Source organism: Pseudophryne corroboree, chromosome 1 (genome assembly GCF_028390025.1).
Source record: "Pseudophryne corroboree isolate aPseCor3 chromosome 1, aPseCor3.hap2, whole genome shotgun sequence".
NCBI classification, from domain to species: domain Eukaryota; kingdom Metazoa; phylum Chordata; class Amphibia; order Anura; family Myobatrachidae; genus Pseudophryne; species Pseudophryne corroboree.
In genome coordinates this window covers 489,500,295-489,572,383 of record NC_086444.1, presented here as the reverse complement: position 1 = coordinate 489,572,383, position 72,089 = coordinate 489,500,295, and positions in this window count along the sequence as shown.

The window sequence follows — 72,089 nt, the reverse complement described above, 5'->3', positions numbered from 1 at the left end:
CTCCCATCCAGCCACCCAAGGGCCAGGGGTGAAGCCCGAGGCTGTCCCCCCCATCCTAAGGCGGCGGATGGGGGGCTGATAGCCTTGTGTGAAATTGTGAATATTGTTTTTAGTAGCAGTACTACAAGTCCCAGCAAGCCTCCCCCGCAAGCTGGTACTTGGAGAACCACAAGTACCAGCATGCGGTGGAAAACCGGGCCCGCTGGTACCTGTAGTACTACTACTAAAATAATACCCAAATAAAAACAGGACAAACACACCGTGACAGTAAAACTTTATTACATACATGCACACCAACATACACACATACTTACCTATGTTCCCACGAGGCTCGGTCCTCTTCTCCATGTAGAATCCTAGGGGTACCTGTGAAAAAAATTATACTCCCATAATCCAGTGAAGAATCCGACCTTTGAATAATCCACGTACTTGGCAAAAAAATAAAATGGAAACCCGACCACGCACTGAAAGGGGTCCCATGTTTACACATGGGACCCCTTTCCCCGACTGCCAGGACCCCCCCTGACTCCTGTCAAAGAGGGTCCCTTCAGCCAATCAGGGAGCGCCACGTCGTGGCACCCTCCTGATTGGCTGTGTGCTCCTTTAGTGTCTGTCAGGCAGCACACGGCAGTGATACAATGTAGCACCTATGCGCTCCAGTGTAGCCAATGGTGGAAACTTTGCGGTCAGCGGCGAGGTTACTTTCGGTCAACCGCTGACCGCAAAGTTCCCACCATTGGCTACAATGGAGCGCATAGGTGCTACATTGTATCACTGCCGTGTGCTGCCTGATAGACACTACAGGAGCACACAGCCAATCAGGAGGGTGCCACGACGTTGCGCTCCCTGATTGGCTGAAGGGACCCTCTTTGACAGGAGTCAGGGGGGGTCCTGGCAGTCGGGGAAAGGGGTCCTATGTGTAAACATGGGACCCCTTTCAGTGCGTGGTCGGGTTTCCATTTTATTTTTTTGCCAAGTACGTGGATTATTCAAAGGTCGGATTCTTCACTGGATTATGTGAGTATAATTTTTTTCACAGGTACCCCTAGGATTCTACATGGAGAAGTGTACCGAGCCTCGTGGGAACATAGGTAAGTATGTGTGTATGTTGGTGTGCATGTATGTAATAAAGTTGTACTGTCACGGTGTGTGTGTCCTGTTTTTATTTGGGTATTTTTTTTAGTAGTAGTACTACAGGTACCAGCGGGCCCGGTTTTCCACCGCATGCTGGTACTTGTGGTTCTCCAAGTACCAGCTTGCGGGGGAGGCTTGCTGGGACTTGTAGTACTGCTACTAAAAACAATATTCACATTTTTTCACAAGGCTATCAGCCCCCCATCCGCCACCCTTGGATGGGGGGGACAGCCTCGGGCTTCACCCCTGGCCCTTGGGTGGCTGGAGCGGGGGACCCCTTGATTTAAGGGGTCCCCACTCCTCCAGGGTGCCACGGCCAGGGGTGACTAGTTGGGGTTTTAATGGCACGGCCGCAGGGACCAATATCAAAGTGTCCCCCGGCTGTGGCATTATCTCCCCAGCTAGTGGAGCTTGGTGCTGGTTTCAGAAAGATGGGGGACCCCTACGCTTTTTGTCCCCCGTATTTTTGGAACCAGGACCAGGTGCAGAGCCCGGTGCTGGTTGATTAAATATGGGGGAATCCCTGTCATTTTCCCCCCATATTTTTTCAACCAGGACCGGCTCAAAGAGCCCGAGGCTGGTTGTGCTTAAGAGGGGGGAACCCAGGCAATTTTTTTCAGATTTTTAAACACTTTAATCAACTTTTTAAGGTACACAATGAAGCCCTGCACGGATCTCACCGATCCAGCTGGGATTCTTTGTGTTTTGTCAGGCAGTGTTTTACTCATCACTCCCGTAAAACACTGCCTGATATTACGAATCACATCGACATCGGAAAAAACGATTGTGTAAAACTCGGCAGCTTAGTGAATGATCATATCAGGATTCAAAAAGTTGCAGTAAAATGCACCCGATACCATTCGAGTTCAAACACCCTTCAAAACGGCCAAAACACGAATCTTTGTAAATACTGGCCCAGGTCTGAATCACCCCCCATGATCACTCCAAATGTTATTCTTCTCCCTGTGATGCATAATTATAGTTGCATAACTACAGTATTTGTGAACATTGTGCTGTATTAGTCTTCCATAGGAAAGAAAATATGCCCTCCTTTTAAAAACATCTTCAAATTGTAATTGCAACATTCTTTATGCAATAAATAGTCAACAGATTCTGTACCTGCTCTACTGTACCCTCTCATTGTAGAGAGTAAACTTATGTAGCAACTCATAGGTGAAAATCTTGGATGCTGACCTGTACATTGGAATTGGCTGATACCCAGAACAGAGGTGCAGAGTCTAATGTGCTGGTGGTTTTCGCTTTGCTGCTCCAACACGCAGGTCGTGGCCCTCTGTTTGGGTTCCCTAGTACAGGGTTTGTATATACTGGAGTTGAAACTAATGTACTGCTCCACCTCCTCCCTCCTCACAGCCCTTCTCCTCCAACCTCCAACAGTGACGTACGGTGAGGTAAGGCAGATGAGGCAGAGAATTTCCTGTCATACTAACATTTGTGACAGTTTTAACTGCATAGAGTATAGAAAAAATACAAAGAATATGTTAGAAATATCTTCTTTGTATTATTCTAATCATTTTTATAGCCAAAACTCTGGAGCAAAAAGTCTATGGCAGGTGAGGCAGTGCCTCCCCTTCCTATCTATTCTGCACATCTCTGATCCAAACCCACCAAATTTTCTGGAGTTTATATTACTGCAACTGTGTATAATGCATAGATGTACCCTTTGGCTCATATATTGGGTGAAAATCTGGCACTTGTGCTAGCCAGTGCCTCCTGAGCCATTTAGCTCACCGCACGTCCCTGGTCCTCCAAGGCCCTCCTCCGATCTACACGCAGCCCCAGCCTTTACCTTTACAGTGTGTGGCTATTTACTGTGGGCTGGCCCCTCCTCTGGGACCAGACCTGCACCCTTCTCACCTCCCATGTAATATGTTCCTACCCTCTTCCCCCACATCTACCACTTTGTCCATTCTTTCCCCCCTCACATCCCCCCTTCCACTATATAGATATAGATATAGATAGAATTCTCTCTCTCTCTCTATATATATATATATATATATATATCTATCTGTCTGTTACATGTTGTGGCAGGCTGCTTCTAAGGGGGCGACATTCAGCAATTTGGGGGCACCAAAATGAAATTATATCTTGCCCCCATGAACCTAAAAACATTGTGGTGCCCCTGAAAAAGAGGCAACGTGTATGATGTGTTCTCATTGATAGTGACAGAAGGATAAACTTGCTTTTGTCTTCTTTCCTGAGTTTTCCTGTGTAGAACTGAATTTTTATTTTGGACAGGAACTCTGCGGATTCTTTTGAGTGGCTAAATACAATTGAAGAAAGTCACACTTAGGAAGTTAGCTTCATTAGTAAACAGCTGGTCAGTAAATAATTTTGGAACAAGATATTCACTTACAGTACTATGGGAAAACGTGATTTTTTTTTAAGCATTACTGCAGGACTGTCCATTAATGTGAGATGACTTTAATAGTGCAATTCTTTCCAACAGCAGGTAATGCTATCCAGTATAAAAGGATTTAGTAGCGTGAGTGACATAACATAAATGTTATCGATCGCTAGTTATCCCTTGCCTAACAGTTTGCTGAAGTAAGAAAAGTATCAACTTAACACACACCTATAACATTTTCATTAAACACATGCCAACTTGCAGTGATTCAAAATCTATAAATAAAACCTTGTAAAGAATAATGTAATGTCTTTCAATTGCTGACTGTTCTACTTGCTACTAATGTTCTGCTCTTTAGAATTATACTGTACTAGAGAACAGGACGGTGCTGATGACAGGAGCAAATGGTGTGGTCTGGTGAATCATATCATTACATTGCTGCACGATGTTACACAATGCCATGATTTGTGCCATCTGGCAGTGGTGCCAAATGTTATATGGAGAACCACAAGCGTCAGCATGTGTGGCAAAAAGGACCACTGGTACCTGTAGTCTTCCTGTAAAAGAAAGATTTTAAAAAGACAAGACACACACACACTGTGACAGCAGAACTTTACAACATACATGTATTCACACATACTCACCTTGTCCCTGGTGCTGCTTGGGTCCACTTGCCCAGTGAAATCCCTGATAGCTGTTATATAAAAATCCATGCTCACCTACCCCTTGTGTTATTTCCTCTTCAGTCTATGTGGCATCCAGGATCCAGGAATAAAATGATTAATGCGAACCCACCTCTAGAATGAATATAATAACCCAGTGGTTCTTACCACTGAAGTGAATGGGGGAAGATTTTATTGGGGCTTGCTTCTTTCAGCCAGTAAATGATCCGGCAATTGTTTTCAAAGGGAGATTGTGTCAGTTACCGGACATTCTGGAAGTAATGACCATACTACAGGGCCGTAACTACAGATGGAGCCATGCTCATCTATACATTTAACAGGATTACCTGAGCCAGGGAAGTCTGACTTAATCTCCTGCTCTAATGACTTAAGACCCCGCTGTATTGTTCTCTGTATTGTATTGCAGCTGAGAGCACAAGATGAAAGGCTTATGCTAATAAACCATGGTGCACCTAGGCGCAGCAGAGAAGCCAAGATGAGCGAGGCTCCATCTGTATATGTGTGCCATTGCTGCCTGGCACACAGAGTAGTCGCCCTGAGGGCGCAACTGCCCGCATCCCTGTTCAAAGGGCCCAAAGTCTGTGGCATTGTAATAAGTCAGACTGACTCATAACAAGCCGCCTGTGATGTGTGCTGCTGCCACTGCAAGGGGAGGAGGAGGAGGGAGGGGGACTCTGGAGCTGCAGCAGCACCCATCACAATTGTCTGCTGCTGCTGCAGTCCCTGAGGATACATGGCAGAGACTTCGCCCAGCAAAACTTGTTGGTCATGCCCCCACGCCGGCCCAGCTTGATAAGGGCACATGAACTGATGTGCTGCTGGGCACTGCAGGTCCTTTCCTGCTTTACTGGATTTCCTCTCCCGACCAGGTCAGCTGGAGGTGCTAGCTTTATGGTTCAGGAATTTTATCAAAAAGAGGGCATGGCCACGGGGTGGGGGTGGGGTCTGTGATTAGTCCACGCCCCCAACTTGGCCTGGGCAGATTGTGTGCAGCCCTACCGGCTCAGTGCTCTCTCAACTTCTCACTTACATCTGCAGTCATTCGCCCAGGAGGTAAAGTGTGGTGACTGGAGGGGACAGACAGAGTGCATGTCTGTGTATAGGGACTGGGGGGAGTTTGACAGGCTGCGTGTGTGTATGACTAGTGGGAGCAGGCAGTGTGTGTGTGTGTGTGTGTGTGTGTGTGTGTGTGTGTGTGTGTAGAGACTGGTGGGGAACAGGCTATTTGTATAGGCAGGGCTGTAACTAGGTGTGTGCCAATGGTGCCTGGCACACAATGCAGATGCTCTGGAGGTGCAGGACCACCGGCAATACCCGCCTGGCTGCTCCATGGCCGCCACCACCGCACTGTGGGGTCTGGGCAGCCTCACCCTGCCATCACCACCCGGTGTGCCCGTTGTCCAGCTGCATTGCCCAACTACCTAGCAGCATAGGGTGGGAAAAGGAGAGGCGAGGCATGCCGGCTTGTCACAGATCAGTATAACTCTCTCTCTCTCTCTCTCCCTGCCTACCTGCCATACTGTGTAAAAAAGGGGACTTTGCTGCCTAATGTGTAAAAAGGGGACTCTGCCTGCTTAATGTGTAAAAAGGGTGTTCTACCTGCCTATTGTGTAAATGGGAGCTCTGCCTGCCATACTGTGTAAAAGGGGACTCTGCCTGCCGTAATGTGTAAGAGGGTACTCTGCCTGCTGAAATGTGTAAAAGGGACCTCTGCCTGACGTAATGTGTAAGTGGCCACATCCCTTCCCCATGAAGCCACACCCTCCATGGCGCACAATGGCCCTGTTTTGTATATGGGGGGGGGCGCCGATGCTGTTTCCTGCACACATTGCTATAATGTCTAGTTACGGCACTGCCGTACTATGTCTGGAAGGTTCTAAATTTTTGTTTCTTTGTTTGAAGACCCTGGATTCCTACATGCACCAAAGAGGACATAACACAAGGTGTGTGTGTGTGTGTGTGTGTGTGTGTGTGTGTGTGTGTATATGTGTGTGTGTGTGTGTGTGTGTGTGTGTGTGTGTGTGTGATAAAATAATACTATATGTGGTGTGTTAGTCCTATTTTTTATTATTTCTTTTACAGGAGGACTAATGGTGCCAGCAGGCCCTCAATGACACACATGCTGGTGCTTGTGGCTCTCCAAGTACCAACATGTGAGGGAGGCTTGTTGGGACCAGTAGTCCTCCTATAAAAACCAATTTTACATCTAACATTTACTTGAATTGTTATCAACTTGGCACCTATTGCCATGGGTGCCAGGGATAGCCCCGGGCTTTAGCCCAGGCCTTGAATGCCCTGGACGGGGAGAACCCCTTTATTGGGTGGTCCCCACTTTCCCAGGAATAGCTGGGGGGGGAATTCCTCAGTCATGGGACCCTGTCAAGGATGTCCCTTGGCTGTGGGATTACCCCCCTAGTAGTGGAGCCGGATGCTGGTCCTCTAAATATTGGGGGACCACAGTCCACAAATTTTTAGAACCACTGCTGGCTCCGAGAGCTTGGTATTGGTTCATTAAATACAGGGGAACCCTATGCAATGTTTTTCCTGCATTTTTTGAACCTGGACCGGCCCAGGGAACTCAGGGCTGGTTATGCTTTTTTTTTTTTGGGGGGGGGGTGGATCCTGATTACATTTAGCCCATAGTTTGTATATCAAGCAGAGGCAAGCATTATAATGCTGATCTGATGCTTTTATACATCCAAGGTAAGGAGCATGCTGGGAATTATGAAGCAGAAAGTTGGGTTTATCATAAATAAAGCTAAAATGGGAGGGACTGAACTTATGAAAGCTAAACACTGGATGTGCTATAATTAATAGTTGCATTTTTGGAGGGAATTCCAATAAGTTAATGAAGACACTTCACTCACTGACATCTCCAGTTCTAGCCATCTAAGTTTACAAGCAGAGGCAGATTTGGGGTCAGGCAGCTCCTAGGCACAACATTATGATGTCTCTAACTGTTGCCTCCCTCCATATCTCTCCACAGTCTTTTCATTACCCCATTGTTTTTCCCATATCTCACTTCCCTGCCCCTACAAAACTATAGCTCACACTGCTCGCCTCATACCTCACTGCCTCCCACACTCACACTTTTCCCCTCACACCTTACTGGTTCCTCCACCCTAGCTCACTACCCCATCATACTTCAAGGCCATAACTGGTCCCCCCACACTATATTGCCCCTTATGTTTCAGATTGCTCCTATTACAGTTCACTGCTCCATCACTGTTCACTGACCCCTACTGCTCACATTGCTCTCAATACAGTTCACTGCCCCATCACCTCCTTACACTGTCTCCCTACTGCTCACACACACAAACACTGCACACACACATGCACACACTGGGTCCCATGTAGCTCTGTCCCCCTGCTTCCTCTCAGCCATTCCCCTCCTGCTTCCTCTCCTGCTTCCCCTCAGCCACTCCTCTCCTGGAAATAAAAAAAAGTGCTAGCTGCTCAAATGCAGTGAGCAGGTGAATAGTCGGCTTGCTGTGCCATCTTCAACAAGTGGCACCCCCAGGCATCTGCCTAGTAGGAAGTCCACCGCTGTTTACAAGATGGGGTAAACTAAGGCACCAGTTGGTTGAGGTGGGAGGCCAATTAAAATAACCTATCATCAGGAATAGCAATTCCCCCATTCATTGTCGGCCTTCACATATCTGGGTAATTTGTTCTTGGTACTGTATTCTATAAAAACTGTAGAAACCATTTCTAACATTGATTTAGAATGGAATCTGGTCCATTGTTGGAAATATTTGTACAGGCTTGAGGATGTACCAGAGTTACTGCACACACCAGCGGATGCCTTACAACTATGAACAGCCATCTTTATTTAACCAGTGGAATGGTTATATTGAAGATAAAGCTGATACAGTAACATGTAATCTGTGCAGGAGCGTACTCCACTTTCAACAACTCTAACTGCCTTTTCAAGAGGTTTTTTAGCATAAATATGAAACATGTAGGAGGAAATTCAACTTAATCACTACTATCCTGCCCAGTAATTATTTTTTTGTTGTTAAATGCTTGTACCCAAACAGGCCTACCTTAAAGATGAGGGAGGTAACTTTGATATAGAGAAATGGTAAGTCAGAAAATAAAAAACATGATTGAGGTCTCCAAAATAGCATCATAGATAGGAAATTTCTGAAAATGAAAAAAAAAAAAAAAAAAACAACATGTAGCTTGTGAATAGGCCAAATATACTGGCTTTTCAGGTTTCCTTGATGCCCCATGGATAAATGGCTTAAAAGCTGTATACCTTACTGAGAGTATGTCTCCTGGCCATTTTAGCAAAAACTCTTTTATACTGTACCACCCATTTATATATAAACCACACATAATGTAAATTAAATGCCTGACAAATTTTGTATTTTAATCTTTTAGCTATTTAATGCATTCTAACTCTATGACATTGCTCGACAGACTAAATCACAAAAAGCTGCAGGCTTGTATTGTTACCATTTTATAAGCAAATAAAGTGTACAAGGTCTCTTTTGAACTGTGTGTTTATTCTGAATGAACGTTGTAACCTGTATAAACAAAAGATATTCTTAAGGCAATGGAGGCTAGGCCAATTTATGCATTGTGCAAAATTAAACTTCAGATAAATAGGCTGCATTATTTCACTGTAAATCTATGTTTTTATGGGCAAGCATCCAGCACTGCCAGAATGCTACACATGTCTGTGCTTTCATTTATTAATAATGCAATAGGAAAAAGCAAAAAGAAAAAAAGATATAAACTGTAGCAGGAGCAAGTCTGAGCACAACTTATCTAAACATGTACTATGTACATAATTGTAGTTGGATTTTTGCAATGTTTTGGCATCTGTAGTGAATATTAAAATACATGTGGAAACTTTACCATGTTTTGGCATTAATGCCCTTATTTATCAATGAGTGATACATTTCACCGTGAGTGATAAATTTCACCAGCCAATCCAGTCCTGTCATTTTTCAAACACAGCCTGTGACATGGAAGTTAGGAGCTGATTGGCTGGTGAAATTTATCACGCACAGTGATATTTATCACTCATTGATAAATAAGGGTATAAATATGCTAACAATCAGTAGCGGCTCCAGTGGTGGAGCTGCAGTTCCATTCAAATTTCCAACAGGGTAGCCACACCAACTGTCACCAACTGCCATTTCAAACTGACTCACTGGCAGTTGGTGTGCCTCCCATATTTGAATTTTGAACTGAGATGCAGCCCCACCTCTGGTGCCGGGCCTGCTAACAGTGTTCACATAACATTACCCTATTGGCTAGTGCACATCCCAGAACTTTAATTAAATGTATTGCTTCATCTATCTAGCTTTTCTGTCATTTTCAGCCATAATTACCCATGAAATGGCAAAGAAGTATATTTTTAGTTGTCCATGGAAAGCTCTCCTCTGCATTATGCACTGGATACAACTTTATCTCATACCCCCCCAACATTTAGACATACAAAACTGAGACAGAATTAGCCTTACCCAATCCACCCAATCTTCACTCTGATCCAAACAAATCCAGTTTTGATGAAATGCTATTATTTTTGAGCTCCAGAAAATGGGACTCTTCCAACAATGGGGGTAATTCCAAGTTGATCGCAGCAGGAATTTTGTTAGCAGTTGGGCAAAACCATGTGCACTGCAGGGGTGGCAGATTTAACATGTGCAGAGAGAGTTAGATTTGGGTGTGGTGTGTTCAATCTGCAATCTAATTTGCAGTGTAAAAATAAAGCAGCCAGTATTTACCCTGCACAGAAATAAAATAACCAACCCAAATCTAACTCTTTCTGCACATGTTATATCTGCCTCCCCTGCAGTGCACATGGTTTTGTCCACTGCGATCAACATGGAATTACCCCCAATATCTGGACTGTAGGGTTGTATGGTATATCCAAGGACCACAGAAAGAAACAATTGATATAAAAATACGGCATAATCATTTTCTAAGATACAGGTTGAGTCTCCGATGTCCAACATGCTTGGGACCAGAAGCATTTTGGATTTTTCCAGTTTTTGTAAAGCTAGATACACACTCTAAGATTATCTGTCCAATCTTTCTGGTTGGAACAAAAATCTGCTAAGGGCAATCATTCCGAGTTGTTCGCTCGTTCTTTTCCTTCGCATCGGTGCGATTTTCCGCTAACTGCGCATGCGCAATGTTCGCACTGCGGCTGCGCCAAGTAAATTTGCTAAGAAGTTTGGTATTTTACTCACGGCATTACGAGGTTTTTTTCATCGCTGTGGTGATCGTAGTGTGATTGACAGGAAGTGGGTGTTTCTGGGCGGAAACTGGCCATTTTATGGGAGTGTGTGAAAAAACGCTGCCGTTTCTGGGAAAAACGCGGGAGTGGCTGGAGAAACGGGGGAGTGTCTGGGCGAACGCTGGGTGTGTTTGTGACGTCAAACCAGGAACGACAAGCACTGAACTGATCGCACTGGAAGAGTAAGTCTGGAGCTACTCAGAAACTGCAAAGAAAAATCTTTTCGCAATATTGCGAATACTTAGTTCGCAATTCTGCTAAGCTAAGATTCACTCCCAGAGGGCAGCGGCTTAGCGTGTGCACTGCTGCGAAAAGCGGCTAGCGAGCGAACAACTCGGAATGAGGGCCAATGTCTGGGAACAAATTACAATTAATTATTTACTCCCAAACACTGGAAAACATACAAAAATGGTCATTCAGAAAAATTGGTTAAATACGTTTCATTTAACTAATTTATTCAAACAACCATTTTTGTCACTTTTCCGGATTTTGGGAGCAAATGGTTACAGACGTTAAAGATTTTCAAAGCAACCAGCTAGATTTGACATATAATATTATAGCTTATAAGGTGGGTTGAAAAACTTTTTTTCAAAATAAAATAAATTGTAAATATGCTCCTCTTTGATAGAGCATAGGTAGAATTTCACTCCTTGTTTCACCTGAGAAAGGGTGTCATCCTTTCGGAATTTTCTTTTCCGCCAAGTACATTAATAAAGATTTGGGGCATTTAGCTTCATCCTCTCACCTTGCAACCTTGGCCTCTCTTTGGAGTATCTCCTTGTGAAGAACTAATCTTTTAAGAAGAAACATCAACACGTCCTATGTGACTGATGCGGTCACCCCTCTGGTCCAGGAGGAAATCCTGCTTCTTCGAAGGAACTTCCTGATCCTTTGGACAAGAGCAAGACTGGAAATCTTTGCACTTGCAGGTCACAATGTCAAACAGTGTGCATGCATTTGCCTTAAAGCTGTCACCGTGTTTTTAAACCACTGGGCTAGTATGTATGCTGTACAATCCCCTTTCTACTAGAGATGAGCGGGTTCGGGTCTCAGAGAACCGAACCGTACCGAACTTCACGCTCTGAACCGGGTTCCGAGCCCTGCTCAGGTTTTCCCGTCTGACTCGGAAACCCGAACGAGGCAAAACATCATCATCCCGCTGTCGGATTCTCGCGGGATTTGGATTCCATATAAGGAGCCGCGCATCACGGCCATTTTCACTCCAGTCTCGGAGAGTGTAGTGAGAGGACGTGTCTGTCCTCAGTGTCTGTGTGCGGATGGGAAGGTGGGGTGGCGAGTCTTGTGCTGTGTTGTGCTGCTCAGTCCAGTACAGTGTAGTCAGTGTATTGTGCTGCATCAGTCCAGCCAGTCACAGTGTTGGTGTCCTCTGCTGCTATATGTCCCCAGTGCTTCTGGCTGCTGTATAAGTCCCTTGCATTTTTGCTGTGTTGTCTTGCATCAGACCAGGGGTAGTGTCTTGTGCAGCATCAGTCGAGTGACTAGTCACAGTGGTGGTGTCCTCTGCTGCCATATATCCAGTGTAGCTGTATAAGTCCCTTTCAGTGGTGCTGTGTTGTCCTGTATCAGACCAGTGGTAGTGTCCTGGCCATCAGTCATTCCAGTGACCAGGCAGTCTCAGTGGTATACGCTGCTGCTATATGTCCACTGCTGACGTATAATAATAATAATAACAACAACAACAACAAGTCCCTCACAGTGTTGCTGTGTTGTGCTGCATCAGACCAGTGGTAGTGTCCTGGCCATCAGTCATTCCAGTGACCAGGCAGTCTCAGTGGTATACGCTGCTGCTATATGTTCACTGCTACAGTATAATAATAATAATAATAATAATAATAATAACAACCACAAGTCCCTCACAATTTTGCTGTGCTGTGCTGCATCAGACCAGTGGTAGTGTCCTGGCCATCAGCCATCAGTCATTCCTGTGCTGCATATTGTGTTATATAACTCCAGAAAAATAATGGAGAACAAAAATTTGGAGGATAAAATAGGGAAAGATCAAGAACCACTTCCTCCTAGTGCTGAAGCTGCTGCCACTAGCCATGACATAGATGATGAAATGCCATCAACGTCGTCTGCCAAGGCCGATGCCCATTGTGATAGTAGAGGGCATGTAAAATCCAAAAAGCCAAAGTTCAGTAAAAAGACCCAAAACATTTAATTTAAATGGTCTGAGGAGAAACGTAAACTTGCCAATATGCCATTTACGATACGGAGGCCCTTTCCTATGTTCATAACTAGTGGTTCAGCTTCACATGACAATGGAAGACCTCATAACTGAGGCCTTGACACCTATGTTGGTGTTAGACGTGCGCCCGGTATCCGCCATTAGTGCAGTGGGATTTAGACAATTGATGAAGGTATTGTGTCCCCGGTACCAAATCCCATCTAGATTCCACTTCACTAGGCAGGCGATAGCGAGATTTTGCCATTTAATTCCAGTGATTTGGACATGTAATTTTTAATTACAGTGATTTTGCCAAATAATTCCAGTGATTTGGACGTATAATTACAGTGATCTTGCCAATTAATTCCAGTGATTTGGACGTATAATTACAGTGATCTTGCCAATTAATTCTAGTGATTTGGACGTATAATTCCAGTGATTTTGCCAATTAATTCCAGTGATTTGGACATATAATTACAGTGATTTGGTCGTATAATTCCAATTGGAATTGTTTGTGTCGCTTGGCTTAGTCATACAGCTACCTCATTGCACCTCTTCGACATCTTTGCATGAGGTGCTGTTTGGGGCCTAGTTTTTGAATAGTGCCATCCTGTGTGACACTGCCGTATGAGTCCAGGGGTACTGCTGTATTAGTCCTCCAATTGCAGATTTTTTTTAAAGTGACTGGAGCGTACTGGAGATGCTGTCAGTGGACTGAACAATTACGGTCCACTTTCAACATTCAGCCACTGCGTGAGACTACTAGATGGGCCAGGTGGTTGTGTCGCTTAGCTTAGTCATACAGCAACCTCGGTGCACCTTTTATTCTTCTTTTCATCACTTGCTGTTAGGGGCCTTTTTTTTTATATCTGCCCTCTTGTCTGCCACTGCAATGACACGCCTAGATGGGCCAATTGTTTGTGTTGCTTGGCTTAGTCATACAACTACCTCATTGCATTTCTTTTTCTTCTTTGCATCATGTGCTGTTTGGGGCCTTTTTTTTTTATATCTGTCCTGCTGTCTGACACTGTAGTGCCACTCCTAGATGGGCAAGGTGTTTGTGTTGTCCACTTGTGTCGCTTAGCTTAGTCATCCAGCAAGCTCGGTGCAACCTTTTGGCCTAAAAATAATATTGTGAGGTGTGAGGTGTTCAGAATAGACTGGAAATGAGTGGAAATCATTGTTATTGAGGTTAATAATACCGTAGGAGCAAAATTACCCCCAAATTCTGTGATTTAACTGTTTTTATGTTTTTTCCAAAAATCATCCAGATCCAAAACCAAAACCAAAACACGAAAGGGTGGTTTTGGCAAAACCAAGCCAAAACCAAAACATGAAAGTGGAATTAGAACCAAAACCAAAACACAAAACATGAAAGTGCCAGCCGCACATCTCTACTTTTTACTAACCTGTGTCACGATCCGGGTATCTGGACGCCATTACCTGCCTTTCAGATGTCTCCTGAGGCTCGCTCAGTGTTCCAAGGCCGGATCTCATCTGTGTCCACATACTGCACATTTCTCCTGTCACGCTGAGGTGCTGTCACAGCGGCGCCATGTTTGAATCCTGCATGGCATCTCCCGTTCTCCGCGGCCTCCGCCTCCGCTCCTGTGTTATAGGTGCAGGTTGTCAGTGTGGTGTTCCATGCCTGCCGTTGTCATCCACGAGTCTCAGCATACATTTGTCAGTCTGGCGTCTCCTGTCCTCTGTGGCCGGCGCCGCCATTACAGTTATGTTTCCACATGGTTTCCCAAGCCAGTTTTTCCCTCCAAGTTCTAACATGGGCGCAGCCATGTTGGATCTAATCACATGCTTCAGTTCCTCCAATCCACTGCCTGGAAATCTGCATAATTGCCCAGCCAATACCTGCATTGCTGCAGGTATAAGTATCCTGTGCCTGGGCCAGGAAATGGTCAGTGCTTTGTTTGTCATACCTTGTTCCAGTCTCTCTCCTGTGGTTGTGTTTCCAGGTTCCAGCTCCTGTCTCCAGCATCCACTAAAGAGACCCGCACCTGCTTACCATCCTGTGGTGCAGCCTGACTCTGCAGTCCTCCGTGGCTGATCCAGTTTCCAGCTTCCAGCTATTTCATCTGCTTCCAGCAGTATCCACTACCACCGGTAATCATCCTTCAACTCCTCTGTTTCCACGCTCCCTAGCATCTTACTACATTCACTCCGTGTTTCATCACCTGGCTGGTTCCACCCAGCATTCATTCAGTGACTTTATCATCTGGCTGATTCCATTCCGCATCCACTCCGTGTCTTACCACCTGGCTGGTTCCATCCAGCAATTACAACAGCTGATTCAAGTTACCAGCTTCATCTGTTCCATCTACTGGCATGTTCCTTGGATATCTTCACTACTACAGCCAGGCCTGGTAAGGTTATTCCATCTAAGGACTTTAACAACTGTTCTTAACCTACCAGTGTCCTGTGTAACCATTTCATGGTCAGAGTGCTCCAGGAATCATATTATTTATCATTGCCATTATTTACCTTGAATGCGGTTTGTTTACACGGAGTCTGTTAATAAACTTTTATTTTGACTTTTACCTGGTTGTCATGGTCACACCTTCGGGTTTCCTTTTAACACTTACATGTCCAGGGGTCTGATTAAACCTCCCCGGTTTAAGTTCCTCTCAGCCCCTACAACTGAGGCTTTCTCCTGTCAGCCAAAACCCTCAGTTGTGACAGTAAGCACTGACCATATGAATCCAGCCGGAGACCAGGATCAAGCGGCTAGGCCGATGCAAGAACTGGCAGCCAGACTCGAACATCAGGAGGCTGCACAAGGCCACATCATCCGCTGTCTCCAGGATCTCTCTACGCGGCTGGATGGGATTCAAATGACCCTCCGTGGACCTGGCACATCCGGTGCGTCCACTTCAGTGACACCAGCTGTAACCCCACCCACCTTACCCATTTCCATTCCACGTCTTCATCTCCCAACGCCAGCAAAGTTTGACGGATCTCCAAGGTTCTGCAGGGGATTTCTTAACCAATGCGAAATCCACTTTGAGCTTCAGCCTGGCAATTTCCCCAGCGACCGTACTAAAATTGCCTATATCATTTCCCTTCTCAGCGGCTCAGCCCTTGACTGGGCATCACCTTTATGGGAGAAGTCTGATCCCCTGCTGTCCTCCTATACGGACTTTGTGGCAACATTCAGGCGCATCTTCGACGAGCCAGGCCGGGTAACCTCTGCTTCATCTGAGATTCTCCGTTTACGCCAGGGAACACGTACTGTGGGACAGTATCTCATACAGTTCAAAATCCTGGCATCCGAACTGGCATGGAACGACGAGGCCCTGTATGCTGCATTCTGGGATGGCTTATCTGAACGCATCAAGGATGAGTTAGCTACCAGAGACTTGCCCTCTAAGTTGGATGAGCTAATTTCTCTTTGCATGAAGGTTGATCTACATTTCAGAGAGAGAGCAACCGAGCGAGGAAGATCGTTTGCTCCAAAATCTTCTGCTCCTCCTCTTCGTCAACCGTCTCCATCCAAGGATGAGCCCATGCAAATTGGCCGTTCCCGTCTATCTCCCGCTGAGCGCCAAAGACGTCTCTCTGAGTCTGTCTCTATTGTGCAGCTCCGTCTCACATTATCAATGCCTGTCCCAAACGTCCGGGAAACTCCAAATCCTAGCTCGCCAAGGAGAGGGCCGGCTAGGAGTAATGATCTCCTCTCCATCTCCTCATGATTGTAATCTCCTAGTCTCGCTCCAAATTGCTCAACGTTACAGGAACGTCATTGCCCTCCTTGATTCCGGAGCAGCTGGGAATTTCATAACTGAAGCTTATGTTAAACGGTGGTCCCTACCCACCGAGAGACTTCCTTCGTCCATCTCCTTAACTGCAGTAGATAGTAGAGATGAGCGCCGGAAATTTTTCGGGTTTTGTGTTTTGGTTTTGGGTTCGGTTCCGCGGCCGTGTTTTGGGTTCGACCGCGTTTTGGCAAAACCTCACCGAATTTTTTTTGTCGGATTCGGGTGTGTTTTGGATTCGGGTGTTTTTTTCAAAAAACCCTAAAAAACAGCTTAAATCATAGAATTTGGGGGTAATTTTGATCCCAAAGTATTATTAACCTCAAAAAACATAATTTACACTCATTTTCAGCCTATTCTGAACACATCACACCTCACAATATTATTTTTAGTCCTAAAATTTGCACCGAGGTCGCTGTGTGAGTAAGATAAGCGACCCTAGTGGCCGACACAAACACCGGGCACATCTAGGAGTGGCACTGCAGTGTCACGCAGGATGGCCCTTCCAAAAAACCCTCCCCAAACAGCACATGACGCAAAGAAAAAAAGAGGCGCAATGAGGTAGCTGACTGTGTGAGTAAGATTAGCGACCCTAGTGGCCGACACAAACACCGGGCACATCTAGGAGTGGCACTGCAGTGTCACGCAGGATGTCCCTTCCAAAAAACCCTCCCCAAACAGCACATGACGCAAAGAAAAAAAGAGGCGCAATGAGGTAGCTGACTGTGTGAGTAAGATTAGCGACCCTAGTGGCCGACACAAACACCGGGCCCATCTAGGAGTGGCACTGCAGTGTCACGCAGGATGTCCCTTCCAAAAAACCCTCCCCAAACAGCACATGACGCAAAGAAAAAAAGAGGCGCAATGAGGTAGCTGACTGTGTGAGTAAGATTAGCGACCCTAGTGGCCGACACAAACACCGGGCCCATCTAGGAGTGGCACTGCAGTGTCACGCAGGATGTCCCTTCCAAAAAACCCTCCCCAATCAGCACATGATGCAAAGAAAAAGAAAAGAAAAAAGAGGTGCAAGATGGAATTATCCTTGGGCCCTCCCACCCACCCTTATGTTGTATAAACAAAACAGGACATGCACACTTTAACCAACCCATCATTTCAGTGACAGGGTCTGCCACACGACTGTGACTGATATGACGGGTTGGTTTGGACCCCCCCCAAAAAAGAAGCAATTAATCTCTCCTTGCACAAACTGGCTCTACAGAGGCAAGATGTCCACCTCATCTTCACCCTCCGATATATCACCGTGTACATCCCCCTCCTCACAGATTATCAATTCGTCCCCACTGGAATCCACCATCTCAGCTCCCTGTGTACTTTGTGGAGGCAATTGCTGCTGGTCAATGTCTCCGCGGAGGAATTGATTATAATTCATTTTAATGAACATCATCTTCTCCACATTTTCTGGATGTAACCTCGTACGCCGATTGCTGACAAGGTGAGCGGCGGCACTAAACACTCTTTCGGAGTACACACTTGTGGGAGGGCAACTTAGGTAGAATAAAGCCAGTTTGTGCAAGGGCCTCCAAATTGCCTCTTTTTCCTGCCAGTATAAGTACGGACTGTGTGACGTGCCTACTTGGATGCGGTCACTCATATAATCCTCCACCATTCTATCAATGTTGAGAGAATCATATGCAGTGACAGTAGACGACATGTCCGTAATCGTTGTCAGGTCCTTCAGTCCGGACCAGATGTCAGCATCAGCAGTCGCTCCAGACTGCCCTGCATCACCGCCAGCGGGTGGGCTCGGAATTCTGAGCCTTTTCCTCGCACCCCCAGTTGCGGGAGAATGTGAAGGAGGAGATGTTGACAGGTCGCGTTCCGCTTGACTTGACAATTTTGTCACCAGCAGGTCTTTCAACCCCAGCAGACCTGTGTCTGCCGGAAAGAGAGATCCAAGGTAGGCTTTAAATCTAGGATCGAGCACGGTGGCCAAAATGTAGTGCTCTGATTTCAACAGATTGACCACCCGTGAATCCTTGTTAAGCGAAGGGCTGCATCCACAAGTCCCACATGCCTAGCGGAATCGCTCCGTGTTAGCTCCTTCTTCAATGCCTCCAGCTTCTTCTGCAAAAGCCTGATGAGGGGAATGACCTGACTCAGGCTGGCAGTGTCTGAACTGACTTCACGTGTGGCAAGTTCAAAGGGCATCAGAACCTTGCACAACGTTGAAATCATTCTCCACTGCACTTGAGACAGGTGCATTCCATCTCCTATATCGTGCTCAATTGTATAGGCTTGAATGGCCTTTTGCTGCTCCTCCAACCTCTGAAGCATATAGAGGGTTGAATTCCACCTCGTTACCACTTCTTGCTTCAGATGATGGCAGGGCAGGTTCAGTAGTTTTTGGTGGTGCTCCAGTCTTCTGTACGTGGTGCCTGTACGCCGAAAGTGTCCCGCAATTTTTCTGGCCACCGACAGCATCTCTTGCACGCCCCTGTCGTTTTTTAAAAAATTCTGCACCACCAAATTCAAGGTATGTGCAAAACATGGGACGTGCTGGAATTTGCCCATATTTAATGCACACACAATATTGCTGGCGTTGTCCGATGCCACAAATCCACAGGAGAGTCCAATTGGGGTAAGCCATTCCGCGATGATCTTCCTCAGTTGCCGTAAGAGGTTTTCAGCTGTGTGCGTATTCTGGAAAGCGGTGATACAAAGCGTAGCCTGCCTAGGAAAGAGTTGGCGTTTGCGAGATGCTGCTACTGGTGCCGCCGCTGCTGTTCTTGCGGCGGGAGTCCATACATCTACCCAGTGGGCTGTCACAGTCATATAGTCCTGACCCTGCCCTGCTCCACTTGTCCACATGTCCGTGGTTAAGTGGACATTGGGTACAACTGCATTTTTTAGGACACTGGTGAGTCTTTTTCTGACGTCCGTGTACATTCTCGGTATCGCCTGCCTAGAGAAGTGGAACCTAGATGGTATTTGGTAACGGGGGCACACTGCCTCAATAAATTGTCTAGTTCCCTGTGAACTAACACCAACATAGTTGTCAAGGACTCAGTTATCCGCTTTGCAGTAGGATGACTGCTGTGATATTTCATCTTCCTCGCAAAGGACTGTTGAACAGTCAATTGCTTACTGGAAGTAGTACAAGTGGGCTTACGACTTCCCCTCTGGGATGACCATCGACTCCCAGCGGCAACAACAGCAGCGCCAGCAGCAGTAGGCGTTACACGCAAGGATGCATCGGAGGAATCCCAGGCAGGAAAGGACTCGTCAGACTTGCCAGTGACATGGCCTGCAGGACTATTGGCATTCCTGGGGAAGGAGGAAATTGACACTGAGGGAGTTGGTGGGGTGGTTTGCGTGAGCTTGGTTACAAGAGGAAGGGATTTACTGGTCAGTGGACTGCTTCCGCTGTCACCCAAAGTTTTTGAACTTGTCACTGACTTATTATGAATGCGCTGCAGGTGACGTATAAGGGAGGATGTTCCGAGGTGGTTAACGTCCTTACCCCTACTTATTACAGCTTGACAAAGGGAACACACGGCTTGACACCTGTTGTCCGCATTTCTGGTGAAATACCTCCACACCGAAGAGCTGATTTTTTTGGTATTTTCACCTGGCATGTCAACGGCCATATTCCTCCCACGGACAACAGGTGTCTCCCCGGGTGCCTGACTTAAACAAACCACCTCACCATCAGAATCCTCCTGGTCAATTTCCTCCCCAGCGCCAGCAACACCCATATCCTCCTCATCCTGGTGTACTTCAACACTGACATCTTCAATCTGACTATCAGGAACTGGACTGCGGGTGCTCCTTCCAGCACTTGCAGGGGGCATGCAAATAGTGGAAGGCGCATGCTCTTCACGTCCAGTGTTGGGAAGGTCAGGCATCGCAAACGACACAATTGGACTCTCCTTGTGGATTTGGGATTTCAAAGAACGCACAGTTCTTTGCGGTGCTTTTGCCAGCTTGAGTCTTTTCAGTTTTCTAGCGAGAGGCTGAGTGCTTCCATCCTCATGTGAAGCTGAACCACTAGCCATGAACATAGGCCAGGGCCTCAGCCGTTCCTTGCCACTCCGTGTGGTAAATGGCATATTGGCAAGTTTACGCTTCTCCTCCGACAATTTTATTTTAGGTTTTGGAGTCCTTTTTTTTCTGATATTTGGTGTTTTGGATTTGACATGCTCTGTACTATGACATTGGGCATCGGCCTTGGCAGACGACGTTGCTGGCATTTCATCGTCTCGGCCATGACTAGTGGCAGCAGCTTCAGCACGAGGTGGAAGTGGATCTTGATCTTTCCCTAATTTTGGAACCTCAACTTTTTTGTTCTCCATATTTTATAGGCAGAACTAAAAGGCACCTCAGGTAAACAATGGAGATGGATGGATTGGATACTAGTATACAATTATGGACGGACTGCCACGGTTAGGTGGTATATATTATAATAATAATACAATTATGGATGGACGGACTGCCTGCCGACTGCCGACACAGAGGTAGCCACAGCCGTGAACTACCGCACTGTACACTGGTTGATAAAGAGATAGTAGTATACTCGTAACAACTAGTATGACACTATGACGACGGTATAAAGAATGGAAAAAAAACCACGGTTAGGTGGTATATATTATAATAATAATACAATTATGGATGGACGGACTGCCTGCCGACTGCCGACACAGAGGTAGCCACAGCCGTGAACTACCGCACTGTACACTGGTTGATAAAGAGATAGTAGTATACTCGTAACAACTAGTATGACACTATGACGACGGTATAAAGAATGAAAAAAAAACCACGGTTAGGTGGTATATATTATAATAATAATACAATTATGGATGGACGGACTGCCTGCCGACTGCCGACACAGAGGTAGCCACAGCCGTGAACTACCGCACTGTACACTGGTTGATAAAGAGATAGTAGTATACTCGTAACAATTAGGATGACACTATGACGGTATAAAGAATGAAAAAAAAAACCACGGTTAGGTGGTAGGTATATAATAATAAATAATACAATTCTGGTCGGACGGACTGCCTGCCGTGTGCCGACACAGAGGTAGCCACAGCCGTGAACTACCGCACTGTACACTGGTTGATAAAGAGATAGTAGTATACTCGTAACAATTAGGATGACACTATGACGGTATAAAGAATGAAAAAAAAAACCACGGTTAGGTGGTAGGTATATAATAATAAATAATACAATTCTGGTCGGACGGACTGCCTGCCGTGTGCCGACACAGAGGTAGCCACAGCCGTGAACTACCGCACTGTACACTGGTTGATAAAGAGATAGTAGTATACTCGTAACAATTAGGATGACACTATGACGGTATAAAGAATGAAAAAAAAAACCACGGTTAGGTGGTAGGTATATAATAATAAATAATACAATTCTGGTCGGACGGACTGCCTGCCGTGTGCCGACACAGAGGTAGCCACAGCCGTGAACTACCGCACTGTACACTGGTTGATAAAGAGATAGTAGTATACTCGTAACAATTAGGATGACACTATGACGGTATAAAGAATGAAAAAAAAAACCACGGTTAGGTAGTAGGTATATAATAATAAATAATACAATTCTGGTCGGACGGACTGCCTGCCGTGTGCCGACACAGAGGTAGCCACAGCCGTGAACTACCGCACTGTACACTGGTTGATAAAGAGATAGTAGTATACTCGTAACAATTAGGATGACACTATGACGGTATAAAGAATGAAAAAAAAACCACGGTTAGGTGGTAGGTATATAATAATAAATAATACAATTCTGGTCGGACGGACTGCCTGCCGTGTGCCGACACAGAGGTAGCCACAGCCGTGAACTACCGCACTGTACACTGGTTGATAAAGAGATAGTAGTATACTCGTAACAATTAGGATGACACTATGACGGTATAAAGAATGAAAAAAAAACCACGGTTAGGTGGTAGGTATATAATAATAAATAATACAATTCTGGTCGGACGGACTGCCTGCCGTGTGCCGACACAGAGGTAGCCACAGCCGTGAACTACCGCACTGTACACTGGTTGATAAAGAGATAGTAGTATACTCGTAACAATTAGGATGACACTATGACGGTATAAAGAATGAAAAAAAAAACCACGGTTAGGTGGTAGGTATATAATAATAAATAATACAATTCTGGTCGGACGGACTGCCTGCCGTGTGCCGACACAGAGGTAGCCACAGCCGTGAACTACCGCACTGTACACTGGTTGATAAAGAGATAGTAGTATACTCGTAACAATTAGGATGACACTATGACGGTATAAAGAATGAAAAAAAAACCACGGTTAGGTGGTAGGTATATAATAATAAATAATACAATTCTGGTCGGACGGACTGCCTGCCGTGTGCCGACACAGAGGTAGCCACAGCCGTGAACTACCGCACTGTACTGTGTCTGCTGCTAATATAGACTGGTTGATATTTAAAGAGATATTAGTAGTATACAACAATACTATACTGGTGGTCAGGCACTGGTCACCACTCCTGCAGCAAAAGTGTGCACTGTTAATTAATATAATTGTACTCCTGGCTCCTGCTAACAACCTGCAGTGCTCCCCAGTCTCCCCCACAATTAATTATAAGCTTTTAATTTATACATTGATGACTGTGCAGCACACTGGGCTGAGCTGAGTGCACACAGACTGAGTCACACTGTGTGACTGACTGTGCTGTGTATCGTTTTTTTTTTCAGGCAGAGAACGGATATAGCAGAGAGAAGTGAACGGATATATTATATTAAATAAAAGTTAACTAGCAACTGCACTGGTCACTGACTGTGGTAAACTAACTCTGTCTGCGACTCTGCACAATCTCTCTCTCTCTATCTAATCTATCTCTATTCTAATGGAGAGGACGCCAGACACGTCCTCTCCCTATCAATCTCAATGCACGAGTGAAAATGGCGGCGACGCGCGGCTCCTTATATAGAATCCGAGTCTCGCGATAGAATCCGAGCCTCGCGAGAATCCGACAGCGTCATGATGACGTTCGGGCGCGCTCGGGTTAACCGAGCAAGGCGGGAAGATCCGAGTCGCTCGGACCCGTGAAAAAAAACATGAAGTTCGGGCGGGTTCGGATTCCGAGGAACCGAACCCGCTCATCTCTAGTAGATAGCAGCAAGATTTTTGACGCAGTTATTTCTCTAAGGACTCTACCAGTTCGTCTGAGAGTGGGAGTTCTTCATGCAGAATTTATTTCCTTCCTAGTGATTCCAAGAGCCACACATCCAGTGGTTTTGGGCCTTCCATGGCTCCGTCTCCACAATCCGTCGATTGACTGGACGACTACGCAAATACTAGCATGGGGTCCCTCCTGTGCTAAGACTTGTTTGTCCAAAGTGCTTCCTGTTTTTCTTCTTTCCCCAGGTCGTCTGATGTTCCACCTCCTCCATATCAAGACTACACGGACGTGTTCAGTAAGGCTTCTGCTGATATCCTTCCTCCTCATAGAGAATGGGACTGCCCAATTGATCTCATTCCAGGGAAGGTTCCACCTCGAGGCCGAACTTACCCGTTGTCTCTGCCTGAGACACACTCCATGGAGGAGTACATCAAAGAGAACCTGGCGAAAGGTTTTATCCGACCTTCTTCTTCTCCAGCTGGCGCAGGCTTCTTCTTCGTTAAGAAGAAGGACAGTGGTCTGCGACCGTGCATCGATTACAGAGGTCTGAACGACATTACCGTCAAGAACCGGTATCCTTTACCCTTGATTACAGAGCTCTTCGATAGAGTCAGCGGAGCAACCATCTTTACAAAGTTGGATTTGAGGGGTGCCTACAATCTTATCCGGATCCGTGAGGGTGACGAGTGGAAGACCGCTTTTAACACCCGTGATGGACAATATGAGTACCTCGTCATGCCCTTCGGATTGAGCAACGCTCCAGCTGTCTTCCAGCATTTCGTCAATGAGATCTTCAGAGACATCTTATACCGCCATGTCGTGGTTTATCTAGATGATATCCACATCTTTGCCAATAATCTAGAGGAAAATCATTTCTGGGTAAAGGAGGTTCCGTCCCGTCTCCGTGTCAATCATCTCTATTGCAAATTGGAGAAATGTGTCTTTGAAGTTAAATCCATTCCGTTCCTAGGTTACATTGTGTCCGGTTCCGGACTAGAGATAAATCCTGAGAAACTACAAGCAATCCAGAATTGGCCGATACCCTTAACCCTCAAAGGGGTCCAGAGGTTCTTAGGGTTCGCCAATTATAACAGAAAGTTCATACGAGACTTTTCCACCATTGTGGCACCTATCACTGCATTAACCAAGAAGGGTGCTAACCCGTCCAAGTGGTCTGAAGAAGCTACGCAAGCTTTTCATCTTCTAAAACAACGTTTCATCTCTGCACCAGTTCTGAAACAGCCCGACACCGACTCTCCTTTCATCTTAGAGGTGGATGCCTCCTCCGTTGGAGTAGGAGCTGTGTTATCCCAGAGGGCTAAAGATGGCCATCTACATCCCTGCAGTTTCTTCTCCCGGTAGTTCTCCCCAGCTGAGCGCAACTATGCCATTGGCGACCAGGAGTTGCTAGCCATCAAGCTCGCTCTTGAGGAGTGGAGATATCTGTTGGAGGGAGCTTCTCATTCAATCACGATACTTACCGACCACAAGAATCTTTTATACCTGAAAGGCGCACAATGTCTTATCCCCCGTCAGGCCAGATGGGCACTTTTCTTTTCCAGGTTCGACTTTAAACTCCAGTTCTGTCCGGGCTCTCAGAATCGCAAGGCTGATGCCCTTTCCCGCTTTTGGGAGCAAGAAAACGAGTCAGAGTCTTCAGACAAGCATCCTATTATTAATCCATTGGCATTCTCCACGGTAGGGATGGACTCTACGCCCCCACAAGGGAAAAGTTTTGTGAAGCCGGTGTTAAGGAAGAAGCTCATGCATTGGGCCCATGCTTCCTGTTTTGCCGGACATACAGGCATTCAGAAAACCCTTGAGTTTATCTCTAGGTCCTACTGGTGGCCAACTCTGAAGAAGGATGTCAAGGAGTTTATTGCCTCTTGCCCAAAGTGTGCCCAACACAAAGTTCCCCGCCAGTCTCCTGCGGGGCAACTGGTTCCATTATCTGTTCCCAGTCGACCGTGGACCCATTTGTCGATGGACTTTGTTACAGATCTGCCTATATGCAATAAGTTTAATACCATCTGGGTGGTAGTTGACCGGTTCACCAAGATGGCACATTTCATACCCCTCACCGGTCTCCCATCAGCTTCCAAGTTGGCCCAAGTGTTTATCCAAGAGATCTTCCGACTTCACGGTCTTCCTGAAGAGATCATCTCCGATCGTGGAGTACAATTTGTAGCCATATTTTGGCGAAGTTTGTGTCAAGCCCTCCAAGTCAAGTTAAAGTTTTCTACAGCTTACCATCCTCAGACCAATGGTCAAACCGAGAGGGTGAATCAGGACTTGGAGGCCTTCCTCCGCATTTATGTGTCTTCCTCCCAAGATGACTGGGTTCAACTCCTTCCTTGGGCCGAGTTTAGCCACAACAATCAATACCATTCCTCATCCTCCTCAACACCATTCTTCATCAACTATGGATTTCACCCTAAGGTTCCAGAATTCCAACCGCTTCCAGCAACTTCTCTTCCAGCAGTGGATGTCACCTTGCGTCAGTTTTCAAACAACTGGAAGAATGTCTGCGCAGCCCTGCTTAAAGCCTCATTTAGGTACAAGAAGTTTGCCGATAGGAAGCGTAGAGCGGTTCCTGCTCTCAAGGTGGGTGATTGAGTATGGTTGTCCACGAAGAATTTGATGTTGAGAGTTCCCAGCATGAAATTTGCTCCTCGTTACATTGGTCCTTTTAAAATTGAACAAGTCATCAATCCTGTTGCTTACAGACTCCAGTTACCTCCCTTCTTGAAAATACCCAGGACATTCCATGTTTCCCTGTTGAAACCGCTGATCCTGAATCGGTTTCATTCTGCACTTCCTCCAACTCCTAAAGTTCAGACTCAACGGGGAATCGAGTATGAGGTGGCCAAGATTCTGGACTCACGTTTCCGTTACGGTCAGTTGCAGTATCTTATTGACTGGAAGGGCTATGGTCCTGAAGAACGCTCTTGGACCAATGCGTCTGATGTCCATGCTCCTGCCTTGGTCCGGAATTTCCACTCGAAGTTTCCTCTAAAGCCTAAGAAGCGTCCTGGGGCCACTCCTAAAGGGGGGGGTGCTGTCACGATCCGGGTATCTGGACGCCATTACCTGCCTTTCAGATGTCTCCTGAGGCTCGCTCAGCGTTCCAAGGCCGGATCTCATCTGTGTCCACATACTGCACATTCCTCCTGTCACGCTGAGGTGCTGTCACAGCGGCGCCATGTTTGAATCCTGCATGGCGTCTCCCGTTCTCCGCGGCCTCCGCGGCCGCTCCTGTGTTATAGGTGCAGGTTGTCAGTGTGTGTTCCATGCCTGCCGCGGCCTCCGTTGTCATCCACGAGTCTCAGCATACATTTGTCAGTCTGGCGTCTCCTGTCCTCTGTGGCCGGCGCCACCATTACAGTTATGTTTCCACATGGTTTCCCAAGCCAGTTTTTCCCTCCAAGTTCTAACATGGGCACAGCCATGTTGGATCTAATCACATGCTTCAGTTCCTCCAATCCACTGCCTGGAAATCTGCATAATTGCCCAGCCAATACCTGCATTGCTGCAGGTATAAGTATCCTGTGCCTGGAAATGGTCAGTGCTTTGTTTGTCATACCTTGTTCCAGTCTCTCTCCTGTGGTTGTGTTTCCAGCTCCTGTCTCCAGCATCCACTAAAGAGACCCGCACCTGCCTACCATCCTGCGGTGCAGCCTGACTCTGCAGTCCTCCGTGGCTGATCCAGTTTCCAGCTTCCAGCTATTTCATCTGCTTCCAGCAGTATCCACTACCACCGGTAATCATCCTTCAACTCCTCTGTTTCCACGCTCCCTAGCATCTTACTACATTCACTCCGTGTTTCATCACCTGGCTGGTTCCACCCAGCATTCATTCAGTGACTTTATCATCTGGCTGATTCCATTCCGCATCCACTCCGTGTCTTACCACCTGGCTGGTTCCATCCAGCAATTACAACAGCTGATTCAAGTTACCAGCTTCATCTGTTCCATCTACTGGCATGTTCCTTGGATATCTTCACTACTACAGCCAGGCCTGGTAAGGTTATTCCATCTAAGGACTTTAACAACTGTTCTTAACCTACCAGTGTCCTGTGTAACCATTTCATGGTCAGAGTGCTCCAGGAATCATATTATTTATCATTGCCATTATTTACCTTGAATGCTGTTTGTTTACACGGAGTCTGTTAATAAACTTTTATTTTGACTTTTACCTGGTTGTCATGGTCACACCTTCGGGTTTCCTTTTAACACTTACATGTCCAGGGGTCTGGTTAAACCTCCCCGGTTTAAGTTCCTCTCAGCCCCTACAACTGAGGCTTTCTCCTGTCAGCCAAAACCCTCAGTTGTGACAACCTGTACTTAAGGCCTAATTCAGCATGAGTTGTAGTTGTGCGAAAAATAACACAATTACAACTTATTCCACTAACATGGGGGGGACAGCACAGGTCCTGCCCCTCCCCCACACTAAAATGTGAGCGCTTCGCTACACAGCAAAGCACTCACATGTTCAGGGTAGCCTCCGCAGCTTAGTTTCAAAGGCAGTTGCAGGGCCGCCATGTTTTGGGTCGCAGCTGCTATGTGTGACATCATTCAGCAGTCGTGGCCCACCTCACAAATGGTCCAGACACGCCTGCATTGTCTGATCCACGCCCCCCCAACGCTGCAACACTACCTCAAAAACGCCTGTGCTTGATTGACGTCACATCTCACTGTATTCATACGTGCAGTGCGGCTCCTGCGCGTGCGCACACTGCACAAGGGCTTCAGTATACAACCGCATTTAGGGCCTAATTCAGACCTGATCGCTGGTCAACGATTTTTGCTGTCCTGTGATCAGTTAGTCGCCGCCTACAGGGGGGAGGGTATTTAAGCTGTGCAAGTGTTAGAACGCGTATGTAGCAGAGCTGCACAAACTGATTTTGTGCAGTCTCTGTGCAGCCCAGAACTTACTCAGCCGATGCAATCACTTCAGCCTGTCCGGGATCGGATTTTACATCTCCCTCCCTGAAAATGCTTGGACACGCCTGCGTTTTCCAGACACTTCCAAAAATGGTCAGTTGCCACCCACAAAGGCCCTGTACCTGTCAATCTCCTTGCGTGCAATCGCTTTTTTCGCACCATCCCATCACTATGCCCAGTGCAGTCGTCCGATGCGCCTACGCATTGCTGTGCATATGCATGCACAGTTCGGACCTGATCGCAGGCTGTTAAAAAACGCAGCCTAATGATCAAATCTGAATTACCCCCTTAGGCCCATATCATGGTACTATGCAATAATTTGTACAATGCAAGTGAAAGAGACAGAAGGAATAGATTATTTTTCATAAATACTGATCACTTTCTTTGCTACTCTGTCGGCAATCACCAAAAATTGTGTTTCCTTGTTTCCACCACTCTCAATACCCAGACTTTGTCTTTCATGAAAACAACATCTAAGGGTGTCCTCATAAGTGGGAAGCTGAGAGGATACTAATTCTGTTGGATTGCCAAACAGTGTGCAATCAAACGTCTGGCGTAATTACATTTTGGACAGAGCCATGGTTTACTGAAATATTCACACAAGTACGCAGTAAGCAGTAACAAGCAGGACAAAACCTCTCTTCTCCCAAGAACACCTGGGATGCAATTGCAACAGAATCGTCAAAGCATGATTCTTCAACAGAGAATGGCAAAGGGGCTGATGTGTGCTGGCAGTCCCAAGTTGCAAGCGCAGGTCTGAACACGCCTCTAGCCCAGCGTGTAGTGCAGTGGCATTTTGGCCTCTCACTGATGGGGGGAGTGGCTAATAGTAGTCACATACACAGGTCCTAACACATCTCTGAATTGTGGCAGCATCCCAGCAATTGCAATTTTTGCGTGTGTGTTTTTTTTTTAATTACTAAATTCTGGCCTTTACTTCTGACAGAAGATATTAACCGATTAAACTAAAATTTTGTACACATTTTATTGGCCCAAAGAGGCAATTTTTCCATGGTACTAGAATTCGATCCTCAGAAAAAAAATGTTTTTACCCCACCCTAGGGGTAAATTTACTAAGCTCAGAGTTCTATTTAAGATGGGATGTTGCCCATTGCAACCAATCAGATTGCATGTATTATGTTCTAGAAGGTGCTAGATAAATGAGAAGTAGAATCTGATTGGTTGCTATAGGCAACATCCCATCTTACACAATTTACCCCCTAGTGTGTATCCAGTTTAATAAATACTCACCGGCAGGCTGGTGCAGGACCAAGGCACTTCAGAGTAGCACAGAGCAATTGGAAAGCAACAGCCTAGGAGTCAAGATGGCTGCGGGATCAGCTCTGTTTCCTGGATCTGAAGTCCGCCAGGAGCCACTGGTGGCAGATTGGCCGGGGGAGCATAGGTGGCAAGAGGGGGACCCAGGAACCATAGTACTAGTTAGTAGGGTCTTGAGTCAGGAAGGTGGGTGCCGCATGATGGTCCCGTGGGTGTCAAAGGATAGTCTGTTAGGTGCCACGGGATGGTCCAGGCATTCTGGTTGCTATGGTATATCCCATGGGTGCTGCAAGATGATATGGGAGGAAGATTATCACATGCCGGGTGCCGTCCACCACAGGGCAAAGCCGCCCAGCATGTGTTGCTCGAGGTTGACCTCTGCTAGGCAGGGACACTGCTGCCATAGTTCCAATTGCAGGAAAAGCAGGCAACGTCATTGGCTGGCCCCAAAAATGACCATGATATGCCTGCTTTTCTTGGTGCATCCCTCCCCCACAACGCTGCATCACCACCCCTGAACTCCAACTGCCTGTCAATGAAATTGCACTCACATCCTTACGGGATGTAATTGCAATGTGAATGCATGCATACTTTGGCCACTGCGCATGCGCAGATGGACAATAATCATCTGTGCAAACACAGCAGCTGAATCCATCTCTGAATAAGGCCCTTAATAGGATTACTAGAGTTGCCACCACATCATGCAGGTTAAGGGACAGAGCAGATCTGCAGCACATGCCCAGTGGTAGCAGCTTATTCTACCAAGTTTGCTGTGTGTGTAGTCCTCAGTCAGTAAACTGGACCAGAGAGTAGCTGTCGGGAAGAAGAAACAGGAGCCTTACCATGAGGTGGAAGAATGTGCGGATAGTACATGCAGTACTAGTTCTATTATGTTTGTGTATTTTTACATCATAGTATGTTTAACCGTTTCCTGATGCTTATCTTATTTATATTATTTATATATGTTTGATACAGCCAACACTATAGAACGCAGGTTCTCAAACTCGCCTTTTTCGGGTCTCCTCACAGAGTCAGTAGTGAAATAATTAGCTCCACCTGTGGATCTTTTAAAATTTATCAGTATCATTGAGTAATGAGTAAACCTGTAAACCTGCTAAGTGACCTGGAAAACGGGAACTGTGTGGGGACCTGAGGACCAAGTTTGTGAACCAGTGATATAGACCATATATACTGTTAAATATTAATACTATATTCCATGTTCCACAGACTTGGAGATTGTGGATTGCAATTGGAAACCCCTCTCTAGAAATCCTGCATTTGACACTGTTTATATTTCTACAAAAATACTTGTTTTGTTTACTAGTTTGTGACTGTCAATATGTAAATAATTGTAAAAATTGGAGCCAAACTGTTTTTTAAATTGCTGTTTTTTATATCTTTATTTTGGATGAACACAATTATAAGATACAGTAAGTCCAACATATAAGTAGAAAGTAAAACTATTTGAACAATAATAATCACAAAGAAAACACTAAACAGGTTAGGAGTTTATGGAATATTGGAAGCTGGGAGATTAACGATAGAAGAGGCAGTTACTCCACTGATGGGAGTGTGGGGAGAGTACAGCAATTTGATGAGAAAATGATTTAATTATATAATGAGAAGAAAGAAAGTGTGGGGAGAGGGTAAAAGGGGAGAGGAATTGAGTGAGCCAAGCATTTGTGCATTGTGGCTGGTGTAATGGTTAGCATTACTGCCTCACAGAACTGAGGTCTTGAGTTTTTTTTGCCACCATGGCCCTAACTGTGTGGAGTTTGTATTTTCTCCCTTTGCTTGTATGAGGTTCCTCCAAGTACTCTGGTTCCCTCCCGCAATCCAAAAATATACTGGGAAGTTAAATTGGTCTAATTAAATAACTTTTAATTTAAAAAAAAGCATCTGACCTGTGGTATGATATTTATGAAAATTGTGGAAAACATCTCTGCCTGTGGCAAGCAGGGTGTCATTTTGGTCAGAATACCATGGATACCAAAACTTGTGAAATGTATCTACAGTATTATTATGGAGGGCTATAATGTACCCCATCCTGAAAATATACCATATATGATTCACTAGCTCTAGGTGGGTCTATAATAAATATAGCTGATGTGTAAAATAAGCTTATTAATGGTTCTGTTGATCTGTTTATTAGATACACAAAGTAATATATTGATGCGAACAAGAGCAGAAGAGAAACCAGTTATGGATGTTAAAAATGAATTATCCATTACCCAGAATAGTGCAATTTGTAGGCACATTTACTAGTTTATATGGAAAAAAGAGCATATTAACCACATTGCCATCAGCATAAGTTGGAGTAGATTTTATGAAGGTGTTCAGGTACTATGTACCACCAAGAGAACTCTTTGGTGGTAACTAGTGATGTGCACCGGACATTTTTCGAGTTTTGTGTTTTGGTTTTGGATTCAGTTCCGCGGCCGTGTTTTGGATTCGGACGCGTTTTGGCAAAACCTCCCTGAAAATTTTTTGTCGGATTCGGGTGTGTTTTGGATTCGGGTGTTTTTTTACAAAAACCCATCAAAAACAGCTTAAATCATAGAATTTGGGGGTCATTTTGATCCCATAGTATTATTAACCTCAATAACCATAATTTCCACTCATTTCCAGTCTATTCTGAACACCTCACACCTCACATTATTATTTTTAGTCCTAAAATTTGCACCGAGGTCGCTGGATGACTAAGCTAAGCGACCCAAGTGGCCGACACAAACACCTGGCCCATCTAGGAGTGGCACTGCAGTGTCAGACAGGATGGCACTTCAAAAAAATAGTCCCCAAACAGCACATGATGCAAAGAAAAAAAGAGGCACAATGAGGTAGCTGTGTGAGTAAGCTAAGCGACCCAAGTGGCCGACACAAACACCTGGCCCATCTAGGAGTGGTACTGCAGTGTCAGACAGGATGGCACTTCAAAAAAATAGTCCCCAAACAGCACATGAAGCAAAGAAAAAAAGAGGCGCAATGAGGTAGCTGTGTGACTAAGCTAAGCGACCCAAGTGGCCGACACAAACACCTGGCCCATCTAGGAGTGGCACTGCAGTTTTCTAGCGAGAGGATGAGTGCTTCCATCCTCATGTGAAGCTGAACCACTAGCCATGAACATAGGACAGGGCCTCAGCCGTTCCTTGCCACTCCGTGTCGTAAATGGCATATTGACAAATTTACGCTTCTCCGCAGACCCTTTTAATTTTGATTTTTGGGTCATTTTAGTGAACTTTTGTTTTTTGGATTTTACATGGTCTCTACTATGACATTGAGCATCGGCCTTGGCAGACGACGTTGATGGCATTTCATCGTCTCGGCCATGACTAGTGGCAGCAGCTTCAGCATGAGGTGGAAGTGGATCTTGATCTTTCCCTATTTTACCCTCCACATTTTTGTTCTCCATTTTTTAATGTGTGGAAGTATATGCCAGTATCAATAGCAATGGCCTACTACTAAATATACTGCGCACAACTGAAATGCACCACAGGTATGGATGGATAGTATACTTGACGACACAGAGGTAGGTAGAGCAGTGGCCTACTGTACCGTACTGCTATATATTATATACTGGTGGTCAGCAAACTGTGCAAAACTGAAATGCACCACAGGTATGGATGGATAGTATACTTGACGACACAGAGGTAGGTAGAGCAGTGGCCTTCTGTACCGTACTGCTATATATTATATACTGGTTGTCAGCAAACTGTGCAAAACTGAAATGCACCACAGGTATGGATGGATAGTATACTTGACGACACAGAGGTAGGTAGAGCAGTGGCCTACTGTACCGTACTGCTATATATTATATACTGGTGGTCAGCAAACTGTGCAAAACTGAAATGCACCACAGGTATGGATGGATAGTATACTTGACGACACAGAGGTAGGTAGAGCAGTGGCCTACTGTACCGTACTGCTATATATTATATACTGGTGGTCAGCAAAATTATGCACTGTACTCCTACTATATACTACAATGCAGCACAGATATGGAGCGTTTTTCAGGCAGAGAACGTATAATACTGGTGGTCACTGGTCAGCAAAACTCTGCACTTTACTCCTCCTATATAATACTGGTGGTCCCCAGTCCCACAATAAAGCAGTGTGAGCACAGATATATGCAGCACACTGAGCACAGATATGTAGCGTTTTTCAAGCAGAGAACGTATAATACTGGTGGTCACTGGTCAGCAAAACTCTGCACTGTACTCCTCCTATATAATACTGCTGGTCCCCAGTCCCCACAATAAAGCAGTGAGCACAGATATTTGCAGCCACCTGAATAAAACTGAGAGGACGCCAGCCACGTCCTCTCACTATCATATACAATGCACGAGTGAAAAATGGCGGCGACACGCGGCTCCTTATATAGAATCCGAATCTCGCGAGAATCCGACAGCGGGATGATGATGTTCGGGCGCGCTCAGGTTAACAGAGCAAGGCGGGAAGATTCGAATCTGCCTCAGAACCGTGTAAAATGGGTGAAGTTCGGGGGGGTTCGGATTCCGACAAACCGAACCAGCTCATCACTAGTGGTAACATTTTGAAACATTGGATCAAGTAATGTCCCGGGTGTCGGTTCCCATTGGGACGCTAAGGTCTATATATGAAGAGAGCATCCATCCAGTAGGTTGTTCTCCAAATCAATTCATCCTCTAGTGGCAGCCTGTAAAGCATTCAATCATTTGGTTGATTCCTGGAGTTATAGTATTGGACGATAAGGGCAAGTGAAGACCTCCAAAAACATATATATATATATATATATATATATATATATATATATATATACACACACGATACAGGCGAGATCAATATCCCTTCTGCAGTGCTTATTGTTGCTCCCTATGAATCTACAGCGAAGGTGAGAGGGTGACTGGTACATGTGGGGATCAGGACAAGTAATGTTTGGAAGAGGTATAACAGACAGGGAAGTACATTTATTTTTGGAGCATTTATGTAACCTATCCATGATATGTAATGTGTTTCCCTGTGCTCTAGGTCAATGTTGGCATTATATAGTTGGTCATATGTATGTGTCAGATTGATGCCTACAGTAAGTGTGGCCTCCCTCTTTGAATTGCCATAACTTATACACTTGGGAGAAAATGTTATATTCCCACTGCCTTGCTTTTACAGCCTTGGAATGTTTCTGTATAGCCAAAGGGCGGGCACTTTTAGTCAAGGGCACCCTCCAATGTGGGGAAAGAAGGCTTGTCTTGATTGGATAGAGATTGGACTATTATGTGTCCTTGGATGACCTTCTTTGTCTGGAGATGCTAAATTTTACAAGGGATGTCTTCCTATTCTTATTTTCTCCAATAATTTAGCTTCTCTCTTTCTTTCTCATATGGTGCCCTTACACCCCCCCCCCCCTTCCCCCCGTACTCCACTGTCCATCTTGCCCCACCCAAACCTCCATCTTTGTTTTCCCTCCTGTTTTTTCTATCACAATTAGCTATGTTCACCCTGCTCATTATTACCTGGCAAGTACTCTGAATAAACCAAGTGAATGTTTTCTATTGTTCTCTATTTTCTAAGGCACTGCTGATGATGCTCTGTTTTGTGGAAGCTTTGCACATTGGTCTATAGAAGCGCAGTCTTTCAGTCTGAACATTGCTGGCAAAATCAGCACAATTGTGCAAAAGGCCACAATTGCTGGCCGAAAAAAATTCCCATAACAAGCCATTATTACCTCCCAGGAGCATCCACCAAAATTGTCTCTCTCTGCATCCAAACAACATGGGAAATTTATTTTGGATTTAGTTATTTGTTCTAAGTGTGTACCAAGTGGGCTTAACTTTTATTGACATGGCTTGGTCACTCCCTTTTATCATAGGATACCAAAGGCTAATGTGAAGGTTAAGGTAATGATTACAATTATTAAATACAAGATGAAGAGTGAAAAGTTAACATATTATTTGTTATGAGATATACAAAATAAAATGATTGAACAGTTAACCATAAGGGAAAGGAGGTCCATTTACTAAAAATCCAGTTACCACAAAGAAGAAGCCACTGTTGCTTTGCCTGTGGGGTCCATGTACTAAAAATCCAGTTTCCACAAAGAAGAAGCTACTCCTGCTTTGCTTGTTATCGGTGCAAAGCAGGAAGTGGCTGCCACTATTGTTACTAAAAATAGCCTCGCCAAGGAGAATGAACGTTAAGTCACCCACTCTGCAGTTTCAGTGGACAGCTGAGATTGTGGACTTGCCATCTCTTCCGTCTTGTGCAGTTGAGGCAGAGATTTTTTTTAAACAAACTTTATTGATAACTGGAATGTGACAGAGAGCTCTCTGGCTGCTTCTTCAGTGAGCAAAGGCAGATAATGGCAGCTACAGGTGATGAAGCCAGTGCTGGAAAAGACAAGTGACTGTAAGTGAACATCTAGGGGTCTATTCATGACGCAGTGAAAAGTATGGAGAAGTGAGCCAGTGGAGAAGTTTCCCATGGTGACCAATCAGCATTGAAGAAACATTTATACTTTGCATACTATACAATTGTACGGAGCGACTGATTGGTTGCCATGGGCAACTTCTCCACAGGCTCACTTCTCCACACTTTTCACTGCTTCATGAATAGACCCCCTAGGCACTTATTGCTGCCACAGATGTCTATGGAGTTGCAATATTCTAGCCTGCCCTTAGCACTAGAAGGCAGAAAAAGTTGAGAAACAATATGTACAGGCAGGGACTTCCTCTGCCTTTTCTATTTCTTTCCCTTATCTCTAGTTAGTGTATGGACGGTATGCAGTTATATTCCCGACTGTTGAGATCCCGGTGCCCGAAATCCCATCAGCCATTGAAATGCTGATGGTCGGAATCCCCTCTTGGGTGGTTGTCCACACCACCATCCGAGGGGAAACAGAACCTTGTGGTGACCCAAGGTCGCCACCATCCCCGAAGCGTAGCGAGCCAGCGACACGTTGCTCTCGAGATCAGGATTCCGTCTGTCGGGATTCCGGTATCGATATTTTGACCGCTGGGATCCAATCAAACGAGATTTCATACTGATCCCGTATGGACCTGGAAATCTTTAACTGATATTTTTTATCACATATTTCAGCAAAACAAAAGAAGAGATTATATTTTTGGTTCTCCATGAAACTAAGCTTTACTGACATTTTTATTTTCACCTATCAGATATTTCCAACACAATTTAGATTAGATAAATCAAGTAAGGTTATCTGCTCATCTCTTTTACCACACCTCTGATTTGTTGCATTCCATTTCCAGGTAGTGACAAATTCCATTTACAGTTCTCAGTGAGTGTTGGGGCATTTGTTGGTAGCATATACTTAAAAAAGATTATTGTTTATATACTGAAATATAAATTCAAATGACCTTTAATCTGAAAAAAAGTTGCTATACCTAAAGTATCACTGTTGCAAAAGTAATCAGTTAGTGAGGGCAAATGTTTTATGTACAAACCAACTACAATGTTTTACTGTATGTACAAACTACAACTACAGTTGAATGACAAAAAATTTAAAATCATGCACTTGGGTCTCAAAAACCCGAAGGTTAAATATAGTATCAAGGGTTCTATACTGGAAACTAATGAGGAGGAAAGGGATTTAGGAGTCATTATTGCAAATGACTTCAAGGCAAGAAAGCAATGCAACAAAGGAATGAGGAAGGTTAGTCAGAAGCTTGGTTGCATAGGAGGATGCAATCAATTTACTGGTTGTCATGATCTCGGTGGTCAGGATAATGATGCCGGAATATCGACAGCCAACAATGCTGACACTTAGAATACCGGTGCACAGGGGCTATTTTCACTCGTGGGTGTCCACAACACCCATAGAGTGAGCATAGAACTTGTGGCGAGTGCAGCGAGTCTCAAGGCCCGCAAGGGGACTCTTAGCACTTGCCTCTTAGGCATTCTGGCAGGTGTGATGCCGATGTCAGGATCTTGACAGCAGGCATCCCATCTGCCGGTAAATAGTATGTAACCTGCATAGGTAGAGGAATCACCAGCAGAAATAAAGAAGTTATAATTCTACTGTATAGGTCATTGATACGACCTCATCTGGAATACTGTGTCCAGTTCTGGAGACCATATCTCCAGAAGGCTATAAATACATTAGAGAGTGTACAAAGAAGGACAACTAAAATGCTGCATGGCCTACATCAGAAAACTTGCCCAGAAAGACTAAAAGATCTTAACATGTACAGTTTGGAGCACAAAAGGGAAAGAGGGGACATGATAGAAACTTTCAAATATACCAAGGGTTTTAACAAAGTATACAGGAAGAAAACATTCTTCAAAGGAAGAGAAGTATTAGAACTTGAGGACATACAGTGACACTAGAAGGTTCAGGGGAAAAGTTAGGTAAAAATACTTCACAGAAAGGGTAGTGGATAAGTGGAATAGCCTCCAATCAGAGGTGGTAGAGCAATTCAAACATACTTGGGATAGGTATATGGGGATCCGGGTTTAGTGGGCATGATTTTTTAACATTTTATTTTTAACAAAAGACTTCCATGTTTGGTATGAGTGTGTCACGATCTGGGTAACTGGACGCCATTATCTACCTGTCAGGTGTCTCCTGAGGCTGGCTCAGTGCTCCAGGGCTGGGTCTCAGTCGTGTTGCTGACATCCTCACTACACATCCCCTCCTTGTCATTCCGCAGGCGCTATCACAGAAGTCTCATAAATTTAAGAATGGCGTCTCCTGACCTCCGCGGCCTCCACCGTCATTCCTGCACCCCCAATGCATAATAAAGCTGCATGGCGTCTCCTGCCCATTGCGGCCTCCGCCACCATCACTGTGGTTCAAGTTACAAATGAGCCTGCATGGCGTCTCCTGCCCGCTGCGGCCTCCGCCGCAGTTTCTGTGGTTCAAGTGTGCAAGTTGGCATCTCCGGTCCTCTGTGGCCTCTGCCGGCTTTACTGTTATTCCTCACATGGCTCCACAAACTGACTTTCCCTCCAATTGCTAGTATGGGTGCAGCCATGTTGGTTTCCACTAACCCGCTGTACTGCTGGACTCTGCTCAAATTGATCAGCCAATGCCTGCTATTCTGCAGCTATAAATATCCTGTTCCTGAACCAGGAAGTTGTCAGTGCTTTGGTTGTCATCCCCAGTGATACCAGTCTCCCTGCTTTGTGGTTGTTTGCTTCTCAGGTATTCCAGATCCTGTCTCCAACTCCACAAGAGACCCGCACCAGTTTACCACCCAGCGGTGCAGCCTGACTCTGCAGTGTTCTCACATTGCGTCCTGCAACTGGCAGTGTCTAACACCGGCTTCCAGCATCCAGCTTCCAGCGGTGTTCTGCGTCCACATACCATCTGTGCTCCGCCATCAAATTCCACATACCATCGGTGCTCCGCCATCGAATTCCACATACCATCCGTGCTCCGCCACTGAATTCCAGATACCATTGGTGCTCCGCCATCGAATTCCAGACATCATCGGTGCTCCACCATCGACCAGCGATCTCTAGCATCACCAGTGCTACTAACTATTCTCCAGCTACATTGGTGCTTTAACTCTACCACAGTTCATCATCTGTCCGGTTCCATCCGGCCTACCCAGCAGCATTAGTATTTCTAATCAATACAACCAGCTTCCAGAGAACACCTGCTGGTTAGTTCCTGTCGCTATTCCATCACTCAGCGGATGGGTGCTGGATAAAGGACATACCATCTCCTAGGTCTACCTAGACCACCTGTATTTCCGCACCCAGAGGTGTCACCATCATTACTGCTTTTTACAGGAACTGTATTGCCATTTCATTTACCATGCAGAGAGTAAATTACCGAGGTAATTTGTCCGGCGCTGTTAAGAGGATATGCTTGTCCTTTACAGCTGCTGTTTAAAGGGATAGTTAGTCCCTGTATGAGTGATAAAGGTAAAGAAATATACAGCGCTAATAACAAACTGGATATGGGGAAATTAATAATCACAATTTATTGTAAAATACCTTGAAAAAGCTGTGAATACAGCGAAACGCGTTGGTTCTGAGGAGCCGTATGCCACTGGAAACAATTTCGTCACTTGGAAACCAGCCTAGAAGTCCACCAGCAAATTGGGAAAATAGCGGATGTCCATAAGGCGCAGAAAGATCCAGTAATCCAACAGGACTCAATCCAGTCCGGATCAAACACTATAAAGATCTGCCTTTGCATTTGGACCTCACCTGCTAAGCACTGAAAACTGCACCCTAGGACTGTGGCTACCATTCCAAGGACTCGTACCAGTGTACTTATTCGGCTTCCTCGTGTGGTAAATTACCAAACAAAAATTGCTGTGCCTGCCCTATAGATTTTTATCTGAGTCTTTTATTGACAAAATAATGTCTCTTTTTTATAATGAATTTAGTTGTTGCAACAATTTTTTACAATAAATTGTGATTATTAATTTCCCCATATCCAGTTTGTTATTAGCGCTGTATATTTCTTTACCTTTATTTCATTTACCATATCTGACACTGCTGCCAATGTACCATCTGAACTGTGCTTGATTAAAACCCGTTAACTTACACCATTAACCTCACGCCACTCCACCACCAGGGATATGTACAGGGGAGAAACCTCATGCTTTCAACCCAGGCCTAAGGGTTCTAATTTATAAGGCCTCGGTTGATTAGTTTGGTTAAAAAGTATACCCAGGTAGTGCTTTATAATACATACACACAACCAACAATGAGTGTAAATACTGTATATAATATTTAATGATAAAATAAAAATAGGAGGGAGCTCTATAGTGCATGAATCTTTTTAAACCAATTCATTTATTCTTGCAGCTTCATATACAAGTTATAGATCACATACCACAATAGGCGGTATCACCACCATACGCACAAATCACATATATTACTGTACATGTGTACAGGGTCTCATCCACACGGGACAACATTGCAATGCCATACAGTGTCTTTGTGCTAGGCCACGCACCTACGTGTTTCATCACTCCGGACTTCGTTAGAGGGCTGGCCTAGCACAGCACAGTCATTCCTTTTATCCTCCCTGCAACCAATCAGCCAACAAGGAGAGCATCAGCCTATAATAGGCTGTAAAAACCACAAACCCGTACATTCATTTTATCCTGATTGATACAATATATTCAACATTAGTATCCAATAGGTTTGATGTATTGGATACTATTGTTGAATGAATTGTATCCATCGAATTTAAATGAGGGATTTGAAATTACCCCATTTTTATAATTATGGTGGTCATTCCGAGTTGTTCGCTCGCTAGCAGTTTTTAGCAGCCTTGCAAACGCTATGCCGCCTCCCACTGGGAGTGTATTTTAGCTTAGCAGAAGTGCGAACGAAAGGATCGCAGAGCGGCTACAAAATAATTTTGTGCAGTTTCAGAGTAGCTTCAGACCTACTCAGCTCTTGGGATCACTTCAGACTGTTCAGTTCCTGGTTTGACGTCACAAACACGCCCTGAGTTCGGTCAGCCATGCCTGCATTTTTTCTGGCATACCTGCGTTTTGTCAAACACTCCCTGAAAACGGTCAGTTGACACCCAGAAATGCCCACTTCCTGTCAATCACTCTTCGGCCAGCTGTGCGACTGAAAGCTTCGCTAGACCTTGTGTAAAACTACATCTTTCAATGTAATACTAAGCCACATGTGTGCATTGCGCCGCATATGCGTGCGCAGAAGTGCCGTTTTTTGCCTGATCACTGCGCAGCGAACGAAAGCAGCTAGCGAACAACTCGGAATGACCACCTATGTACTGTGACCTCTTGTGCCCTAGGAATCACTCCTGGATTTTAGAAATAGTTATCCATTTATTTATATATTTTTATTGTTTTTCATTGAATTTTAATTTGAAATTTTGTCCGTTATACTGAATGTATGGGTTTGAGGTTTTTAAAGCCTATTATAGGCTGACTATCTCCTTGTTGGCTGTCATGCTAAACAGCCATTGAAGTCACACCATGTGAGACTCGGTAGCGCTGATTGTCTATTTTTTGGCATTTGTTTTGTCCATGAAAATGCATCTTAGACGCAAAGTAATGATTAAAATGATATGCAGCATGCCTATATTCTGTATGTGTCTGTGACTGTATTTGCACACAAAATGCTCTGCTACAGCGTTTAACTGGAAAACACTGTAATGTTTTAATTCAGATGCAGATAGAGCCGCTATTACACACAGAATATAGACATGAAGCATATCATTTTAATCAGCAGAAGCTGCTTGTGCATCCCATTACATTAATAATGGTATAGATGAGTGAGGCTCCATCTGTACAAGAGGTAAGTCTGTGAGATGGATATGTGGTTCTACACATTAAATATGTACGAGGGTTCCATAGAGGAACATTAGTTGGATATGCAGTAAAGGCCAAATACTATAGAATACAGTGGTGGTCATATTTGTAAAGCATACACTACTACATATTTCTGCCATTTTTATGTAGACAACCAATCACACTACAGCAGAGCCATTAAATAGTACCAAAAAATCACAATGCACCCCTGCAATCATGAGAGCTACTAGCTTCACCAAGCAGGAGCTGCACATCCTCACTGTGGTGATGGACCATAGCCTAGGAGATGCAGTGCCTTATATCAACAACTGCATCAAGCTTGTGGCCTATGCAGAGGTGCGAAGGTGCCCCCATGTCAAGCCTCATTCCATACAGACGACTGTCCAGCTGAAGATGCACTGGAGCGACCTCTGGTGCAGGCACCTGGAGATATTAGCATGACTGCAGGAAGACATTGCCAAGTGTAAGTATGCTAACTAATGGTGCTTTACAAAGAATAATATATATTTTCTTCCATTAAGGTTAAGATCTACTATGTAGTGTGTGTGTACGTGCATGGTAGGTGTGTAGTCATGGCAGGCTTGTAGGTACAGTGTAGTCAGGGGTTATTTTGTTTATGCATACTCCAATTATAAACATTTTATCCAGACCAGCTTTTTGTTAAAGATGTGTGGTCCAGTTCTCACAGATCCAAAACCCAACCCAGATCACCCAAGGAGATCTGATCTGAAGCAAGTCCCGGTTTGAATATTCCTGCAGTTTGGATTTTGGATTTCAAATCCAAATTTTGGGTGGTTGGATTGGAAAATTATAGGAATTTAGCTGCTCTTATTGATCTTTTGTAATAGATTTTAAACTGAGACGAAATCAAAATCTGAACAGAAACACTTGAGGGTCACGGGTGGTTTTGTCAAAAGCAACACCAAAACATGAAGGTGACTTAGAACCAAAACTAAAACATGGGGGTCCATGCGCAGCTCTAGTTTTTGTTTTTTAATCTTTTTGTTAAGATTTTGTAAAGACTTTATAATGTGTTATTAGTCAAGTGTAATTTAATATTTGTTTCTGTTTTTATTTTCATAGAGAACAGATGACTTCAGACATCGAGACAGATTCAGGGAAGAGCACCCTCCCCTGCTCAGTCCCCATCCCCTGCCCAATACCTATCCCCTACCTAATTCCCATCCCCTGCGCACATCCCATATCCTGACTAATCCCCTGCCCAATCCTCAACCATTGCCCAATACTCATCAGGGCCTTATGTGAATGGGATTCTTGTACTATATATCAACCACTCTGTAATAAAATATTCAAAGGGTTAAATTTGCTAAAGGGTTGATTGTGTGTTTTCCGGTGAAATTTCTGTGTTTTTGCAGATTTACTAAAGGCAAAAAACTGACTGAAAATCACATGAAAAAATCGAACAACCCCTCAGAGCAAACATTGACTACTTTCCGTAGAACATAGGGGTGTGAGCTACTGTAGGCCATTTTTTCAGGTTTTGTGTTTTGGTTTTGGATCTGGATCTCCTTCATGTTTTGGATCTGTATTGGTTTTGCCAAAACCACCCTTGCAGGTTTTGGTTTTGGATCTGTATTTTTTTTTTTTAAATCATAAAAGCAGCTAAAATAACAGATGTTGGGGGTGTTTTTGTTCCTGGAGTATTATAAACATCAATAACATTCATTTCCACTTATTTCCAGATTATTCTGAACACCTTACAGTTCACAATATTGTTTTTATCCAGTTTAGGCCAAAAGGTTGTACCGCGACAGCTGGACAGAGCAGCAGCGGCCCTTGGATGTATATACTGGGAGGACGGATACAGCACAAAATATTTTAAAAAAAGAATGTATTTAAAAAAATTACATAATAGGCATGGCTCAAGATTTCAGTTCACAAAAAGATGATTAAAAAGGCAAAGAATAAAAAAGTCAATATTTTAGAAGCTCTAATCATGCTTTAAATGTATTATTTTGAATCAAATTCTTAATTTCCTCAAAGAGATATTTGATATGCAGAAGGTTCACTATACAAATGTGGAGAAAAAAATTATGATTAAGGCAAAGAAGAATAACAAAAGACAATATTTTGGATGCTGTAATCATGATGTAAATTTATTATTTTGGATCAAATTCTTCATTTCCTCAAAGATATTTTTGATATGCAGAAGGTTCGCTATACAAGTGTGGAGAGTTTATTTCTATTTATTTAATTTAAATTTTGTTAATTTATAATTATTATTAATAATATTAATTTGAATGAATCACAATGTGGGGATTAGAATAATTATGAAAATAGGACAAGAAGTTATAAAATAAGAATATGAGCTATGGACACAGCATTCTGAAATAGATGGAGCACGCCTGGATGTATACTGTGAGGATACAGCACAAAATCTAAAAAAAGATGTCTTTTATTTTGAGTGGACTGACAGAACACTCCTAGATTAACAGGGCAGCTGCAGTCCCTGGACATATATTGGGATGACACAGCACAAAATATAAATTTAAATCAAAATATATATATTATTTTTTACATCACACAATGCGGTTACAGTGTCGCACAAATGAGTCAAAATATGTAGAAGTATTTTTTATATTACACACTGGCAGTTACACTGTCACACAAATGAGTAAAAAATATGTAGAAATATGTTTTACATCACACACTGGCGGTTACAGTATCTAACAAATGGGTCAGAAATATACATAATAATTACACACTGTGGTTGACTGCACCGACAGCATCGCACAAATGAGTCAAAATATGTAAAATTATTTTTTATATCACACACTGGCGGTTACACGGTCACAAAAATGAGTAAAAAAATCTGCAGAAGTATTTTTTTATATCACACGCTGGCGGTTACAGTGTCAACAAATGGGTCAGAAATATATATAATAATTACATACTGTGGTTGACTGCACCAACAGCATCGCACAAATGAGTCAGAAATATATGAAATAATTAGAGATGTGCACCGGACACTTTTCAGATTTGGTGTTTTGGTTTTGGATCTGGATCTCTGTTCGTGTTTTGGATCTGGATTGGTTTTGTAAAAAAAAAAAAACACTTTTGGGTTTTGATTTTAGATCTGTATCTTTAAAACAGCTAAAAGTACAGAATTTGTTTTCTTTTTGTTCCTACAGTATTGTTAACCTCAATGACATTTCCACTCATTTCCAGTCTATTCTGAACACCTCACAATATTGTTTTTAGGCCAAAAGGTTGCACCGAGGAAGCTGGGTGACTAAGCTAAGCAACACACGTGGGTGGCACTGCAGTGGCAGACAGGATGGCAGTTTTAAAAACTAGTTACTGAATAAGGCAGGGCAGATGGATAGCACCCCTGTACAGCACCCCTAACAGCACAGGACAGCACCCCTGTACAGCACCCCTAACAGCACAGGACAGCACCCTTTATTTTTACAGCACACAGGACAGCGCCCCTAAGAGCAGAGGACAGCACCCCAGGATAACACCCCTGTTCAGCACCCCTAACAGCACAGGACAGCACCCCAGGACAGCACAGGATAGCACAGGACTGCAGGAACTCTGTACTGCTCCCCTCTACAGTGGTTGGAAAGAAAATGGTCAGCACACTCTGTGGGTGTGGATATCAAGGGGGGGGGGGGGGAATGGATGAGAAATGTCGAAATGTCTAGTTTTGTACAGTGCACAGGACAGCGCCACAATGCCCCTTTATTTTTACAGCACATAGGACAGCACCCCTAGCAGCACCAGACAGCACCCCAGGAAAGCACCCCTATCAGCAAAGGACAGCACTCTTTTTTTATTACAGTATACAGGACAGCGCCCCTTTATTTTTAGAGCACACAGGACAGCACCCCAAACAGCACAGGACAGCAATCCAGGACAGCACCCCTGTACAGCACCCCTAGCAGCACAGGACAGCACCCTAAGACAGCACAGGACTGCAGCACCCCTGTACAGCACAGGAGAGCACCCCTGTACAGCACCCCTAACAGCACACAGGACAGTGCCCCTTTATTTTTACAGCATGTGGGACTGCGCCACAGCACCCCTTTGTTTTTACAGCACACAGGACAGCACCACTAAAAGCACAGAATAGCACCCTAAAAGCACAGGACAGCACCCCTGTACAGCACCCCTAACAGCACAGGACAGCACCTCTGTACAGCACCCCTAACAGCACAGGACAGCACCCCTTTATTATTACAGCACAGGACAGCAATCCTTTATTTTTACAGCACACAGGACAGCACCCCTTTATTTTTACAGCACACAGGACAGCGCCACAGCAACCCTTCATTTTTACAGCACACAGGACAGCACCCCTTTATGTTTACAGCACATAGGACTGTGCCACAGTGCCCCTTTCTTTTTACAGCACACAGGACAGTGCCTCTTTATTTTTACAGCACACAGGACAGCACCACAGCAACCATTTATTTTTACAGCACACAGGACAGCGCCACAGTGCCCTTTTATTTTTACAGCACACAGGATAGCACCCCTAACAGCATCGGACAGCACCCCTGACAGCACAGGACAGCACCTCAGGAAGTATCCCTGTACAGCACCCCTAACACCACAAGATAGTGCCCCTTTATTATTACAGCACACAGGAAGTGCCCATTTATTTTTACAGAACACAGGACAACCCTGCAGCGCCCCTTTATTTTTATAGTACACAGGACAGTGCCACAGTGTCCCTTTATCTTTACAGCACACAGCTCATCGCCCCTTTTATTTTTACCTTGCATAAGACAGTGCCACAGTGCCCCTTTATTTTTACAGCACATAGGACATAGCCCCTAACAGCACAGGACAGCACCCCTAACAGCACAGGACAGCAGCCCAGGACAGCACCCCTGTACAGCATCCCCAACAGCACAGGACAGCAGCACCCCTTTACAGCACCCCTAAGAGCACAGGACAGCAGCATCCCTGTACAGCACCCGTAACAGTACAGTACCCCAGAACAGCATGCCAGGACAGCACCCCTTTACAGCACACCTACCACCACAGAGGACAGCACCTCTAAACAACACACACACACACACACACACACACACACACACACACACATTGACCCTTCCTGATGCCACCACCCACAGAGAGACAGTGTTCTGTCTCCCTCACTCTCCAATGCTGGAGAGAAGATGGCGCCAATGGGTGTCGTCTTATATATGGGATCCACAACCAACGAGATCCGACAGCAGGATGATAACTTTTTGCCTCAATCTGGGATCTGAGTCTGGCGGGAAAACCCGAGTCGGACTTGGATCCCGGCTCGGTTCATGGAGTTCGAGGGAGTTCGGGTCTCTGAGATCTGAACCCGCTCATCCCTAATAATAATTACACACTGCGGTTGACTGCACCAACAGCGTTGCACAAATGAGTCAAAAATATGTAGAAGTATTATTTTATACCACATACCGGCGGTTACAGAGTCACACAAATGAGTCAAAATATGTAGAAGTATTTTTTTATCACACACTGGCAGTTACAGTGTTACACAAATGAGTCAAACATATGTAGAAGTGTTTTTTATATCACATACCAGTGGTTACAGTGTTGCATAAATTGTTTTTAGGCCAAAAGGTTGCACCGAGGTGGCTGTATGACTAAGCTAAATGACACAAGTGTGCGGCACAAACACCTGGCCATCTAGGAGTGGCACTGCAGTGTCAGACAGGAGGACAGATATTAAAAAAAGGCCCCAAACAGCACATGATGCAAAGAAGAAAAAGAGGTGCACCGAGGCTGCTGTATGACTAAGCTAACCGACACAACCACCTGGCCCATCTAGTAGTGTCACGCAGTGGCTGAATGTCGAGAGTGGGCTGCAATTGTTCGGTCCACTGACAGCATCTCCAGCACGCCCCTATTATTTTTTTTAAATTCTGCAATTGGTGGACTAATACAGCAGTACTCCTGGACTCAAATGGCAGTGTCAGACAGGATGGCACTTTTCAAAAACTAGGCCCCAAACAGCACCTCATGCAAAGAAGTCAAAGAGGTGCAATGAGGTAGTTGTATGACTAAGCCAAGCGACACAAACAATTGGCCCATCTAGGAGTGGCACTGCAGTGGCAGACAGGAGGGCAGATATAAAAAAGGCCCCAAGCAGCACATGATGCAAAGAAGAAAAAAAGGTGCACTGAGGTTACTGTATGAATAAGCTAAGCGACACAACCACCTGGCCCATCTAGTAGTGTCACGCAGTGGATGAATGTCGAGAGTGGGCCGCAATTGTTCGGTCCACTGACAGCATCTCCAGCACGCCCTTGTTATTTTTTTTTAAATTCTGCAATTGGTGGACTAATACAGCAGTACCCCTGGACTCATACGGCAGTGTCAGACAGGATGGCACTTTTCAAAAACTAGGCCCCAAACAGCACCTCATGCAAATATGTCTAAGAGGTGCAATGAGGTAGCTGTATGACTAAGACAAGCAACACAAACAATTCCAACTGGAATTATATGTCCAAATCACTGGAATTATACATCCAAATCACTGGAATTAAATGGCAAAATTACTGGAATTATACGTCCAAATCACTGGTATTAAATGGCAAAATCACTGGAATCACATGTCTAAATCACTGTAATTATACGTCCAAATCACTGAAATTAAATGTCAAAATCACTAGAATTATACTTCCAAATCACTGGAATTATATGTCCAAATCACTGGAATTATACTGCAAAATCACTGGAATTATACTGCAAAATCACTGGAATTATACTGCAAAATCACTGGAATTATACTGCAAAATCACTGGAATTAAATGGCAAAATCACTGGAATTATACTGCAAAATCACTGGAATTATACTGCAAAATCTCTGGAATTATACGTCAAAATCACTGAAATTATACGTCCAAATCACTAGAATTAAATGGCAAAATGGAGGTTGAGGGCTTCCATCGTCATGTGAAGCTGAACCACTAGTCATGAACATAGACCAGGGCCTTAGCCGTTCCTTGCCACTCCATGTCCTAAATGGCATATTGGCAAGTTTATGTTTCTCCTCAGACGATTTAAATTAATTTTTTGGGGTCTTTTTACTGAACTTTGACTTTTTGGATTTTACATGCCCTCTACTATCACATTGGGCATCGGCCTTGGCAGACGACGATGGCATTTCATCGTCTATGTCATGGCTAGTGGCAGCAGCTTCAGCACTAGGAGGAAGTGGTTCTTGATCTTTCCCTATTTATTCCTTCAAATTTTTGTTTTCCATTATTTTTCTGGAGTTATATAACACAATATGCGGCACAGGAATGACTGATGGCTGATGCACAGGACACTACCACTGGTCTGATGCAGGACAACACAACAACACTGTAAGGGACTTGTTATTATAAGGCAGCAGTGGACATATGGCTGCAGAGTATTCCACTGTGACTGCCTGGTCAATGGAATGACTGATGGCTGATGCACAGGACACTACCACTGGTCTGATGCAGGACAATACAGCAACACTGTAAGGGACTTGTTGTTATAGTTTATTATCATATGGCAGCAGTGGACATATGGCTGCAAAGTATACCACTGTGACTGCCTGGTCACTGGAATGACTGATGGCTGATGTACAGGACACTACCACTGGACTGATGCAGCACAATACACCACCACTGAACTGATGCAGCACAACACAGCAGCAATGGACATATAGCAGCAAGAGGACACATCCACTGTGACTGCCTGGTCGCTGGAATAACTGATGGCTGATGCACAGGACACTACCACTGGACTGATGCAGCACAATACACCACCACTGAACTGATGCAGCACAACACAGCAGTAATGGACATATGGCAGCAAAAGGACACAACAACTGTGACTGGACAAATACAGCACAAGACACGGACACTGAGAGAACGGAGACACGTCCTCTCTCTACACTCTCCAATGCCGTAGTGAAAATGGCGGGGACGCGCGGCTCCTTATATGGAATCCAAACCCCGCGAGAATCCGACAGCGGGATGATGAAGTTTTGCTTTGTTCTGGTTTCCGAGTCAGGCGGGAAAACCCAAGCCTGACTCGGATCTGGACTCGAATGGTGAAGTTTGGTACGGTTCAGTTCTCTGAGAACCGAACCCGCTCATCTCTACTTTATATTACAGCAGGCAAAGCACCGCTTTCAGATACAGAAGCACCTCTTTCAGGTACAGCTGACAGAGCACCCGGCACACACCATGCCAAACACAGTACTGGAGATGGACATGTCCATCCAGTACACTCTCCACAGCCGAAGTGAAGATGACGCAGATATACAGGACTTATATAGACTCCAAAACCCGCGAGAATCCAACAGCAGAAAGATGATGTTAGGGCTTGCTTTGGGATCCGAGTAAGGTGGGATATCCCGAATCGGACTCGGATCATGCCTTGGATAGCGAAATTTCGGGGGAGGGGGGGGGGGGGGGGAGTTTGGTTCCTCGAGAAATGAACCAGCTCATCCCTAGTAGAAAGTAATATAAATTTAAGCATCGTGTTAGTAAACCCGATAGAAGATGCAGAAACATCACAGTTGAATTATCAAAGTCATAGCCCTGGCTGTGAGCTGCATGTTTGTGCTTTGTTGTGTAAAACAATTAATAAATGGTTAATGTAACTAATAAAAATGCATATCCCAAAACCGTAACCAATCCCCAGACCTTACAGCCTGGTAAGTTAATACAAAATTGGGGGGGGGGGGGGGGGGAGAACCGGAACCAGCATGGGGTCCACCCTGATTTTCCACTAACCAGCTCAGGGCTATGCTATATCAGGGCAGGGATGAATTTCCCGCAAAGCAACCTAGGCACTCGCCTAGGACCAAGTGGGTTCCAAAGGGCCTGTGGACAGCCCTGGACCCCACAAAATCTGCTCCCAGAGAAGCACTGCTGGTGCAGCATATGTCATGTCGCCTCATGTTGACACGCAGCGCCATCGACCTGCCTGCACCTTCACAAGCATTGGAGCCCCCACCCACACCATCCCAGCCAGCCCCATCACAGCAGCAAGACCCAGCAAGTGCCACCTGTGCAGCACCGCAATTAGCAGACATTGAGAGCCTACTGGCTGCCAGACCCAGTGCCACTGCAACAGTGAGGAGTCTGGGACACAGGTGTGATTGCATTTTAATAGGGGTGCCTGTTGTACCCACTCTGTCTCTGAGACTCTGGGTGATCCTAATGCAGACCATTCAACAGGCACATTAGGTGCTAGTTCAGTGTGGCAATATGTTTGGTAAGACACATATGTGTGCATCATCCCTGTTGTTACCAACACAGAGATAATGCACAGGGATCAGTTTATCATCACCATAGAAACAGTGTTAGTAGTTAGTTCTCCAGATTATGCAATCTGCTGACTGCATAATCTGGACAACTAACTACTAATTCTGTTTCTATGCTGATGCTAATATTCTATGGTAATATTTCTGAGATGCCAGCATAGCGTACGCCCTGCTATTCCGGGAGTTGTTTGCGCATTGCAGCCACAACAGAAGAGGACACATCTGTAATGATGATTCATCTATCATTTTTTTATGTTATTTCTTCTGCCCAGATACTTGTAAAATACTTGTCATATAAGGCAGTCCTGTCCATTTCCACCTAACATAAAAAAAATCCTATAGTGTACTTAAAAAAAAAAGGGAGGGTTGGTCTGTCTACCTGTGTAAACGCCTGATTGACTCCTTCTAAGGAGTCATAAATTAGGTATCTTAGTCATAATATCAAATTTAGGATTAGAGTATTGGGGTAAATTTATTGGTTGGGTTAGGGATAGAGTAGAGTTGGTGTAGTGGTTTGTGTTAGGATATTAGCGATAAATTGGCTACACAGTGGAGAAATGGGGATTCGCTCCAACATTGGAACAAATTCCCATCAGACCAGATTGCCCATACGCTGGGGTGACTTTAATGAAGGATGGAACTATCATGTTCTGTCCTTTATTAGCATACTACAGGACGCTAGTAATATCGTCAGGTTTTGATGTTCAAAACATACTGTAAACCTGACGATGTTGCTAGCAACCGCATGCACCCTCATATTCAGCATACACACCACCCGATATATGCCGAATTGAGCGATATGTAATCTGATCCAGCAGATCAGAGCAGCATATCGTTCAGTGTGTACCCAGCTATAGAGTATTAGGATTTGTGTAGCGCTTTGGATTAAGGCATTAGGGTTAGTTTAGGTATTAAGACTAGAGTATTAGGGATAGAGTATTAGAGTTGGTGTAGCAGTATTACATTATTGTCCACGTATTGTATATACATGCATCACTACATTGCTACTTGTGTTTATTAGACTGTGCTATTTGTTTAACTATTATCTGTGATAGCTTTTTTTCTGTTATACAGTACATGTACTGCATTTATGCTTGATTTTTCACATTAGATGCAGAAATGTGTCGATGATTTTTTTTTCAAAAATTGGGGCTCATTGTTTATGTGAGCTTCTCTACCGTTAATCTCTTATCCATACTTCCGAAATGTCACAAAGTTGATGGGACAGGCCCCTGGGACTGTCCTGCTTTCTCACCTGCAGAACGCAGTGTCCCGCATTGTGGTGGGTGAGGCAGTTGGGAGACTTCTCTCAACTGCTGTTCTGCACATGCACGGAGCATCTATTCACCATGAGAGAGGGATGGGGGCATGGCCAGCAGCTTACAAAGCACGGGTCATGCCCCCATATTGGTGAAAATGGGGGCGTGTCCCACAATTTCGGCACTTCCCATGAGGCCATGCCCTCTAGCTGTGGGGCCACGCCCTTTCATTTTGGCATGCGTCTGTGTCCCACCTCCCAACTTTAGAAAGTTGGGAGGTACAGTATGTCTTATCTGTTGCATAACCATAATTTAGGTTTGTTGAGCCCAGTTATACTGCTGTTGCTTGTTTTCTTCCTCACAGTGCTTCAGATCTTTATTAGAATTGGGTTACCTCTATGCTTATATGTTTCTATTTACTTATCTTACACTTATCCCTGCTATTTTAACAGATAAGGTATTCGGGTTGATGTAGTGGTTTGGGCCAGGGGTTAGGGTATTAGGGTCAGTAATTGGGGTTTGGGTTAGGGTATTATAGATAGGGTATTAGAGTTGGTGCAGCAGTCTTGGTATTAGGGTTAGTTTAGTTAGGCTTTGGGTTAGGGTATTAGGAATAAGGGTATTAGCATTGGTTTAGTGGTTTGGGTTAGGATATTAGGGTTAGGTATTACAGTTAGGGTGAGGCATGTCGTTAGGTTTGAGTTAGGGTCAGGATTAAGGTAGGGATACTATGCATCCTGTATTTACAGTACAGATCTAAATATCTTTGTATAGATTCAAACCCAGGCTGAGAGTATACAGTTTTAAATTGCTGTGTAAGGTGGAATTGCAGTCTACTTTACACACTCATCAATACACCTAGACCCTGTCCAGTCCAAGAAAAAGAAGGTTCTGAACCAATAATCCAGAGAATGCAGCCTATCAACTTACTAGAAGTCACTAGTGACAATTTTGTTAAGTGATGTTCTTTGATAGGATGAGAAATGTTAGGACACACAAAATGGTTTCATCCACTGTGAGCAGTCAGTTTACTTTAAATGTGAACACAGACTTTAAGTCTACTTTCATAAGGCCTAGGACCTGATTTTTATGCAATGCCAATATTCACGCAAGTAAGTGATTATCGGTTGACTGCACACTCGCCTTGATCACACTGCACTCGCGCCAAGGTACTTTTGCAATGCTGCTCAAAATCAGGAATGAACATATTGCTATAAATAGTGCTATGGCTTGCTTGAGGGAGGGGACCCCAAACCGGTATCTTGCCTAGGGTCCCATGAGGTAAAAATAGCTCTGGCAGCAAAATCATTTGCATACCATAAAACAGAATGTGTTATTCTACACAGTTATCCTATTAGCCCCGATAAGCTGCTGTACACTCTCTGCAGTCTTTGGCTACTGGAGTGGTTGTGGGACACTGACTAGAGGGGTCTGTGGCTTATTGGGGATTTTGTTTCACTTTCCTCAGACAGGCGAAGTGAATTCCCTGATAAATGCTGGCTTTTCGGGGCTGAGGCATCAAAAGCACACAGGTTTCACTGAACCTGTGTGTTTTCGTATAAAAAAAAATATTTTGCCATGGGAGACCTAATTGGATCTCCTGTAAAAAAATAATAATTGTGAAACATCACAAAAAACACCAGTTTTTCGCTACTGCGGGCAATTGGATACCTCCTATGACTATTTGTATAGCATATCTAATGTAGGTATAGTATATAAAAGTTGTGTACAGTATACATAAATGTAGCTCATGTGGCCAGAAAGAAATATGCATATACTGTACACCTGTTTAGAGACATATCTTTTGTACCTGCAAAAGGGCAGATACAAATACATGCAAATCCAGGGACATATGCTGCCAATGCAAGATTTGTACAGCTCTGAAAATGCATGATTGGAGGATGGCATTTATTTGTCCAATACAGAAGGTACAATTTGACATATTTATTTCAACATAAAATTTGGTATATAATAGTTTTAGGGCAAATGTTTGTACATGGGTGGAGAAGTGGTTAAAGGGCAGAAGAAAAAAGGTAGTTAGAAATGGAACCTGTTGGTATTTGGCTACAGGTATTGGTGATGGACCACAGGGCTCAGTATTGTATGCTGTCTTTTTTAACCACCTAACTGGCGAAAATTAGTGATGAGCGGGTTCGGTTCCTCAGGATCCGAACCCCCCTGAACTTCACCCATTTTACATGGTTCCGAGGCAGCCTCGGATCTTCCCGCCTTGCTCGGTTAACCTGAGCGCACCCGAACGTCATCATCCCGCTGTTGGATTCTCGCGAGATTCGTCGCCGCCATTTTCACTTGTGCTTTGGAGATGATAGCGAGAGGACGTGGCTGCGTTCTCTCAGTTTCTGTGTTCAGTGTGCTGCAAATATCTGTGCTCAGTGTGCTTGCAAATATCTGTGCTCAGTGTGCTGAAAATATCTACGTTCTCTGCCTGAAAAATGCTCCATATCTGTACTGCATTGTAGTATATAGTAGGAGGACAGTGCAGAATTTTGCTGACCACTAATATATATAGCGACGGTATGTTTATGTGGATCCGCTCATGCTGAACTTTGGTGCTCGAACTGATTTACTGAACCCACTATCCGGAAGTGAGTTGCAGTGTACCCGTGGACATCTTTCTGGGGAATATCAGGAGTGGGGACCAACTGTTCTGCCTGCGGATTTTTGTTAATGCCCTATATTAACATATGTTTGTAAGTGGAACCATTCATTAAAGCTGCTATTGTTTTTATCAATCTGCACTATTTTGCACACTTCTTGTTTTTTATGGAACACAATATGATTCGGTGGACGTCCTGAAAGAGGTCCCTTTGCTGTAGTGCCTATGTGGATGATTTTATACACCTCAAAAAATCACTTGTTTGTAAGTGTGCATCGTGCAATAAAACCATCATTCCACTCAAAAACCATCTGCACTATTATTGTATGTCTTTTTGCCCTCTAGGTCAAGTATACTATGCATCCATACCTGTGCTGCATTTTAGTTGTGCGCAGTATATAGTAGGAGGACAGTGCAGAATTTTGCTGACCACCAGTGTATATATATAATATATATATATATATATATATATATATATATATATATATATATAGCAGTACGATACAGTAGTCCACTGCTCTACCTCTGTGTCGTCAAGTATACTATGCATCCATACCTGTGCTGCATTTTAGTTGTGCGCAGTATATAGTAGGAGGACAGTGTAGAATTTTGCTGACCACCAGTGTATATATAGCAGTACGGTACAGTAGTCCACTGCTCTACCTCCGTGTCGCAAAGTATACCATGCATCCATACCTGTGCTGCATTTTAGTTGTGCGCAGTATATAGTAGGAGGGCAGTGCAGAATTTTTCTGACCACCAGTATATATATATATATATATATATATATATATATATATATATATATAGCAGTACGGTAGAGTAGTCCACTGCTCTACCTCTGTGTCGTCAAGTATACTACAAAAGTTCAGTAAAATGACCCAAAAATCAAAATTAAAAGCGTCTGATGAGAAGCGTAAACTTGCCAATATGCCATTTACGACACGGAGTGGCAAGGAACGGCTGAGGCCCTGGCCTATGTTCATGGCTAGTGGTTCAGATTCACATGAGGATGGAAGCACTCATCCTCTCGCTAGAAAACTGCAGTGCCACTCCTAGATGGGCCAGGTGTTTGTTTCGGCCACTTGGGTCACTTAGCTTAGCCATCCAGCGACCTTGGTGCACCTCTTTTTTTCTTTGCATCATGTGCTGTTTGGGGACTATTTTTTAAATCTGCCATCCTGTCTGACACTGCAGTGCCACTCCTAGATGGGCCAGGTGTTTGTGTCGGCCACTTGGGTCGCTTAGCTTAGTCACACAGCTACCTCATTGCACCTCTTTTTTTCTTTGCATCATGTGCTGTTTGGGGACTATTTTTTAAATCTGCCATCCTGTCTGACACTGCAGTGCCACTCCTAGATTGGCCAGGTGTTTGTGTCGGACACTTGGGTCACTTAGCTTAGTCACACAGCTACCTCATTGCACCTCTTTTTTTTTTTGCATCATGTGCTGTTTGGGGACTATTTTTTAAATCTGCCATCCTGTCTGACACTGCAGTGCCACATCTAGATGGGCCAGGTGTTTGTGTCGGCCACTTGGGTCGCTTAGCTTAGTCACACAGCTACCTCATTGCACCTCTTTTTTCTTTGCATCATGTGCTGTTTGGGGACTATTTTTTAAATCTGCCATCCTGTCTGACACTGCAGTGCCACTCCTAGATGGGCCAGGTGTTTGTGTCGGCCACTTGGGTCGCTTAGCTTAGCCATTTTTTTCTAAAAAAACACCCAAATCCAAAAAACACACCCGAATCAGACAAAAAAATTTCAGGGAGGTTTTGCCAAAACGCATCCGAATCCAAAACATGGCCGCGGAACCAAATCCAAAACCAAAACACAAAACCCGAAAAATTTACGGTGCACATCACTAGCGAAAATTGTGTTCAAAAAGGTTTCCAAAATTTGATTTTTTTTTTTCTAAATTATCAAATGATGTAAATATTGGCAATTGAAATCTGATTCATTATAATTGTACTAGCAAATATGCAGATTTGTTAATAGAATTATACTGAATATGGGTTATTTATTTAATTTAATTATTTTAAAATATCAACAATTATTGGGAGATTTTTTTGGGGGGGAAATGGTTTTTTTTTTACAGTTAACCCTTTCATGCATAGAAGCCAGTACAGTATAAGGCTGTTTTCAAGTCATTATCTCCTATAGAAGCTCTCTTTCGACATCACTAGTGCATGTTGTTCTCTTCTTAGGACCTCTATCAAACTTAGAAGGCATTCCACCTGGTGGCAGCTTTTAATTCCTACTAAAACATAAAGGTAAAAATACAATGGCTGAAAAAACTTCCCCAGCATTAAGCACTTCATGGATTTCTGTAAACTATTTTTACTCAAAGATAACAGAGCAGGTCAAAAAAAAAATTCAAGGAAAGTAATGTTTAGGGCATAATAGGGTAGATGTTTTGCTCAAGCACTCTATTTATTTTTTCTCAGTTGATATAAAATCATATGTCCACTCAAGATCCATACTGTGTGCAAGGCTTATAGTGGCATGTATGCCTAACCTAAATATTTTTCTCATATAATAGCCATATATGATTGTTTTAACAGCTGATAGTCTTATATGTATCATTATATGTTACATTAAGTTTTTTTAAATTGTAAATGATTATTATGCAAATTATTATCAATAGTAGCAGCTTTGGTGGAAGTGGTGGTCCATTCAAGTGGACACATGTATATATTCTTTAGTTTTAAAGTTTTAAAAAACTTTTTTGTGCTTTTATAAGCCTTGAAGACTAATAAAAAATATTAAAAAAAAAATCTAGCATTAGGTTATCATAATTCATGCATGAAAGGGTTATAAAAAAACCTGTAGGGATATATACAGTATATATGCAGTGATCAGTATCACCTATCATGGCTTCTCCTGTCAGTGCCTGTCTGGGCCATTGACAATTTAAAATTCACTCATTAGACCACATAATATGGGTGTCACTGACCTGGGTTGGGAGTGTTGAGAACTCGCGGGTTCTTCCGATGATAGGGAAGAGGAACCACAGCTGGGCCGGAGCAGAGATGGCCGGATGTAGGTTTTCCTCATGCAGAACTTAGCTGTTGTAACCGACGTGTAATGCTAAAGAATTCGTTGTGGCCAAGGCTTGGGGGCGATGCTGAAGTACACAGAAGAATGAAGAACTTGTGAGCGATGTTGAAGAAATGAATGAAGATTTGAGAACGATGTTGAAGCACACAGAAGAATGAAGAACTTGTGAGCGATGCTGAAGGGATGAATGAGGATTTGAGAACGATGTTGAAGCACACAGAAGAATTAAGAACTTGTGAGTGATGCTGAAAAAATAAATGAGGATTTGAGATTCAGTGTAACTCTGGAAGTTTGGGAGACGTTCCACTTAGGGATACCCTGTAATAATGGAAGCACAGGAGGTGTCCCTCTGAGAGATACACTGTAACGCTGGTAACGCAGAGAATGTCCCACTGAGTGCTACACTGTAACGCTGGTAGCACAGGGAAGGTTCCACTGAGTGATACACTGTAACGCTGGTAGCACGGGGAAGGTTCCACTGAGTGATACACTAACGCTGGTAACACAGGAAATGTACCACTGAGAGATACTCTGTAATGCTGGTAGCACAGGGAATGTCCCACTGAAAGATACTCTGCAACGCTGGAACACAGGAGACGTTTAGCTTGAGAACACGCTGAACGCTGCTAGCACTGGTGATCATTGGAAAAGAAAATACTCAGGCGCCGGGACTCTGTATGGCGTCTGCCTTTGAACTTCCCGCCCTCTCCCGATTGGCGGAAGGGGCTGATGACATCACCCGCTCACCATGCTCTCGTGGATGCCGGGCACAATGGCGGCGCCCACATCCTGGGCACCCGCCGGAGGCAGCGCGAGCAAGAAGCGATGACCCGGAGCCCACCGGGGGCGACAACCGCCGCGAGACCCAGCGCACCCAGAGCGGTAAGCGCGGCAGCCGCAGCGCCGCGGGTGTGACAGTACCCTCTCCTCTAGGAGTGGCCCCTGGACACTTTCCTGGTTTTGTTGGATGTTTAGAATGAAAGATCCGGACTAGTCAGGGAGCAGTGACTTCAGAAGCTTTGACCCAGCTCCTCTCCTCAGGACCATAACCTTTCCATTCTACCAGATACTGTAAATTCTTGTGAAGATAACGAGAGTCAAGAATAGTTTTGATTTCAAATTCTGTTCCAGCTTCAGTCTCTACCAAGGTTGGGCTAGGAGACTCCAAATGAAACCGATTTAAAATGAGGGGACGAAGGAGAGAAACATGTAAAGAATTTGGTACCCGAAAGTGGGAAGGCAATCCCAATTTGCAGACAACAGGGTTCAGGACTTGCAAAACGGGGTAAGGACCGATGAACCTCGGAGCAAACTTCATAGCGGGTACTCTTAAACGAAGATTGCGGGTAGAGAGCCATACCCTGTCACCAACTTTGTATTGAGGAGCTGCTCGCCGTTTTCTATCCGCAAAGAATTTGTAGTGGCCAGAGATTTTCTTGAGATTAGCATGAACCCTACTCCAGATTTGACTGAAGTGCCGGAGAGTGGAAGCTGCAGCAGGAACATCCTCCGAAGGAAAAATTGGTAATTCTGGGACTCGTGGATAGAATCCGTAATTAATAAAGAATGGGGACTCACCAGTGGAAGAGTGGTACAGATGATTATGGGCAAACTCGACCTAGGGTACAGTTCCACCCAATCGTCCTGTGAAGGAGAGAGATAAACGCGGAGAAAAGTCTCTAAATCTTGATTGACACGTTCAGTTTGCCCATTGGTTTGTGGATGGTAAGCAGATGAGAACTTGAGTTTTTTTGTAAGGCTGAGCAGAGGGCCCTCCAAAATCTTGCAGTGAACTGTACCCCTCGATCAGAGACTATCTCCCGAGGTAACCCGTGCAGGCGGAAGTGTTCACGAATAAATAGTAAAGCCAACTTGGGAGCCGTTGGTAAACCGGTCAACGGAACAAAATGTGCCATTTTTGAAAAGCAGTCAATAATCACCCAGATGGTATTGTAACCCTTGGAGAGGGGTAATTCGGTAATAATGTCCATAGAAATATGGGTCCAGGGTTTCTTAGGAATGGACAGTGGACGAAGCAACCCCGCAGGAGGCAGACGAAGAGTTTTGTGCTGAGCACATTGAGGACATAAATTTACATAATCTTGTATATCCTTCTTCATGGTGTCCCACCAGTATGACCTTCGTAGAAATTCACACATTTTTTGAATTCCAGGATGACTGGAAAACTTGGAGATATGAACCCACTGCAGTAACTTTGGTCGAAATTCAACTGGTACAGACATTCTCCCAGGAGGAGGACCCAGAGAGGTGGGAGCTGCTGAAATAGAGACTGGACTGAGAATTAAACTCTTTTCAAAGGAATGCTCCTCATCCGAGGCTGTTAAAGAACGAGACAGAGCATCAGCCTTAGCGTTAAGAGTCCCGGACCGGTACTTAATAACGAACGAGAACCGAGTGAAGAGCGCCCATCTAGCTTGACGGGGATTCAAGCACTGGGCCGTCTTGATATACAACAAGTTCTTGTGATCGGTGTAAATAGTAATTAGGTGTTTAGCACCTTCCAATAAGTACCTCCATTCTTCTAGGGCAGATTTTATTGCTAAAAGTTCCTGATCTCCAATGGTGTAGTTTTGTTCAGCAGGAGAGAACTTATGAGAATGGAAACCACATGGATGTAACTTCCCATCAGAAAAGTACTGTGAAAGGACGGCACCGATGCCTACTGAGAAAGCATCGACTTCCAAGAAGAATGGTTTTGAGTAACTCGGTTGTTGGAATACCGGAGCAGACATAAAGGCTGATTTCAACCGGGCAAATGCTTCCACAGCTTCGGAAGACCAGAGACTTGGGTCAGACCCCTTTTTGGTAAGGGCAGTAATGGGTGCAACGATGGTAGAAAATCCCTTAATGAATTTCCGGTAGTAATTTGCAAAGCCCAGGAATCTTTGTACCATTTTCAAGGAGAGAGGCTGAGTCCAGTCCCGAATGGCAGTGAGTTTTTCCGGATCCATGCGAAGCTCCGTACCCGAGATGACATAACCGAGGAACGGAATTGAAGGGACCTCAAAGATACATTTGGAAATCTTGCCATAGAGACGATTCCTTTGTAAGCGAAGAAGTACTTCTTTGACCTGTACTCTGTGCTCTGCAAGATTCTTAGAAAATATCAGAATGTCATCCAAGTACACCACTACGCTTTGGTATAACATATCTCGGAAGATTTCATTTACAAATCCCTGAAAAATGGCAGGGGCATTGCTGAGGCCAAACGGCATTACCAGATATTCGTAATGCCCGTCCCTGGTATTGAAGGCCGTCTTCCATTCTTCCCCCTGTCAGATACGTATCAGATTATAGGCTCCTCTTAAGTCGATCTTAGTGAAGACGTGGGCTCCACGAACCCTATCAAATAGCTCAGTAATTAGCTGCAAAGGGTATTTGTTTTTAATTGTGATATCGTTTAAGCCACGATAATCAATACATGGTCTTAACCCCCCCATCCTTCTTCTTCACGAAAAAGAAACCTGCTCCAGCCGGGGAGGTAGAGGGGCGAATGAATCCTTTCAGTAGATTAGATTTGATATAGTCCGACATAGCTTGGGTCTTGGGTAATGACAAGGGATATGTGCATCCCCGGGGTGGCATTTTCCCTGGGATAAGCTCAATGGGACAGTCCCAGGGTCTATGGGGTGGTAACTGATCGGCCGCCTGTTCCAAGAACACAACTGTGAACTCCCGATAGGCCTCCGGAATGAGCTCCTCATCCGACTTGGAAGATGCACGGAGCGGGTAAACAGGAGTGAGACAACTAGAGTGACAAAATGAACTCCAGGACAATATTTGTGACGACTTCCAGTCGACGTGAGGGTTGTGAATTTTAAGCCAAGAACAACATCGTGAGGCATCTCCGGAATTACTAGAAACTCCAAATGTTCTTGATGCAGAGCTCCGACCTGCAGCTTGATTGGCTCTATGCGACTTGTAATAAGACCATTAGATATTTTGGTACCATTGATGGCAGTCAACGTTATAGGTCATTTGACAGACTGTAACCGTAAACCCAGACTCTGAACACAAGAAAGAGAAACAAAATTCCCTGCAGCCCAGAGTCCAGCAGGGCCTTAACAGGTTTGGCTATAGACTCAGAAAACAGAGACACGGAGAGTAAACAATCCACTGTCGGTGAAGATTTAGATGTAACCCCTAATTTGACTCCTCCGGAACAAGCTAGGCCTGCCCGTTCCCGGACGTGACTTGCAGAACTTGATAAAGTGATCCGCGGCTCCACAGTAGAGGCAGAGTTTACCCTCACGACAGCGCTGTTGTTCCTCCTGGAACAGCCGGGATCGGTTGATTTGCATGGGTTCGTCCGGACTCGGAGTAACTGTTTGCTTAGGCGGGAGAAGCCGGAATCTGGATTGATCCGACCGACTACGTTCGCCACCTCGTTCCTGCATGCGAAGATCCACCTTGACACAGAGTGAGATCAACTCTACTAAAGGATCCGGCAGATCCCTAGTGACCAGCTCGTCCTTCAGACGGTCAGAGAGCCCGTTCCAGAAAGCGGCCCTGAGAGCATCATTATTCCAGCATAGTTCTGAGGCAATGGTCTGGAAGTGAACCACATACTGTCCCACAGAACGGGAGCCTTGACGGACTCGGAGCAGGTCCGAGGAAGCAGTGGTCGTTCTGCTGGGCTCATCAAAAATACTTCGGAATGGCGCGATGAAATTAGTGTAACTGGAAACCAATTGGTCAGATCGTTCCCACAACGGAGACACCCAATCCAACGCTGAACCTTCAAGCAAGGAAATAATGTATGCCACTTTGGACCGATCCGTGGGGAAATTGTGTGAGAGAAGTTCAAAATGCACCTCGCATTGGTTGAGAAAACCACGGCAATTCTTTGGATTCCCATTATAGCGAGAGGGAGTGGGAAGCTGAAGGCGTGACCTGGTTCCAGACGAGGATTGAACATTACTGGAGATGACTGCTGGAGCATGTACTAGAGCAGGAGCTGGAACTACTGAAGCCAGGGAGGCCTGAATTTGATCCAGCCGGCCGGATAATTCCTGGAGATACTGCATCACCTGGCTCTGTGCCGCCTCCTGACTCTGAACTCGGGAAGCCAAGTTTTGGATGGCACTTGACTCTGGGTTCCGATCCCCCTGGTCCATGTGGCCTGAGTATACTGTCACTGACCTGGGTTGGGAGTGTTGAGAACTCGTGGGTTCTTCCGATGATAGGGAAGAGGAACCACAGCTGGGCTGGAGCAGAGATGGCCGGATGTAGGTTTTCCTCATGCAGAACTTAGCCGTATTAACTGACATGTAATGCTAAAGAATTAGTTGTGGCCAAGGCTTGGGGGCGATGCTGAAGTACACAGAAGAATGAAGAACTTGTGAGCGATGTTGAAGAAATGAATGAAGATTTGAGAACGATGCTGAAGCACACAGAAGAATGAAGAACTTGTGAGCGATGTTGAAGAAATGAATGAGGATTTGAGAACGATGTTGAAGCACACAGAAGAATGAAGAACTTGTGAGTGATGCTGAAGGAATAAATGAGGATTTGAGATTCAGTGTAACTCTGGAAGTTTGGGAGGCGTTCCACTTAGGGATACCCTGTAATACTGGAAGCACAGGAGGTGTCCCTCTGAGAGATACACTGTAACGCTGGTAACGCAGAGAATGTCCCACTGAGTGCTACACTGTAACGCTGGTAGCACAGGGAAGGTTCCACTGAGTGATACACTGTAACGCTGGTAGCACGGGGAAGGTTCCACTAAGTGATACACTGTAACGCTGGTAGTACAGGAAATGTCCCACTGAGAGATACTCTGTAACGCTGGTAGCACAGAGAATGTACCCATGAAAGATACTCTGCAACGCTGGAACACAGGAGACGTTCAGCTTGAGAACACGCTGAACGCTGCTAGCACTGGTGATAATTGGAAAAGACGATACTCAGGCTCCGGGGCTCTGTACGGCGTCTGTCTTTGAACTTCCCGCCCTCTCCCGATTGGCGGAAGGGGCCGATGACGTCACCCGCTCACCACGCTCTCGTGGATGCCAGGCGCAATGGCGGCGCCCACACCCAGGGAACCTGCCGGAGGCAGCGCCAGCAAGACGCGACGACCCAGAGCCCACCGGGGGCGACGACCGCTGGGAGACCCAGCGCACCCGGAGCGGTAAGCGCGGCAGCTGCAGCGCCGCGAGTGTGACAATGGGTATTAGGCAGGTTCTTTTAATAACAGGAGGCAAACTTCATCTGCAGCTCCCAGTAGTTTGTAAGTAATTGGGTCATGCAACATAGACATTGTACTGTTATATGATTGCACTACAGATATGTCCTCATACACCTTGCCTCAATATACCACGCAGCGGGAGATGCCTGGCGTGAGTGAGTGGACTGGTCTATGCAACTCCGCTAGCATTGGGTGTCTTTTTTGCTGAAAATGCATCTTATTAGCATTGCTATATGACTAGGATGCACTGACTCTGATAATTAAAATTATATGCTGCATGCCTTTATTCTGACTGCGGCTGTATCGGCATACAAAATGGTATGTTTCAGTGTTTTCTAGAAATGCTAAATGAATAGGACACACAAGCAGCTTCTGCTGATTAAAATTATATGCGGCATGCCTATATTATGTGTGTGACTGCGGCTGTATCTGCATCCGAAATTCCATATTACAGTGTTTTCTAGGATTGCTTAATGAATAGGACACAATAGCAACTTCTGCTGATTAAAATGATATGCGGCATGCCTATATTATGTGTGCGACTGCAGATATATTTGAATACGAAAATGATATGCTAATCGTTTGTAAAGGAAAATTGTTGAGGAGAAGAGGTATTCATGGTATAAACAGTCTCAACTGCACCCCATCCCGTTAGAATCTCTGTCTCAGTTAGGTTCCTCTGCAGAGCAGTCATTTTAAGTGGTGTTCCATTGCATAACTTGGACAAGTTCCCCAGAAGCATGCAGGTAATTAGAACAAAACTTTCAGTGCACTGAGTGTCAAGTATATGGTTTTTCCTTTATTGCTTCTCTCCCTGATGTCACATTGAGATCATACATACCTCAGTTTTTTTTCTAGATCTCTAAGATATACAATAGTGTAAACAATCCAAATTCATCCAGAAGTTTTTGCATGATGCCAGAACGAACAAACAGACCAAAATTCTGAATTATTTTTTTTTCGTCTCCATAGTTAATTAACTGTCTCTAGAAGTAGATTTCTCCCAAAAATTGCAATGTACAGACACAATCTTTATAGTTTTATTATATATACTGTATAGATATTACATGTTCATTATTGCAGTTATATAGTATTTAGTGCAGTGGTTCTCAAACTGTGTGCCGTGGCACCCTGGGGTGCCTCGGGACACTTGCATGGGTGCCTTGGATTGGTTGTCCAGGACTGACCAATTCAAGTGATTTATGGTGAATGTAATAGATAAACCCAGTGCTGGCGGCTGCCAATCATAAAATTTGTCGACAAACAGAAGCAAATCCTGTCCACACCTTATAATTGAACCTAAGGATGACATATAACACAATTTATTTAATTTAATATTAATTTAATATTTTTAAAATGTCTCAATAAGAAACTTTTGGCCTATGGGTGCTGTGAAAACTTTAGGGCGCCGTTATTCAAAAAAAAATTGAGAACCGAAGATTTAGTGTGTAAAGTGCGTTCTTTCAATATTGTGTTGTATTATCAATGTCAAGGCCAGGGCCGGATTAAGGGAGGGGTGACAGTGGCGGTCCTCCTGGGGGCCACCACACATTAGGGTTCTGCAGTGTTGGACTGGGACATGAAAGTCCAACTAAGATATTCAGAGGTAGGGGCCCATGCTTAAAGGCTTGGCTAAACAATAGTGGATGATCTGGGCCTCATTGATAAATATATATAGTTTATACTGCATGTGCATGCATGGTAATAATGTACCAGATTAATAACAGAAATGCACCATAGAAACTACACCATAGTCGTGTGCAGTATAATGTAACATATGCATAATGTATAATTCAAGTGTACGGTCTAGAACCTGATCCCTAGAGGAGGGGGTGGGCCCCCAGGCAGTGGAACCCACTGGAGCTTTCCCCTGTACCCCTGTGGAAAAGTCCAACCCTAGGGGCACCCACTCACTGCGTTTTTCAATCGCAGGAGTCTCCCTCCAGTGGTTCAGCTGTTCATTAACAGCGGCCGCCGTCTCGCTGGATAGTGAAGAGAAATCCCGCAAGAGATAGAGACTGTGTAAGCTGGCTTACTGTCCCTGCTGCTGCTCCATGAGTGACATCAAGAGCGTATGTGTGTATGTGTGGGTCACAGCCTCCGTTGCCTTGGGCCCCCACCAGCTTTATTCTGGTTAGGGCCATTATATACCTTGGTATGCAGTTAGACAATTTCCATTGTGCAAACTAAATATACAGGTGGTTCGAAATGTTTGAGGTTTTTGCAATGTCTCTACGTGAAATTAATTCTGCGTATTATAGACACTAATCATTTTAGCATGTAATTTTATTTTAAATGATGTATAATGCTATTCATTTTATTTTCAATTTGAGTTAATAAGGTGGTCTTTAATCATACAATTATATGGATTGACAGTTCAAAAATAGATAAATGAAAATATTATTTTCATCTTAATTTTAAATGTGCACTGGATTTGGCATCCGTAATTAGCCCATGTTGACCTTATTGTGACTCATTTTAAGATCAGTGAATTAATTAACGCTTTGGGTATTTATTTTAAAAAAATCCATAATTATAAACATATTGCTATTGAACTTAACAGTGACAAAACCTTTAAAATATTTTATAGTATACATTTTAAAATTTTGCTAAGCTAATATACCGTCATTTAATTTGTATTCCAACAAATTTAGCAACAAACATGCAGCACTCATGACAAACACATATTATGTTTCTATTCTTGTATGGCTACAAACCTTCCCTAGTCACATATTTTATTCATATTTTAGACTAAATGGCAAGTGAATCACTGGTGAGATTTTGTGGACTTGAAATTTTAGCTGCATTTTCCAGAAAGGCCACTAGATGACAGGAAGGTAAGATTTCTGTTCATCTATTGCCATTTCTCAGGCTGTACTTGCATACTTTTCATTTCTATCACAACATAGTACACTATTTGCAGTATGTACAGATAACAAAATGAATCTGGTTAGTGTCCTATCACATATTTGTTTTTATTTCTGCAGTGTATAAAAATGTTCCTAACATGTAGTTTGACTCTAGGAAATAATTACAACATAATCAAATAGCAATATTTTCTTGAATTGTTTCTAAAGTTAATTATATATTATAGCCCATATTATGTGACTATTACTGAAATTGGATTTACTTTTTATTATGTGAAAAAAAAACATTTTTATTTTTTTTATTTTTTTTTGCTTCAAAAATGAGTAGATCCGTTACAAAAAGCAAGTTTTATTAAGGGTAAGTTGTCTAAAAGTAGGATAGCCTTTTAAGCATTATCATTTGCAAAAAGCTGCATACAGGGGTATAATCAGAACTTTATGGGCCCCATAGCAACATTTTGAAAGGGCCCTGGTCCCAATGCTTCTAGAGAAACACTTCTCTGCAGCAGTTGTTAATTTTATACCCTATAATAGTGCCCTAGTTCATTTTCGGGACAATAGTAGAGCCTTATTTATTGTTATATCCCATAGTAGTGCCCTAGTCTCTTTTATGAATTGCAGTAGTGCTGAAGTTCACCCTATGTCACATTTCAGAGCTGCCAGTACACATTATGCCGCACATTAACCCCAATTCACATTATGATAAATAGTGTTCCCCGTTCATATTGTGCCTCATTACAGTTCATATTATATAACATTAAAAAGCCCTCGAGTTCATTTTATACCACATGACAATGAGTAAGTCCAGGGGCATACCTAGATATTAGTGATGAGCGGGTTCGGTTCCTCGGAATCCGAACCCGCCCGAACTTCACCTTTTTTTACACGGGTCCGAGCGACTCGGATCCTCCCGCCTTGCTCAGTTAACCCGAGCGCGCCCGAACGTCATCATCCCGCTGTCGGATTCTCGCGAGGCTAGGATTCTATCGCGAGACTCGGATTCTATATAAGGAGCCGCGCGGCGCCGCCATTTTCACACGTGCATTGAGATTGATAGGGAGAGGACGTGGCTGGCGTCCTCTCCGTTTAGAATAGATAGAGAGTGAGACACTTGATTTACTGGAGCATTAGGAGGAGTACTCAGAGAGTGCAGAGTTTTGCTGATAGTTATACTAGTGACTGACCACCAGTGCAGTTTTATTTATTTTTATTATTTAATATAATCCGTTCTCTGCCTGAAAAAAAACGATACACAGTCACATACCATATCTGTGCTCAGCCTCAGTGTGCTGCATCATCTATGTATATCTGACTGTGCTGAGTGCTCACTGCTCACACAGCTTAATTGTGGGGGAGACTGGGGAGCAGTTATAGCAGGAGTACATATTTAACAGTGCACACTTTTGCTGCCAGAGTGCCACTGCCAGTGTGACTGACCAGTGACCACTGACCACCAGTATATTGTGATTGTCTGCCTGAAAAAGTTAAACACTCGTCGTGTGGTGTTTTTATTCTATAAACGCATTCTGCTGACAGTGTCCAGCAGGTCCGTCATTATATAATATATACCTGTCCTGCAGTAGTGATATATATATATTTTTTATATCATTATCATCCAGTCTATACTAGCAGCAGACGCAGTACGGTAGTCCACGGCTGTAGCTACCTCTGTGTCGGCAGTCCTCGTCCATCCATAATTGTATACCTACTTGTGGTGTTTTTTTTTTTCTATCTTCTTCATACTAGTAGTTTACTTTAGGAGTCTGCAATGCTGACAGTGTCCAGCAGGTCCGTCATTATATAATATATACCTGTCCTGCAGTAGTGATATATATATATATTTTTTATATCATTATCATCCAGTCTATACTAGCAGCAGACGCAGTATGGTAGTCCACGGCTGTAGCTACCTCTGTGTCGGCAGTCGCTCGTCCATCTATAATTGTATACCTACCTGTGGTGGTTTTTTTTTTTTCTATCTTCTTCATACTAGTAGTTTACTTTAGGAGTCTGCAGTGCTGACAGTGTCCAGCAGGTCCGTCATTATATAATATATACCTGTCCTGCAGTAGTGATATATATATATTTTTTATATCATTATCATCCAGTCTATACTAGCAGCAGACGCAGTACGGTAGTCCACGGCTGTAGCTACCTCTGTGTCGGCAGTCGCTCGTCATCCATAAGTATACTAGTATCCATCCATCTCCATTGTTTACCTGAGGTGCCTTTTAGTTGTGCCTATTAAAATATGGAGAACAAAAATGTTGAGGTTCCAAAAATACGGAAAGATCAAGATCGACTTCCACCTCGTGCTGAAGCTGCTGCCACTAGTCATGGCCGAGACGATGAAATGCCATCAACGTCGTCTGCCAAGGCCGATGCCCAATGTCATAGTACAGAGCATGTAAAATCCAAAACACCAAATATCAGTAAAAAAAGGACTCAAAAATCTAAAATAAAATTGTCGGAGGAGAAGCGTAAACTTGCCAATATGCCATTTACCACACGGAGTGGCAAGGAACGGCTGAGGCCCTGGCCTATGTTCATGGCTAGTGGTTCAGCTTCACATGAGGATGGAAGCACTCAGCCTCTCGCTAGAAAAATGAAAAGACTCAAGCTGGCAAAAGCACAGCAAAGAACTGTGCGTTCTTCGAAATCACAAATCCACAAGGAGAGTCCAATTGTGTCGTTTGCGATGCCTGACCTTCCCAACACTGGACGTGAAGAGCATGCGCCTTCCACCATTTGCACACCCCCTGCAAGTGCTGGAAGGAGCACCCGCAGTCCAGTTCCTGATAGTCAGATTGAAGATGTCAGTGTTGAAGTACACCAGGATGAGGAGGATATGGGTGTTGCTGGCGCTGGGGAGGAAATTGACAAGGAGGATTCTAATGGTGAGGTGGTTTGTTTAAGTCAGGCACCCGGGGAGACACCTGTTGTCCGTGGGAGGAATATGGCCATTGACATGCCTGGTGAAAATACCAAAAAAATCAGCTCTTCGGTGTGGAAGTATTTCAACAGAAATGCGGACAACATTTGTCAAGCCGTGTGTTGCCTTTGTCAAGCTGTAATAAGTAGGGGTAAGGACGTTAACCACCTCGGAACATCCTCCCTTATACGTCACCTGCAGCGCATTCATCATAAGTCAGTGACAAGTTCAAAAACTTTGGGCGACAGCGGAAGCAGTCCACTGACCAGTAAATCCCTTCCTCTTGTAACCAAGCTCACGCAAACCACCCCACCAACTCCCTCAGTGTCAATTTCCTCCTTCCCCAGGAATGCCAATAGTCCTGCAGGCCATGTCACTGGCAATTCTGACGAGTCCTCTCCTGCCTGGGATTCCTCCGATGCATCCTTGCGTGTAACGCCTACTGCTGCTGGCGCTGCTGTTGTTGCTGCTGGGAGTCGATGGTCATCCCAGAGGGGAAGTCGTAAGACCACTTTTACTACTTCCACCAAGCAATTGACTGTCCAACAGTCCTTTGCGAGGAAGATGAAATATCACAGCAGTCATCCTGCTGCAAAGCGGATAACTGAGGCCTTGGCATCCTGGGCGGTGAGAAACGTGGTTCCGGTATCCATCATTACTGCAGAGCCAACTAGAGACTTGTTGGAGGTACTGTGTCCCCGGTACCAAATACCATCTAGGTTCCATTTCTCTAGGCATGTGATACCGAAAATGTACACAGACCTCAGAAAAAGACTCACCAGTGTCCTAAAAAATGCAGTTGTACCCAATGTCCACTTAACCACGGACATGTGGACAAGTGGAGCAGGGCAGGCTCAGGACTATATGACTGTGACAGCCCACTGGGTAGATGTATGGACTCCCGCCGCTAGAACAGCAGCGGCGGCACCAGTAGCAGCATCTCGCAAACGCCAACTCTTTCCTAGGCAGGCTGCGCTTTGTATCACCGCTTTCCAGAATACGCACACAGCTGAAAACCTCTTACGGCAACTGAGGAAGATCATCGCGGAATGGCTTACCCCAATTGGACTCTCCTGTGGATTTGTGGCATCGGACAACACCAGCAATATTGTGTGTGCATTAAATCTGGGCAAATTCCAGCACGTCCTATGTTTTGCACATACCTTGAATTTGGTGGTGCAGAATTATTTAAACAACGACAGGGGCGTGCAAGAGATGCTGTCGGTGGCCAGAAGAATTGCGGGACACTTTCGGCGTACAGGCACCACGTACAGAAGACTGGAGCACCACCAAAAACGCCTGAACCTGCCCTGCCATCATCTGAAGCAAGAAGTGGTAACGAGGTGGAATTCAACCCTCTATATGCTTCAGAGGTTGGAGAAGCAGCAAAGGCCATTCAAGCCTATACAACTGAGCACGATGTAGGAGGTGGAATGCACCTGTCTCAAGCGCAGTGGAGAATGATTTCAACGTTGTGCAAGGTTCTGCAACCTTTTGAACTTGCCACACGTGAAGTCAGTTCAGACACTGCCAGCCTGAGTCAGGTCATTCCCCTCATCAGGCTTTTGCAGAAGAAGCTGGAGACATTGAAGGAGGAGCTAACACAGAGCGATTCCGCTAGGCATGTGGGACTTGTGGATGGAGCCCTTAATTCGCTTAACAAGGATTCACGGGTGGTCAATCTGTTGAAATCAGAGCACTACATTTTGGCCACCGTGCTCGATCCTAGATTTAACACCTACCTTGGATCTCTCTTTCCGGCAGACACAAGTCTGCTGGGGTTCAAAGAACTGTTGGTGAGAAAATTGTCAAGTCAAGCAGAACGCGACCTGTCAACATCTCCTCCTTCACATTCTCCCGCAACTGGGGGTGCGAGGAAAAGGCTCAGAA